The sequence below is a fragment of the Thermobia domestica genome, chromosome 1 (assembly GCF_964235325.1).
Source record: "Thermobia domestica chromosome 1, izTheDome1.hap1.1, whole genome shotgun sequence".
Taxonomy (NCBI): domain Eukaryota; kingdom Metazoa; phylum Arthropoda; class Insecta; order Zygentoma; family Lepismatidae; genus Thermobia; species Thermobia domestica.
In genome coordinates this window covers 188,990,077-189,062,165 of record NC_137454.1, presented here as the reverse complement: position 1 = coordinate 189,062,165, position 72,089 = coordinate 188,990,077, and the positions used below count along the sequence as shown (strand labels likewise).

The following is a 72,089-nucleotide window of genomic DNA, read 5'->3' as shown; positions in this document are numbered from 1 at the left end:
AAAGCTTTTTTTTTTTTTTTTTTTTTTTTTTTTAGTTTGAAAATCTTTTCCTGACGTAACCGGGGCCTAGGAGGCCCCGTATAACTTTAGTGAAATTCCTGTCAAATATTAGATCAAATTGTCACATAATTATATATTGAACACGTGACTATTGTAACTAGTCGGAACAATATGCGGCAACAGACATTGAATTTTGAGTGTTCTGCACTTAAAATATATACTGGGCCTGACAAGCCCCGGTTGCCCGTTTACGTTACAAAAATGTCCGGACCGGATTTGCTATTCTGCTGGGTCGGCTTAAACGCGTGACACGCAGTTTCGCTACTTGACAAACATATATACCGGTACATTCTAGACTAGTCTGAACAGTAAGTGACAATAGGCATTGATTTTGTGTATTCTGCACTTAAAATATATACTGGGCCTCACAGGCCCCGGTTGCCCGTTTACATTACAAAAATGTCTTGCCCGGATAAGGGTTAAAACACTTGTTAAAGCATATAAAAATATACTGTACTTACAAATCAGTTTAATACCTTTGTTTTATGGTTGTATTTGTAGTACCTTGTTAAAACGTTTGTCTTCAAACTGTCAAATATAAATCGCAGTAAATTGTGTAATTTGCTGTCACAAAAAAGTATCCTATTTTTCGATCGGTATAAGGAAGAGATACTACCGGTATACTATTTTTCGATCGGTATGGAAAAAAACAATATTTCTCCATACTATTTTACCATAAATTATTAATTGTCAATAAACTTTGTTACTTTTAAATGAATGGAGCGAGATGGTCATGATGTTTTAAAAGCTGGTCATTTGGGGGGGGCAAAAAACCATTTGGGGGGCCCGGCCCCGATGGGCCCCCCCTTGGCTACACCCCTGGTGGAGAGCAACAATACTTTGTCGCTTCTTTGGAGCAACCTACATGTTGTCAATGACATCCTACAACTTATACAGTATCCAAAAATATCTGGCCCATTGCTGTCCAGTGTCCATATCAGGAGAGCGTTAGCAACATGGCACTTAATTTCTCAACAGAACATCGTAATTTACCAGAGAAATTCGATCTCCATTTTACTTTTAATTTATAAAACCTCTAGCGGATAATTACATCGATTAACTCGCTTCTACGGCACAAATATTATATGCTCCCGGACAAATTCGAAGACTGCCACCCACATTCCTCCTTTCCCTGGACGATCGTCTCATTGCTATTCGTATAGTGCTATTTCTAGTGACGATTGGCATTTCTATTATCTCCATAAACGTGTACTCCAGAGCAATAACTAAAACATTCCTCTCTTTCAGTATGCTTTATCTATGGGTTCTACTTCCTGTCATCGTACCTCTACTTATCGCCATTATATGTTATTATTATTTTTTTTTTTTTTATCTATCTGTGTCTTAAACATCGGCGACAAACATTACTACCTAGATATGAACGCCTGACGGTATCAGCACCAATTAGAAAAGTCATATCTCACTACAATATAGTCACTACTACACAAACTATGGAACTACACAAATCTACTGACGCTCCAGTGTTCAGTAGTGACCTAGTATACAGGGTGTTTCAAAAGAACACCGACAACGTTTGGGAGGTGATTCCTGACACCAAGATAAGACAAAAAGTATAGACCAACCTGGGTGCACAAATGCTTCCTTTCGAAGTTATAGGCTGCCGAAAACATGAAAACATGAACTTTAGAGACCCATAACACCAATACTATGAGACCTACAGGAGTCGAGTCAAGACTTCACTTAGGAACTAATACGTACCCTATCTAAAAATACATGTTTCAGAATACTAAGGTACTCACGCAACAATTTTTGTAGGATGAGTTTGGCTACGGGCATATAATTTGAAGTACTCAACAACTACCTCTATAAAAATTGTTGCGGAAGTATCACAGGATTCTGAAACTGAAATATTTGGATAGGGCACATGCTAGTTCCTAAGTGAAGTCTTGACCCGACTGCGGTAGGTCCCATAGTTTTCGAGCTATTGATCTTTTAAGTTCATTTTTTTCATGTTTCCGGCAGCCTATAACTCCGAAAGAAGGCATTTGTGCATCTAGGTTGGTCTATACTTTTTGCCTTATCTTGGTGTCAGGAATCACCTCCCAAACGTTGTCGATGTTGTTTTGAAACACCCTGTATAATTATTAGATTCACCACAGCGAATGATCGTAACCTCAGTCTTGAGGGACATGGTGCAGATCTATTTGCTGATTTTGCCTTGAACAACTACGGCAAATTTCAGATGTGCTAATTATTATTACAAAGTCTCTAATACACCCTGTACTTCTTTTGTGTTTTTGTGAACCAATGCTTTTCTCTCGAGTGTCAGTGTTACAGTGATTATTCCTCACAGATTTCATCAAGCCATTTGTTAGTAAAAAAACTCTCGATTTTTTTACGCCATCCAGGCAGTGGCGTATACTGGTTCGATGGCTTGGGCTACCGCTATCCTTTATAACACATGTACATTAATAATAATAATAATAATATAAACAATTAGTTATTGCTTGGGGCCTAGTTACGCCTACGTCCTCCCTACTGGTCTAGTCGCTAGCGCGCGCGCCCTTGCTGCACTTGGTCCTGGATTGAATTCTCGGTGGGAGAGTGTTGAACACATTACGATGTATCAGATTCTACCTTACTCTCGGTCCATGTCTCATGTAGCCTCGGTTCTGCAAAGGGACATTTCTATCAAACAAACAAACAAGAATGACAATAATGCATAAAAATACGTAGTAATTTGCAAATAATAATGCTATAAATCAATCACTTACCTATTTACATTGCTGAATAACAAATACAATCAACAAAATATTTTAGACATGTTAGAGCTCTCACACATCCAATTAAACTTGTCATGCGAACATAATATAAAATGACGTGTGTACTCACGGTGTTCTTCTACATCCTTAGATAATTTTAAGTCAGGAGTTGATCTTGCCATTTTCACAATTTCTAGTTTTTCGTTGTCAGTAGAAACCCCTCCTGAAACTTGCTCTGCCATTCTTCCCCCACAATGTCATAACAGAAGTGAACAATTTATTAACTTGGTTTCAGTTTTTACACTTAACACTAGAATGCCCAACGGAACATTTTTGTTCCGCCATTATTTTCATTGCAGTCCTTATCTATTAATTACCACACGATTTTTATTACATTCTGTGACTTTTAATCTTTTGAAAAAAGGGTGCGATTGCGAGAAAATTACCTTCGTAGGAATTATAGATTTCTAGATATTACCACATACCCCTAGAATGCCCGCGGAACAATGTTGTTCCACCATGCTTAGGTATATGAGAGATACATTATTACGCACATTTTATTCCCCCTTTTCTTACACTGACGTTAATTATCCCTCTTCTGTTTGCATTCCTGTCCCTCCCCTCAATGCGTTCTTCACCCTCCCTCAACACCTATCCCTCGTTCACTTCCTCTCACCCGCCTACCCAGGAAAACAAAGGCTTCATATACTGTCTCAGATTTTGCACACTAAAGTCGCTGTGTAATTAGCTTCGTTTCACGTGCCATAGTTGTGCAGCTAGTTATGACTTCTATTTGACCAAGTCGATGGGAATGACGCGTTGATTTTTAGCACAAATAATTGAAGTTTACGGTACATTGGACGTGTCATTGTTGTGCAGTTAGTTTCAGTCGATTGTGGTCTGTAATTGACAACTTTTTTCGAAATTTGTGTTTGAAAATGTCACGAAAGAAAGGACTAAACACGGAAGAGATGCTTCAAGTGTTTCGTGAGCTATCGGAGAAAGATTCGGGAGGTTTGTCAGACAGCAGCCTCAGCGGTGACGAGGACGTCATTCCTGTGTCGTCAAGTGATAGCAGTTTATCTCATGAAACATGCAGTGACCACATCTCTTACTCCTGTTTCTCACAAAAACGGGCCTGTGATGTACAAGGTGAGTTTCACCAGACCAAAAAAGTAGCAAAAGTGAGTGACGGAAATTTTTCTGATGAGACACAAATTTCATATTCTGTGGCAGACGATGGTAGCGAATCCATGTCAGAAACTGTGGTTCCGGTTAAGTGTGTGTAATGCAAAAAAACAGTCCATTTTACAAATTGGTACGACAATTACTGCTCCAGATGGTACCCGTTGGGAGGTAGTACGTCCAGGTAATCCTGCAAGTTGTAGGATTGCGAAGCAAAATGTACTGAAAGAAAAACAAGGTCCGACATCACACGCGATACGCTGCATTGCTGAGGACTGTGTTGCCAGTTCTTGGCGCCTAATAATTGATGATCCTATGTTGAATAGAATACGGACATACACAGAAAAAGAAGCACGCAGACAAACTGGAGAGGAAAGTTGGTTGATGACACTGGATGAGTTAGAAGCATTTATTGCAATAATGTACGTTCGTGGTGCTACAGGAACAAAAGGTTACAGGGTACATTCCTTATGGTCCAGGAAATGGGGTGTACCCTTCTGCCAAAAAGGCGATGTCCAGAACAGGTTCTTGAATATTCTGAGATACTTACAATTCGACGACAAGTCTAGGAGACACACAAGATTGGAAACAGAGAAATTTTGTCATATTTCAGAAATATGGTATAAGGTCGTGGAGAATTCACAGATGTGCTAGTACCAGGGCAAGACATAACTGTGGATGAACTGTTGTTCCCGTCAAAAGCGCGATGTCCTTTCACGCACTAGGGCCTATATGCCGTCCAAACCCAATAAGTATGGGCAAAAGATTTGGGTAGCCGTGGACAATGATACAAAATATGTAATAAACGAATTCCCCTACCTGGGCAACGATGAGTTTCGTCCGGCAGGGGGAAAACTTTCAGAATATGTTGCGATGAAACTAGTTCAGCTCTTCTTGAAGAAAGGAAGACATGTCATGTGTGACAATTACTTTATTTCGGTAGCACTTGATAACAGACTACGTTCTGCTTCTACTAGTCTAGTAGAAACTATGAATCGTTCACGCAGGGAGATTCCAGTTTCTGTGAAAAAAATCAAAGGCTCCTTTACATTACACAGGTGTTGCAACATGGACAAACTACCCTCACGGTTTACCAGGCAAAAACGAACAAAAGTGTCATGATACTAAGCACAATGCATCCACAAGTGGAACTGCAAGCAGATGACAAGAAGAAACCTGAAACTGTTATATATTACAAGACAAAGAGTAGTGTAGATTCAGTTGACATGATGGCTCGCAAATATTCTGTGAAGCCTGCCAGCCGACGATAACCTGTACACACTTTTTGTAACTTACTGGACCTGGCAGCAGTTAATTCCTGGGTGTTGTTCAAGGTGGTCACCGGAAAGGTCATTGAACGTCGCAAATTTATTTTACAACTTGCAGAGGAACTGGCAGAAAGGTACGTGAGAGGAAGGAATAGAGAGGAGAGTCAGACACCGGGAACATCAACATTTTCCAACTACACGAAGGCGTTGTCAGGTACGCAAGAAGTGTAAAGTGGGTTGTGGACGATGATGCAATGTGTGTACGTCTTGCAACAAGGTTGTGTTCAAACAGTGTACTGCGAAAGAAATTTAAACATTTATATGTGTTGCACGTCATGCAAACTGATAATACTGTTTGCACCTTGAGGACGGTGGTGTAGCAATTCAAATGAACGCTTTCCACAAAACATTTTTTAAAATTCCTTTTAGGTTTTTTCGCATTTATTAGTTCAAAAAATATCATTCCTAGTAAACACTTTTTGTAATATGAGCAGAAAACAAATAAATGCGCTTGAGCATATAGTTCAGATGTAACGTAAAATTTTCATACGAAATAAAAGCACTTGAACTTAATTCCATATATTCTTCACTCTAGCCTGCTTCCCCCTCCCCCACTTCCCCTTCCTCGCAACAATGCTAGAATAATGTGATACGTCTCTGTTGAAATTTTTAGTGGATTAAGACATATACTATTAAGATTTTGAAAAATATATTTTATTTGCTACAGAATCGAAAAAAGTGGAACATTTTTGGGCCTATGTTTAGCAGAAGGGGTCCAGCTCTTTTCTCTAAGAAATGTTACAATTTTGGTAATTTCTGTTCACATTCGGTTAGTTTAGGGTAGGGTTCGTTAGTTTAAGTTATGTTAGGTTAGTTTAGGTTACGTTAGGTTAGTTTATGTTATATTAGTGTAGGTGTCCCCCATAATTTCCCAAAAAATGATAGAATTTCGCTTATTTCTACTAATATTACGTTAGTTTAGGTTAATTCAGGTTAACTTACGTTAGTTTATGTTAGGTTAGATTAGATTTGGTTACGTTATGTTCCGTCAAAGTACTTGCATCACTAATTTCTCTTGTAAATTTTGTTTTTTACGTGCTTCTGGACCCCTTGTACTAAACATACTCCCATTTTTGTTCCACTGGGCATTCTAGGAATGTAAGAAGTGCGGGCATTCTAGTGTTAAACAGAACCCTACTTCAAAACACAAAGTATCATACAAATTTAATCGCCTCCTCTGACGCTATTTTGCACCACTTTTTATTTATTTTACACAATGTTTGCTACACTTGAAAAAAAAATGATTTATTATTTTCAGATTTTGTTATTTGAAAATTACCTTCACTTTTCAACTTTCCATTCCTTCTGTAACCATTCTATTGCAAGAGAACAATAAAAACAGACACTTGGTTTCTTTAATTTATTTGTAAGTCTATCATTTTCCTACAAGAGATACCATAACTCGTACATCACTCACCGCCAGGACGTGATTAAAATTTATCACAAAAAATACAATCATGTTAAAAGAAACTGACTCGCTAAAAGTTTTATATTCAACTCTTCACACGAATTCATCAATCTAATTATATGATGTGTTCTAAAACTTTTTGTGCTATTTCTCTGCAGCATGTGGTCCCAATTTACCATCTGCTGGAGCGAATAAAAAGCAATCATCAAGTGGAACACAGTCGGTTAACCGAACTCTGAAGCTCCGAACATACAAAGCTGTGGTACACAGACAATTGCCGAGTCGAGCCTGTCCCTGGCCAAGCACGGCCAACAACAATACCGATCTATATTCCTTAGACGAAGGACTACTTGCCTCTCATACTTCGTTCAAATCTGGCCGTAGTTACCAAGAAATAAAGTACCATATACAAATCTAGCCGTTCCTGTCTCTGGCCACCACGGCCTCCAAATACTTTATAATGATCTTTAATTCCTTCAATTATGGGCTACTTGAACATCAAATTTCGTTCAGACCCAACCAGTAGTTACCAAGAAATAAAGTACCACACACACACACACACGCGCGCGCGCGCACACACACACACACACACAAGCATACACCTGGTGTGAAACTATAATCTTCCGCATGTTTACGCCGACTACTGCTGCTTAGCTTATATATACATGGAGGACTCAAAATTTCAGGTCCGGTCCCCATTTTTCTCTCGCACAGATCTAAGTTATGCAAATGCCTGTCGCCAAAGTAAAATGTTTGGTCGCCAATGCCGAAGTGGCGTCAAAACTTTCGCGCTATATATATGTATGTGTGAGCCCCCCTTTATGAGTTTCTGGCTCTCAGAGAATAAGGAGTCCAATTACCAAAATTGTGTGAAAAAGACATTTGTACAGTATGCTTCTTAAGTACATACATGGAAAAGTACATGGAAAGTTAGTAGAGTTAGTACTGGTTTTTACATTATAGGATTTATTTATATCAGGACCAGGCCCGTAGCCAGCCTCGAAATTTAGGGGGGGCTAAATGTAAATTAGGGTGGGCACACACACATACACACACACATATATATATATATATATATATATATATATATATATATATATATATATATATATATATATATATATATATATATATATATATATATAATGTCTGTCTCTGTGTGTGATGGTGAATAATTTCTTATGCTCTTAAAACTAAAACTACAGCGTGAAGGAATTACTATTAAAATTTTCTCCTATAGCGTTAGTACAATTGTACCTGAAAGCTAGAATACTGTGTGTTTCCTTTTTATTTATTTGTTATGGCAACAAAATATTTCTTCCGTTTTCTCATCTTTAAGGAAATAAAAAAAAATATTTAAAAACAATAGTTGGCCGAACGAACCAATCATTAAAATTTCCAAAGAATTAGTACACTTCTTCTTACGTTTTTAAATTTTTGATGGACTGAAAAAATATTTGTGAAACTCGAAAACATCTAGAGAGTAATGAGATTTAATACTATCTTCAAAGAGATTCTACAGAGAAAGGTCTCAAACTCTTAAATCAATATTTTGAAATACATGTGGCCTAAACAAATATATGCATATTGGAAAAATGAAATTAACATCTTACCTGTATTATTATTTACATGTCGTTAGACACGAAACTTTATATTTCTTCAAATATTACGCGCTTTATTTTACACTTGTACTTCTAAACATTTTTTGATCATTTTTTATAGTGATGTTCGAAAGAAATAATGATATGTTTATGGGTTTTTGCTATCTACAAATTTATAAATTTTATAAGATTAAGAAGTCTTGACTGGAAGACCAATCGGAAAACGACCATTAGGAAGACCTAGGCGCAGATGGGAGGACAATATTAAGATGGATCTCGCAGAGATTGGAATACAAAGTAGAAACTGGATGCAGTTAGCTAAGGATAGAAGTCAGTGGAGAGCTTTTGTGAACGCGGCATTGAACATCCGGGTTCCATAGGCCATAGAGTTAGTTAGTTAGTTAGTTAGTTATAAGATTAAGAAACACAAACACAACAAGCATATATATACTTCTTATGTTGGCACACTATAGTAGAAACAAGTTGAACATTTGAACAAACACTAACAACACAATGACAGTCTCCTTGTTTTGGATGCTACCAATCTTAGAACAATTGTGTCCAGATCGAGATTTCTGGTGATGTCATTGTTGTAACTCAACAAAACAAGATCGGCACGGTGCAGTTAATGTACAACTCCTTTTGAAAAAATCCCCTAACAAAGAAGGAATTCCTCTCACCTGAAGTAGTTCTATATAACGGTTGGCCGGCTTCAGGGCAGAAATTTAGTAAAGAAAATATTCAAATTTACAAACGTAGGTTTAATTTCTAATTGCTTTCTTTTTAGTAACTGAAAAAATACATTTTGCATAACAGCTGTGAGTTCCATTTTATCACAACACATTTCAATTTTCAGACGTCGCGGACCCCGTAGCCAGGTCACGCGGATCCCCGGGGTCCGCGGACTCCAGTTTAAAAACCACTGGTCTAGACTCTTTGGAACATATCAACAATCATTTAGGACTATTGCTACTAAAGTCATGTTTAAGTAAAAATGATCTGTTATGTTTTGGTACTCGAGCATTCAAATAAGAAATAACTCCAAAAACGTTCTCTGTTCTAGCGCAGTTACCTTCTTTCTCGAAACGAAATTGATAAGAGAAGTAACAATTCATTATTCTTTGTATAGTACAATTCATATCAAAGTATACATGAAATTCTTCTTTACATTGTACAAATAAGAATTCGAGATCAGTTGCTTTCGTAGGTACTAGAAAAGTTTAAGTTAAGAACTAATGATTTAAACAGCTATTTACTTATTCCTATTGAATATATCTCTTCTTCAAAATGAAACTACATTAACAAATTGTTACTTTTGTGGCCTACCCCGTAGCCTCATGGGTACAGCGCTCGCCTTTGGCGCGTCTGGTTTCGGGTTCAAACCGTACTGGGAGTCCTCGGATTCAAACCGATAGTGATTTGGATGTTACTTTAAGCTATAGATCCCGTGTCTACATAGCCTCCCTGCTGAAGAGGGACGCTAAACTCCCCAACGCGCCCTGTTTTAAGTCAAAGGTCAAATTTCAAATTTATAAAGCATTATACATATTATCATCTAATAAGGTTCAATTTTTAATTGAAAATTCTGTTTTTCCTATAAGTGCAACTACTACCTCCGTTTAGTCCGCTACATTTTTTGTTTACATACCAGAAGATTGCAAGGTATTCTTTTACAAAATAGTAACTTTGGATGATTAGGCTTACGTCTGATGATCTGCATGAACATTTGATTCTGGCATCAAAGATTGGCAACAATTATTAAATTATTTTAATAAAGTATCTAATAATTCATCGCCGAGAAAGATTAAGTGAATCGAACTTATTTTTAGTTTAAATATATATTAAAAGTATTACTTATCTATTCCAAGTTATTTAACAAATAGTCGAGTTGCTGCTACACTACAATTCTCATTCTTCAAGTCAGCTTCGGTGCATCTTCAGAAACCAGCATCGATCAACTTTCAATTACAACCATGTTCAACTCATAACACAACAGGAGTAAACACAATTCAGAAAAGGAAACTTTTCTTACTGCGTTATCACGTGACATAAAATGTAGTCAAAATCCCCCCCCCCTCTCTCCATGTCCAATATACTCAAAACAAACCCATACACCTGTATGATGATTAGAGCGAAGCAGTTGCGACCTCCTGTTGAGGGATACTGTCTTTTCAATCTCTCGCATATTGACCGAAAGCCAATGACTCACAGCAAAAGGATGTTTTCAGTTGCAAATTCCAAGAAGGACAGGAAGAAGTAAACTCTTCGTCCTCAGATTAAGGTAAAACTATGTTGTTTCTGAACACAAATGCATGTTTGCCGATAGAATAATCATAAATTATTTTTCTCCTGCAGCGAGGGTCGTTTGCACATGAAGCATTAAAAAAAAAAAAAAAAAAGTATCACGCTCAAAGAAATATTAGCAATTCAAAGAAGCTTAGCGCATAAATAGGCCAATACTTTAAATGAGGATAATAAAAGTAAATTTTAATTTAGCACTTTAAAGTACATTTGGAAATACATTTTCTTCCAACATTTCAGTCAGTGTTCAAATTAAAAATTCGAGCGAGAGGGGGATGCTTATGTATTTTTGCTGTAAATGTAGAAGGCGAAAATTTATCCCAGAAATGGATGTTATGTTACTTCTGTGATAGGAGCCGGACATACATTTTTACCGAAGGGGAATTTCCCCGGCATCCCCCGTTAATTCGAACTATGACTTTAGTTAGGGGGCTGCAAAAAATTTAGGGGGGGCTGAGCCCGCCCTAGCCCCCCCTTGACTACGGGCCTGATCAGGACATTAATATTTTATGTTTTGAAAGGAACTTAAAGATAAAATATGTTCAAAATGACCAAAAGTGCACTTCATTCCCTTGTGCATTCTTTCTTTGTCCCTGCCTTTCCCCCATGTTTATATGTGGTTGGCGTTCCCATCCTTAATACTTTTCCTCCATTTTCCTTTATCATTCTATTAATCTCCTCTATTATTCTATCCTCTATCTTCTACTATTCATCTCCACTCCATCATATTACCTTGCATATTATCATTTCATCTCATCGTAAGTCTTCCCTTTATCCGTAACCTCCAGCTTTCTAATTCTCTATGCCATATAATCATCATTTCTTCGTTCTGCATGTTCCAGTCTGCTCAGCCTCCATTCTTGAAACTTTTCGCCCATGTGTCCCACCCTAACAGTGCCTCCTATGAAATCGTTCCTTATTCTATACTTCCTCGTCACACCACATTTCTATCTTCTCCACCACTTCCATCTTTTCCTGGGCCCTTGTGATTGCCTAGGTTTCACTATTGTACGTAACTGCTAGTCTTATTGCCGTTTTATATATATAAATACGGCCTTTTAGCCTGCATCTTACTTTCTTATCACACATAACCCCGCTCATCCTTATCCAGTTTAGCCAGCGCCAAATATTGCATACAATAATTTGGACATATCGTACCGTAATTGTTATTCTCTTAGCTTGTAGTGATAAAAGATTTAATTTTACCGATGTAACTTTCCTCAAGTTACACCACTGCTTGTAGAAGTAATAGGAAAGATAACTTTCATATCAATGTAGCCAACATCTTTTATTCCATTATTTCTGTCGTTTTTTAAGTAAGGTACCATGAGTACAGGGGCGGACTGGCCCACCCTGCTACCCTGCAAATGCAGGGTGGGCCCCCAAAACAGGTGGGCCCCCTCCACCTATTTTAAAAAGATGTGCTCAATTAAACCTGCCAGCATCAAAAATATGGCAGGATAACTCCCGCAAACTTGTGTTTTGCATAAAAAAAGACGTAAAGTTAATCTTTCATGAACAGACCTTATTCTTCTTCACGTTTATCGACTTGAAAAGGTTCCGTCTATGAGACAATCAGGCCCTAAAACATTGCGGGGTTTGTGATACAGCAGCTGTTAAAAACGGGCACGTTAACTACTACTTTTTTAAATAAAAGAAACACAGTAGATTTCAAGCTGTTATTGGATTTGGATACCATTGCCTACTCCGGTCCTTTTACAAGCCGGCGAGTGGCGATGTTTTAAAGAAACAATAGTTTCGTAGATATTGTTATTGTGGAAAGTGGAGGTGGAGCCGGAACGCTTTTGAACTGCATTGTCCTCAGATTAAGCTTCGAAGAAAGAAATCGGATCAGGCTTCGTTTTTTTTTTTTTTTTTTTTTTTTTTTTTTGTAATTCGAAAAGAAATTAGTCGCCACTATCAACGATTGTTTTATACAAACCTCAAACAATTACTATAAAGTTGCTGCCCTCGGCTCGTGTTTTATTTGTATATTACATCGAAGAGCAAATCCGATAGCAGCAATTCAATTATTGTAACACCAGTTACGTGTCGTTTGTCGTGGAAGACAGATGTGGTTGTGTCAGTATGGATGGTAGGAGTGATTGTAAGATTACTGTAAAGAAAAAATATAAAAGTGGTGCTAAAAAGCGAGAACACAAAGAAAGATGTGTTTTACAAAAAGGTGCATCTGACCCAAAACAACGTAGGCTATTTGAATCTGTGAAGCCCCAAGAAACAAATGAGCGTGATGTGACTCATTCGAGTACTGCAGGACAGTTGCCAGGTATTTTTGTTTTTGTTTTTCTGTCTAAGGTGTTTATAAATTATAATGTATACACCACGTCTTTGGATGATTTCAGTCAATTGTAGCTTATCTTTTATGGCTATTTTTGCTTGAAATTACACAAATTTAACAGGCGAACACGAAATTAACTGAACTCTTTGCTGCCGCGTAGTGCTTTCAAACGGGTCAGATCAGGCTTTCATGGGTCAGGGATCGAGTCAAGCCTGCTTGAGACACGGGTCGTGTCAGGTCACCTACGCTAGGGTCAGAGCTGCTCTAGCCACGGGTCGGCTCGGTTCAACTTTCTTATGCGTCGTTTCGGCTAAATCCTTCTCGGGTCTTCTCGGGTCGAGTTGAAAGTCGACCCGACCCGACCCGACTCATGACCCGAATAGGTTTTTAGCCGAAACGACGCATAAGAAAGTTGACTCGAGCCGACCCGCGGCTAGAGCAGCCCTGACCCGACCTGAGACCCAAGGAGGTTCGACTCGAGCCCTGACCCGATGAATCCTGACCTGACCCGTTTGAGAGCACTAGCTGCCGGCACAGGGCTCAGTACGTGTTGGTGTAGCTTCTAAAAGTGCTGAACACTTATGCTGTCAGTCAAATCAGTGTGTATATCGTGTAAATGTTAACTTCCCTTTAGTTATTTAAAGTTAATTTAAAATAGAAGTGTAGTAGAATGTAAAAATTATTTGTGATGTGCAAAGTAGGTATTCATATGAAAAGAGAAGTTGGGGCCAGCCGAGGAATGGGCGGACTACACTAGACGATAGACGATATCTAATCTTTCTGCGACATGAAGATATTATATTATGACTTACTTCTGTCAAGGAAAATCTTGCGTTTCGAAATCTATCGCAAATTTACCTCCAATCACATTCTTTGTGTTGCATTGAGGCCACAAAGTTACAGCTTTTTCAAGTTTCCAACACTGACTCCATGTCTGTTGTCTCACCTGACACGCTTGGGGGGGGGGGAGTTGTCTGCTAAGAGCGGGGCGTACTTCCTCGAGATTATACAGCAATATTTAGACGAGTTTGTGTATGTGGGTTACAACATTTTCTTCTCGCCAAAAAGATTGCGGCACATTCGCGAGCAGACTCCCGACTGAAGTAAGTGGTATTTTTTACATATCAAGGGGAGGGTAGCCCCAGATCAGCTATGACAAAAAACGGATCTTCGTTAGGGTGGTTGCAGGTTTGGTTGCTTAAAAAAGTTTCAGATATTTTACATGAAAACGCAATAAAAATTGCCTCAAAATTAATTAACGTTTCCCAAATGTCTATATCTCCTCTCCTGCTTTAAAAAAAAAAAAAAAAAATCCATCCTCTCCTGATGGCATTTTCTGAAACACCAGTCTTTATTTTGGGATTTGCAGCAGACATGGGTAAAATCATGTCAAAATTAACTAGTTTATAATTTTTAAAAATCTGTTGTTCATTCTGTAATACATATGAAGAATGCCAAGTAATTTTTTTTTTTTTTTTTTACATTTTTATACAGTGGGCCCTCATTTCAGTTTAGCAGGGTGGTCCCTATGGTTGCCAGTCCGCCCCTGCATGAGTACTGAGGCTAATGCGAATATGAAGGTCATTCTTATGAATTAAATTTAAAAAATATACTTTTTTTCGGCAAAGAGCAAAATTCATTGGGAATTGTGTGCCATTTACGGACCGATAGCAATGAATACAGAGAAGTCAGGGAGTGAAAGGAAAACTTCTGAAAGGGCCTTCAAATGTTTATGATGATGAGCGTATCGGAAGACCTAGTGTTCAAACGGACGATCTGGTGGAACATGTTAACGAGAAAGTTCGATCTAGTCACTGGTTCACAATAACTAAACTCGTCAAAGAGTTTTCAGAACTATCTGAAAAAAAAAAAAAAAAAAAACATGCATTGGATGCATTACTGACAAACTGGGTTATGATAAACTATGTGCGAGGTGGATACCAAAGCTGCTTACAAACGTTCACAAAGAGAAAAGGATGACAGTTGGATATGATTTTTTTTTGGGGGGGGGGCGCCGGGGAGAGGATGGAGATGACTTCTTTCTCTCATAGTGACGGTATATCGTATGCCATGGAGAAGTCGATGTAATGGCGGCACTCTGGTTCTCCTAAAGCGAAGAAATGCAAACAAACACCATCAGTTTCACAAAATCATGAAAACCGTGTTTGCGACCAAAAGGGTGTGATTCTTGTGAAATTCTTGGGAACCAGGACGAACAATTAGAGCATATGTGTATTGCCAAACACTGAATAATCAGCGAAGTGTCATCGAAAATCTGTGAAATGCTACACTCTGGAATTCTTCTGATTTATGACAACACCCACACACACACAACTGCTCGTACTGTTGAGACAATTCAAATATTTCGATGGCACTGACTTTGTCCCTAGCAATTTCTTTTCTTCACCTGAAAAAAAAAGCTTGCATCGAAACGTTTCGGCGACAGTGAAGTGCTCTAGACATCAATTTTGGATTTGTTGCACCGTCAGACAGCAGACTTTTACACAGAGTGTATACGAAAGTTTGTATCATGCTACCAGAAGTGCATCATGCTGACTATCGAAAAATAGGCAAGGTATTTACTTTTATATCAATCACAATAATTTTTTCTTCTATCATTTCCTTATTTTTTCTAAAAATTACCCTTTTTTGACATGTGCCTCGTTGCCCCGTATTCGTTTAATTAACTGTCTCTCTCTCTCTCTCTCTCTCTCTCTCTCTTCTTTCCTCCCTTTCCAATCCAAATATAATCAAATAATACAACACTGGTAAACTCTCTAGTTTGCATCACAGATGTAATTTATTTCAAACTGCCTGTAACGAATCTACTTTGTAAAGTTGCATGGAAATGAGAAGTAAGGGATCGTATAATGTAAAATAGCATGAATTTCTAATGTTGCTAGTTAGTAACCCTTTTCATTATTTTATCGATTATTATTTATATTAACCATTCTACTTCTCAACCTAGTATATTATAATGGAGATTTCCATTATTTTATTTATTTATTTTAATTTTTAAAAAAACGCGCGGAAATTCCATGTGCTTCCAACACGACACGTTGGCTGTAAACTCACCTCAGAAGACAGGCACGAAGAAGACGTCATCAACCATCGTCAACGATCGGCAAGTGGCGTAAATCCAAGCAGTCAGCAACATTTATGGATAAAAGAAAACGAAATACAGTAGAAAGCATCAATTTCCACCGATTCATCAACTACCAATTCTTAAAGACACTTGGTCATTGAGAGCTCCATATCTCTCCTCTCTAAGACGACTGGTCATTGAGAGGCATCTATTCAACACGCCGTAAGAAGCATGGTCATCGGGCTCCTACTAATTCACCAGTAAATCATAAAGTTATTTTGAGGAACTTATATTCTATCTGTAATATTTATTACTGTTGTATACAAGAAAAAACTTATAATAAAAGGTGAAGGGAAAGTCTAAACTCCCGTGTACTATCTTTTAGCTCTACCCTAAAAGACAGAAATCTTGATATATATATATATATATATATATATATATATATATATACATATATATATATTTGTGTGTATGTGTGTGTGTGTGTAAAATATGAAAATGATCCCTTACAATTTCTGTGAAAATGACGTAAGTTGTGCCCAAGAGTCTATCGGAAACCTAAGGAGTTATGTAGATATAGAGCAAATACAAAAAGTTTTAATTTAATTTGAAAACAATTGTAAAACTGCACGTATGATAATTTGCTTTCTACCACCTACGTTAAAGCAAAGTCACTTACCGTAAAAAGTTTAATTATAGCACTCTAGACTGAATTTGATGAGTTGGATGGAGTACACTATATTCCTTTAATTTTATGGTTACGGAAACAGATTTAAATTTTGTTACTACATTAGTTATACAGTACCTCCTCACTGTATGCAATATAGATACTGTAAAGATGCTTAATCAAATTTGAGTTTAGTTGATTTTGAGTTTAACGTCTCTTTCAGCAGCAATCCTATACGAGACGGGACCTACTGATTAACGTGGAATCCGAACCACATGAGCTCCCGCTGGGAATCGAACGTGGGTCTACCATGCTAAAGGCGTGTACGCTAACCGCTTAGCTACGAAGGAGCTCTTTAATCAAATTTATTATGAGCGATTTGTTCACAAATTGACTGCAGTACCGCAGCTAATTTATATTGTCTTAAACTCCTATTTCATTAAATATAATTAAAATCATAAAAAAACACAATCCTACTAGTATATGTATAATATACATATCTTATCACATATATTATCAGTTTACACTATGCATAATGGGTACAGGACAAATACACTATTTCACTTTCACAACACGCACATATTTTAAGCTTGAAATAAATGTAAATTTTGTATCGTAACTCTCATGCAATAATCCTAATTCCCCGAATTAATGAAAAATAAATTTGTCCTTAAATATTTATTGCCAGATTTGAGATTCAAAAAAATGAAATGAAATCTTTGAGTTTTACATTCCAGAGATAGGCCATGCAAGCTAAAAGAGACGGTGATAATGAGAAGTAATGAAATAGTATAATGAAGCAAGTGTGTGGAAACGAGAAAATCCTAAGAAAACCCACGCTTATGGTGTTTGTCACAGCGCTCCACTACAGATTCGAAATAAATGAGATACATAATCAAATAATAACTAATAACGTATATTTGAAGTTGTCTTTGATCAAATTCCACATAGGTAACGTTCATTTACCTCTTCGCAAAATCCAAATTTATGTCCCATGTTTATGTTCTCTAGTTAGGCCAACGGAGATGGATGATTTCTTAAAGTTAATGAAGAAATTAAATTTTTATATTCTCATATTGGGAATCACAATGTCACACGTGCTTGTCATTATACCAGTAGGGAGGATTTTACCTCTTCGTCTTGCATTAAGTTCATTCACCTCCATTATGAGAGATTCTTAGTATAGAAAGGAACTCAATACACCTGCTTTAGTACTCTTCCTAGTTTCCTCATCTATTTAAGCTACAGAGCAACCGGTATTGCGATGAGTCAGTTTTCTAATATCCTTCTGCCTAGTTATATAGATATCTGTTACCTTAATTTCATATGAATATATAATTATGCAGTTTTGCACACTATATATGCTGAGCGAAGGCAGACGACGTCGACTGCAGGGAAACCTATTCTTTTCAAAAGTCTCATATGTTCAGGACGATTTGTTTTATTTTCCTTTAGAGCTACGCAAAAGTATTATGTCTGAGTATGTGGTGCTACTTTATCAGACGGTTCTATCAAATGTAACTCAATTAACACAGTAGTAACAAACTTTTACTGTCTTAAAACGTGTTCCTGAACAAGAATAAGTTCATTATGCACCCTGTATTTGTAACTAAGCTACAAGAGTGATACGTTCAATGTCAACGACACACGTACCGAGTCTATTTTTAAAATAATCCATTCTATTAGTTCTCAACGTAGCTAAAGGAAAAGTATATGAGTGATTGGGCTCCGTGGCTGAATGGATAAATTCATGGTTCGATAACTAAGAGGTTGTGGTTTGAAACCCGTCTCGGAAGCTGAAGATTTTCTAGAGTTTTAATTCCCCAGATCTTAAGATCATTCTCTCCCTTCTCAATCATCTGATGCTCTAAAAGGAGTTTTCCACCATAATTCGACAACTGCCTGATGTGATCTCGCAGTTCGATAACTTTCCTTCTTCTGTTTCACGAAATCATAAATTTCATCATAATATGGATGCTGTCCGATCACTTTTTTTTTATCCAATTCTAAACTTGCACATGTAAATCATCCCCTCAGTCTTCAAATTTGTAGCTCTCTCTCTCAATGTCGTCCACTATGAACGTACATGGCTTGGGATCAAACCTTCGACTCTTGAAACCAAATGTATGTGCTCTAGTAATGTGCTATCGTAACTCCATACGTTTATTATTAAAAGCACTGTTGTTTTAGATTTTGTTTGAGGGGAGGGGACATTTTCCACCGAAATAAGAGTTGCACTTTTTATATTAATGCTTTATTATGCATTTGACCAAACAATATGTGTTTATCGCACTCAAGGGAGGGGGAATTATATTCTCCTGTCCTGCCCAAACGACGCCCCTGGAATATTTGCTTGCACTTACTAGGAAACAACATGAAATTAATCATTGAATAACAATTATTTCTGTCAGTAACTTTTAGAGCTCTGCGCCCACATTATGACTTCGGAAAACACAAAACATACTTCCGTGATTGTAAAATTTCCATATATTTCACAGGGAGCATCCTCCTAGCTTGATGTGATATACAGTTTTGAAGAAAGGAAGGAATACAAATAAAGACGTTTATGAAGCTATGGGAACATTTTGTGACAATTTTTTATGCAGGCTCCGCAAAGGTATTTCAGAATAAACGAATGAAAGACGGTTTTAGAGCTATAAAGCTTGTAAACATGGTTCCTGTTTTTCCCGGCTGAACAGAAAGAGTAGGGGAAAGTGGGGGAATGCCACGCAATGAGGGAATGCCACGCACCCTATTTTCTCCGTTGTAATGCTTCGAAACTGATTCAGGTTAGTGCTGTTATCTAGTTTAGATTATGAAAGTCATATCGCATCAGCGAGGCGCCAGTTGCTGCTAGGTGTGGTTCATGGCATGGCGAAATGCTGTTTTGCTGTAATTTCTTCTAATTTATATCGTTCGCAGATTTCAAGGTATATATCGAAACACGTTGTTCATTTTTATATTGTGTATACAGTGTTTTAATGTAGTGTGTTAGTAGTAAGTTCATGATAAATCTATTTATATGAAACGACGTGCAATGGCAGAAGGTTTAATTTTTCTTTCGGCGTGGAATGGGGTAATAGCACGCATGTCATCCATTGTGGGTGGTATTGCCCCTTCACGAAGCAGTTATGCTGCGTTTCTTTTCCTTTCTTATGTTTATTGCAAATGCCATGACACTATATTAGGCAAACAGAGAAATACAAATGGACATCGAAACAGCTGCAAAACGCCATAGGAACAATAAATGGCATAAGAAAAGTTAAAGAAGTAGCAAAAGATTTTGGGGTACATGAGGCTACATTAAGAACAAAACTGTAAGCTAGAACTGTCTGTTCTAAGAAAATGAGAAGAAAAGCTGTATTCAGCTCTACGCGAAAGCGGAACTCGCTGGCCACACTTTACATTTAGCCAAGTTGTTTTACGGAATGTCTTCAATTGAACTACGCAGAGTAGCTTATAAATACGCAGAAGCTAATAATATCAAGCACAATTTTAATTTTAAAAAAATCGACTTGCTAGGAAGGATTGGTTTGAATTGTTTTTAAAGAAAATTTCCACGCTAAGTTTAAGGAAACCTGAAGCAATTAGTATTAGCAAGGTCGACGCATTCAATGAAAAAGAGGTGAAAAGGTACTTTAAGAACCTGGCAGAAGTAACCGAAAAATATTACCAGGGCGTTTTTGGATCCAAAGGGAGTGAAACAGCTCGGAGCATAATATCATGGGAAAAGGATAAAACCGTTACAAAGCTGCCAGGTCTTACATACCCCCTATGTTTATCTAACCAAGAAAAAGCATGTCACGTCAGCTGCAGAAAGAAGGACCTACTGGATCTATATATTCGTAGGTAGACAAATGAAAAATGTTTCTTCGAGTGGCTGCAACATTTTGCTCTTATTGCGAAACCAACAACAGATAATCCTTATTTTGGACGATCACACGAGCCATTAGAAATTTACAATTTTTGTAAGGAGAAAGAAATTGTTATGGTCACAATACCACCGCATACCTCACATAAACTTCAGCCGCTAGACCTCACCATTTTTGCTCCCCTTAAAACATATTTTAACCAAGAATGCACGCTGTTTGTGAGACACTACGTTGATGAAAAATGTCTCTATATGACTTAGCCGAGATCTTTAATAGAGCTTATCTGAAAGCAAAAAATATGGATAAAGCTGTTAATGATTACTGTATTATTATTATTATTATTATTATTATTATTATTATTATTATTATTATTATTATTATTATTATTATTATTATTATTATTATTTTAAAAAAGCGGGTATTTGTCCTTTGGAGCCGGACACTTTTAGAAAAGAAGATTTTGAAGCTGCTCAGCAATTCCAAGCCGTAGAACTTGAAGATGAAAGAGACTTCTGAATAAGTGAATTCGCAATTGCTTTCCGAGACTCAAACTATTATAGGCCTGCGCCAAAATGAACAACCACCATCGACGAAAATATCACTAAATCAAGAAGAACATCAACTACCCGGAACATCATCACAACAGTTACCATTGCTTTCCAACTGTCTTCTTTGCAAAATGAGGCTTTGAAAGTCTCACAGATTTCTCCTATCCCTAGGCCTGCCAAGGCAACTCCTCGTAATAACAAAAAAACATTCAGAAACAAACAAAAAACAAACTTCTACTTCAACCAAACGAATATTGAAAGATACTGAATTCAGAAAGAGCACTAGGCGAAGAAAACACTAAGAAATCAAAGTTGAGAAGAAAACTCGATGTTGTAGGAAAATGTGAAGACAACCTGAAGAAACAAATTAGAAGTAGGCCTAAACGTACAGGTCTGAATCATTCTGTATAAACCTGTTACTAATGTGTAAATGAATCGTACAGGTCTGTACAGTCAATAAAAAAAACTGAAGTTTTCGGAAAGTGATTCTGGCGCTTCATGTTAAGGAATTTGCGCTAGTAACTAATGCGTGCCAATACCCGATGAAATGCTTGGGATTACCCGATGTGGTGGGGAATACCACGCGTTTCCCTTTTTCCACAAAATTTACTTTTACAAAACCTATGAAAATCAAGGAGCACTACCAAAGACCGAATATAAAACTAGAATGATTAAGTTACAACATGCATTTTCTTCGTGTTAATTTGTTTGATTTGTAGTGAGATATTGGAAAATGTACCTTAAGTGCGTGGTATTCCCCCACTTTACCCTATATTACGTCACAAAGATTGCTTTAAACAAGGGGAGGAGGAGGAATTGCATTGAATACCAGGAGCATTTAGTCGATTGAGACATGTGTTTCTGAATGTATAGAATAGTGCCATAGTGTAAGTGTTTGTTAGTAATTGGACTTAAACTTTTTGTAACATTTTCTATACTGCGAACTGTACAATCGAAAATATTACAGTTCGTCTATTTTTATTTCACACACAATAAAGAATAATGTTGAAATAGAGAGGTCAGCTCCAAAGTTTAGTTCAATTTCTCCTAATACGGTAGGTAAAATCTTATCATTGTAGCAATGTTACAAAGTATTGTGTGATTTCATAAGCTATTCGATTTTCTTACAAATATTCAATTTATATTATGCAGAAAAACCGTACCCCAAAGAAAAATTGGAGGTTATACGTATTAAATAAAGACTTCAAAATAAGTTGATATGCAATTTTATTCTTAAAAGTCTCATGGGGAAGACTAATAAACCTCTCATTCCCTTCCATACAACCTCGGAAAGTCTAATGTTTTTGTTCCATTTGTTTATTTTTATTATAAGAAATTGAGACAAAAAAATGCAGATAACTGATTGAGACAATTCTTCTATTTTCAATTGCAAAAGTTTATTCTTTGATTCTGTTTAAAGTATCATATCAATTCACGGAAATTAGTCAACAACAGCTAACACTCCACGTTCAAATCTCGTTTTGAACAACGGGAGATCGCAATTCCTCCACTCTGCTGAATCCGCTTTCTCTTCTGTTCTATAAACAAAGAAGCCCATCAGGCTCGCAGCGATGTTGTAAACGTGATGTTATGTTGGAATGCAAGGGGGAAAGCAATCGGAGAGTACATTTAAAATTTAAAGAAAACTTCTTGTATCTGCAATGTTACAGAAAAGAAAAGAAAAGAAAGAAACCACACGATAAGACACTATTCTGAAATTATTAAAAATATTACGAAACAATGAAAAATGCACAATATTCGGTGGTTCACTTGCTCTTGTGAACTGTATAAGGCGACGCCGCTAGTGTCCAGTTCTTAGAAGTACATGCCAAAACATGCTGGGCTTTATGCAGAGTCATTCTGACGCATGATTAGTGCAATACTAAAGCGTTCGATTAACACAGGTTGCCGGCAATATTCAAACTTTTAGTATGACGCTAATCATATGTCAAAACGACTCTGCATAAGGCGGACTACTTTGTTTTTCGTTGTACAAGCTTTGCTTATACATTTGATTTAAAGTACTCCTGAACAAAACAATACATTTATTTTTAAAATTATTAAGATGGAACAGCTTCGCCAACTATCCACTTGGATTCATCATCAGATGATAATCTGATGAAGCCAAAGTTGGTAGTTGGTGAAACTGTTACACGCTAATAATTTTTAAAATAAACGTATTGTTTTGTTCAATAAGTAGTTTAAATCAAATCTATTTTGCTCATTTTCATACTGTAGTACTAAATATACTTATAATCAGTGGCGTATTTATGATTTTGTTTCGGGAGGGGTTTTGCTAAGTTTCAGGGGGGCTTTGCCTGGAAATGTGAAAATTCTGCAAGATATTTCATTTACTTTACTATACTAAGTAAGATTTCGGGGAGGGCTTAAGCCCGGAAGCCACCCCCCTACATACGCCACTGCTTATAATAAATAGTTTATTTACTGAAGGTAATAAAAGGATAGGTGCGTAAAAATGTTGTTACATACAATATATTATGTGCACTCGTGCATCATGGTGTCTGTGTATTCGCGACAGCATGTGCACGTGTGTTGATCCCTGAAATCAGTGCTTTGCTCCCCTTGGAAAGAATTCTATGGGCATCTCTGTACAGTCGGACTCAAAAAATTCATTTTTTTTAATACAGCGAATCCTTACTTAAAAAACGTTTCTGTGCTTCTTTTACCAAATCTACTTAAAACTCCAAACTTCTCTGACTAAACTATGTCATCAACTTCTGAAATTGGTTGTTTCTAGAGTAACGTTTTACATTCAGACACTAAATGCATTTCATTTAGCCTATATACTCTACAATTCTATCTAACTTTTTAAAAATAATTTTAGTGCTCTTCGGTCATTTCATTCGCAAGTAGAGTTAACCACAAGCCAGAGGTGTAGCCACAGGGGGGCCGATTGGGGCCTGCCCCCCACAAATGACCAGCTTTTAAAACATCATCGTAAGATTACCTCGTTTCAGTCATTAAAAAAACAAACAAAAACAAAGTTTACATATAATGAATAATTTACGGTCAAATAGTATGGAAAAATACTATTTTACCATACCGATCAAAAAATATGGTATCTCTTCCTTATGTCGATCGGAAAATAGTATGGAATACTTTTTTGTGACAGCAGATTACACAAGTTACTGCAATTTATATTTGATAGTTTGAAGACAAACGTTTTAACCTATAAATATAAGATGACGTTCTGTCGCCTTCTCACCCATCACCTTCGAACATCAATATGTCACTTAAGACGTACCTGGAAGATCAAAAATATTTCCCATCAGCATCGATGACCTTCTTCCAACGTTCTAGAAGGCCATGGATTCCATCGCGGTAGAGCTTGGTGGGCCGTGAAGCGAAGAAGGTATCAAGTGCATTTTGCACCTCTACGAGGGATTTCAAGCGCATTTTTCGTCCTCTAAGGTGATTGTCCAAGGAATGGAACATGTGATAACCGGACGGTGCAATGTCCGAGGAGTATAGCAGATGCAATAGTGTTTCCCATCCAAGGCGTAGAATGGTGTCCCGGGTCATTCTAGCCACGTGAGGCTTAGCGTTGTTCTGTAACAGGAGGACCTCTTTGCTATTCAGAAGTGCTGGCTCCAGAGTTTCGAATTTTTCATGCACACGGCTCAACTGCTGACAGCACACATGGCATTGATGCTTTGAGCAGCTGGTAACAGTTCACGATGCACGATACCGCAAGCAGTCCACCAAACACTCAGGAGGACCATCTTCTCGTGCAGTGCTGGTTTCGGCTGTTTTGGAAAATGTTTATGGGATGCTAATCAACGATGACAGCACCGTGGAACGTACAGGACCAACTTCTCATCACATTCAACACGCTGTCCAGAAATGGTTCCTTCCTCAGACGAAACAGCAAAGAAACAAAGGTGTCTGCTCGCGTTGCCTTCTCGCAGGAGTCAAATTATATCAGACCCATCGACCCAACTTGTAGTGCTTTCCAAATTGATGGAGATGCTGCCGAATGATTTCTCCACTCACACTAAATTGTCGTCCAAGTTCCTCACATGTCTGGCCACTGCACAGCTCAATTGCTGCCTGAGGATCTTCATTTTGGACATGTGTTGATCGTTCGGCATGTGATGCGTCTTCGAGTGTTTCGTCAGCGTCCTTAAACTTGTTAAACCACCGCTATACTTTCCGCCAAGTCACGACTCCTTCAACAAAATCCAGGCATATGTTCCGCCCCGTTGGAGCGGCATTTGGCGCCAGTTTTGTACTCGTACAGCATACATGCTCTTATGACGCTCTGTGGAGGTCCCAAGTTCACTCTGTCCTTACGCAAGTTCACTGTGTAACTGAACTGCCACAACCAAGGTACTATGTTGGATATACCAACTACAATAACTGACCTTCGCTTTATCTCCATTTGCATTCAACTTATGATGAGAGGGTCATTGCACAAAGACCTCCACAAAAAGCGACAAAACCTTCTTGGTTACCTTTATACTACCATAAAACAATGGTACTAAACTAATTAGTAAGTACATTATATTTTTATATGCTGTAACTAGTGTTTAAAAAATATTTTTTATCAGATGGAAAATTTGGTGAAAAACAACGTTTTTACTCAGTTTTTTAGTTAGGATTTCATTCGCTCTTTTCAATGCTACTTGGTGTAAAACAGGAAGTGAGATATACCTGTTAATAAAATAATTGTTTGTAGTCACGAATAATAAATACATATTTTTGTCAGGAAATCTTAAAGGGCGGTATTCAGAGAGAATTCGTTAATCGGAGGTTAGTCGCAGACTAGTTAGTGAGCATACTAACTCTTAACTAAGGAACGTGCACTTTTTGGTATTCATAGTCTACTTTGAGTACAACTAAAATGATGATTTGGATATGATTAACTTATAGAACCCCAATGCATCGGTGATTAAAATTAATGTGTCAACTACGGAAAAGTAGATGAGCGCATGTGTAGTCTGTAAAAATGAAAATACATGAATTACGATATACGAAATGTTGTGTCGCACGCTAAACCGTGGGTAAAAATTAGTCTCTGCTGTAGATTAATTAGTCACATGTGATTAACTTCGTCCAATTCTACGTCCTAATCAGAGTCTCTGAATACAATTTTGATAACCATTAGTTAGTCAACCTCATAGTATGGTGTTAATCAGACGTCAGAACGACTCTGCATAAGGCCCAAAGAAATTAAGTGCAATTTCAACGAAAATTAGTCTTATGTATAAAACTAACCAAGAAAGTTCTGTCGCTTTTTGTGGAGGTCTGTGTTCCATTTGACCTCCATTCTCCATTATCACCTTTTCCATTCTTTGGACAATCACCCTAGAGCAGTAATTCTCAAAGTAGGATCCGCGGACCCCTAGGACATAGCTAGGGGGTCCGCGGCGGCTAAAAATTGATATCTGTTGTAATAAAATGAAACTCACAGCTGTTACGCAAGCAGTATTTTTTCAGTTACTGAAAAGAAAGCAATTAGAAATTGTACCTACGTTTGTAAATTTAAATGTTTTCCTATTTTACTAAATTTCTGTCCTGCATTTGGTCAACCGTTGTATAGGACTACTTCAAGTGAGAGAAATTTCTTCGTTTTTAGAGCACTTTTTCAAAAACAGTGTACATTAACTGTACGACGCCTCGAAATTTGATGTATTTAATCTTCAAGTGTCGAAAAGCTTCCACCACTATCATCAATCTCAGATTGTTTGTTTACGAAAAAGAAGTAAATTTTAGTCATTCCTGTCCTTATAAACATCAAGCCGCCCCCCCCAATTCTGGGATTTCTAAAAATTACGATGGGAAACTCCTCCCAAACTATGTTCCTAGATATGCCACTGCGAATAACTCTTGACTCAAATTGGTTTGCGTGTGCTCTGTGAGTACAAAAAGTTGTCTAAAAGGGCATCGCAACATTTGATGTCTTTCCCTAACATTTATTTATGTGAGCAGACCTTTTCTGTTCTTAGTAGTATTAAAACCTTAAAGCTAAATCGCCTTAATGTGGAATCAGACCTAAGATTAATGGTGACAAAAATTATTCCAGATTTCAATGCAATTATAGAAAAACACAAAGATTTTCGTTCATCACATTAGTGACCCCACATTTGAGAATGTTGTTTATCAAGTAAATTTTCTTTTAAAAAACTGATTTTCAGTCTTAAAATTACGGTATTTTCAATTGAAATTTTGTTCACTAGGAAAGAGTTATGTATCTTTAAAATAAATTACTTATTGCATTATTTTTCTTGATCTTTTTCTTGACAGTGATAATTCTAATTAGTATATTTTTAATACCATATGAAATTTCAGATAACATTGCAAAGGGGTCCGCAGATCGCTTCCCAAATAAACAGGGGGTCCGCTGATCACTTCCAGAATGAACACGGTGTCCGCGTTATTGGAAAGTTTGAGAACCATTGTTAGAGGACGCCAGTTCAAATCCCTAGTAGAGGTGCAAAATGCACTTGATGTCTTCTTCGCTTCACGGCCCACCAAGTTCTACCGCGACTGAATCCATAGCCCCTCAGAACGTTGGCAAAAGGTTATCGATGCTGATGGGAACTATTTTTGACCTTCCAGGTACATCTTAGGTGACATGTCGATATTCGAAGGTGGTGGGTGAGAAAGCGATAGAACTTCCTTGATTAACTTTATAGATAAGTTCTGTGTACAAGGGCTTAAATTGAAAAAGTTATGCACAAAGGTATAATGTTTGGTCCGGAGCAGTAGTTCTTGGTTAAACATAATTTAAAAAACTACCTTGAATATAATTTATGGAGAAAAAGCATAAATAAATAAATAAATAAATAAATAAATAATAAGCTAAAAACAGCGTTTTTAGTTTTCCGGAAGGAAACCAAAATTTTCCGTTTTTTTTTTCAGGCTCAGAAACACTAGCTGCAACACTTTTTTTTTGTTTTGTACAGTGTATCTGGCCCCCTTCAAAACTGACGGGCCCGTCTTTCGTAAACCTGCTGGCTATGCCCCTGCCACAAGCACTTACAGGCGGTATATTCCCACTGACCTCATGTGTATTTATCACGTCACAAAATATTACTAAATACATTTTCACCTTTCCTCAAGTAAATATATAATATTGACTACTTTTGTATGTTACCTACTTCAGGATTTTTAAAATTAAACTTTCCCTTCTAAATTTTCCATACTTGTTGCACTTTTCTCATTTTTCCCTTTTTCCCCCATAAATGAAAAGTATCACTTATTTTCCCCTTTACTAGGGAATTTTACCAGAACCTGGCAACCCTGCTACGCTCTCTGTGAGATTAGTTATATACTTGGCAGCACGAGCACTACAATAATAACAAAAGAAGGTTGAAAGCGCAACAAACTAATCAGCTAAGAAGGAGAACGAAAAATCGAGAAAAATGGTAAGTCTTACGATTAGAATTAAAATCCAATAAGAAATAGTGCCATCAGCTTTAGTTTAATGAAGATAAGAGTTGATAATATTAATATGAGCATTAATGTGTAGCCTCGTAATGCGGAATACTTGTAATTATTATTAAAAAAATAAATTCAGAGTATTAAGAATATTACTAGAAACCGGAGAACATTCCCGGAACAGGTGGATTTTAATTAGTTCGTAATATTGATGTAACTCAATATATAGACCTGTTTCTGTGGCATAATATTGCAACTTAAAGTAAGTGTTGAGAGAAAGTGTGAAACGAGCATCTGGACCATCAAAACTGATTGAAATTTTACATTACTTGGCAAAGTGCAAAGTACAGTAAAATTTGCGTTGTGGACTAATCTTTATAGGTTGAAAAACACAGGTTAACTCTACAATACCCGGTCCAAGTGGTATACTTACTTAGAAACGAGCAGTAAGTTCCTCGAAACGGGTTGTTTCTAGAAATTGGTTGCAAGAGTGCTCCGATGAATCGAATCGTTCTTGAGAACTGATTCCTGAAGTGTTCCATTAACCAAGTCAGAACGAGTCAGTGGTCTGCACAAAGTAAACTCTTCCCATTATTATTAGTTTTATAAAAATGGATCAAAACTTCCCTAACCTTTAACTAACCCGTTCCTACCTCTACCCTACTATGCTATACCCTTTAAAAGCGGCTCTATTTATCGATGCGCAGCTGGAGCGTGCATTGTGAAGTTTACCCAAAAAGACATTAGCCTTTTGCCCTGAATTTATACGATATTATGTTAGCAGCGGCATTTAATCATCTGTACTATATGACGTTTTATGGAGATTCACGAAATCTTGTATAAAAACAAATAGAACAATTTTTTTGGTAAAGTAAAAATTCGTGTAGATTAAGAATGTGGGGGCCACTTGATGTACTTATACATCACTTTTCTATCCCATTATTGCTGTATCGCCGGACCACACGAAAATCGAGAAATAAATGTACAAGTATAATTATTTCGCTAATAGTTTCTCCCACAAGATACTAGGTTGTGACCCTGACTCACTTGGCAGTGATTATTGTTAGAAATACAGTGTGGACGCGTGGCACAAAAACTAGTGCATAAAATACTAACCGACTTGTGCTAGGTGGCCACTAAAACGCACGAATGTGCTAACCGAGTCAGGGCAGGAGCCCAGCAGGGCGCCCAAGCGGTTGCGAGGGGATGCGTCCGTAGGCGGCAGGCGCGTTAGCGGCGGTAGAGTAGACATAGAGGATAGTGGAAAAAGCACTACATGTCATAAAATGAATGGCTTATGTGTTGCACAGCTTTGGGGAAAATATTAAATGGCATCCAAAAAAAGTACGAAAATGTATTAAATTAGGTTCGCCTGTTTAATAGATCGCGCCCTTATCTCAGTTTCAACCCTAACATTCCTTACTTTTTTTTTTTTTTTTTTTTTTTTTTTTTTTTACAACTCGATAAAACTCAAATAAGATATGCGACACTCTTGTCATTTATGCACCATTTCAACGCTGCCTTTTCCATAAATCATAACAAGTGTACTTCTCCGCCAAATAGTCTCTTGAGCCTCCACAACATCAAAAACAACTAAACCAACAAATATTTTCTTAACTTCAAGAATTTCCCAAACCTGACTTTCACTCACTCTTTCTCACAAAACAAAATAAATTCACCAATTCACTGATAAATTTTCTGAAATTGGTCCGGCGATGCAGTAGTTAATCCCTTTTCTTTGTGTAAATGTCGTAGTTGACAGCATTTATTCCGTTTCAACATGAGAATAGACTTACGAATAGGTTAAGTTACAGGGTTGGCTGGTTTAAATCTTGCTGGTTTCTTTCTGGGGGGGAAGCACAACCCTCCTTGCATAAGTTAGTTTTTTTTTTTTTCGTAGTTTTTATGGTTTACGAAAATTTAAGCCCTCCTAAAGTGAATCTTCATCGAGGAATACAAATCTACACACAAAGAGTTATTTTATTTAAGGTACAGGTCTGCTTTCGACATTTCATTCAGTGAGTCGTTCTTAAGGGATTGATTTCTCGGAACAGTTCCGTGGCTGTTTCGAAGGACCAATTTCTTAGGAATCAGTTCTTTCAGTTAATGAAATGGGTTAGAAATCGTGGTGGTTTCTGTTGGAATTTTTTCTGTAATTATTTTTTAACATTCCTTATGTGAATACTTCGTACCACGCTAATTTGTCTTTTTAACATAGTTCAAAATTAATCAAAATTTCAAACATTCAATAAAGAAAATAATAACAGAAAATAACTTCAACACATACCCGACTCTTAAGAAGCGAAAGCGCTAATTACTAGACTAGCAGAGAAAGACACGAGCAGGACTGAATCTGAACTGGAACCACATATTAAATTATAAATTTATGGCGACAAGCCTTTCCCAACAATTACATCAAGTTAAAACAAAATGTCAGGGACAACGATGAATGTAAAGTATGAACAACCTGCGAAATTATAAACTTAGTGAGGAAAGAAAAAAATCCTTCTACTACTATATATCAAAATTTGAAAGGAGAAAATTAAATAAATACCTGAAATTTTAACTGGAAGAGTGTAATTCAGCAGCATGCTTCGTAAATATAAAATATATTAGCTTCGGGCAAAAGTCCCATTGTCGCAACACAGCATTTGCACCCGTTGGAAATTCCACAGGGAGGAGTGATAATTATTATATTAAAATGCTCATATATCCGAATTCCTAAAAGTTAGAGAGATGTCATTTAGTATATGGTCGTCTCACTTAAAATAATAAGACATATTTCAGCCTGTATGAATAAATATATATATATATATATATATAAGGGTTGGATAAAAAGTAATGGCAGCAAATTCGATATATAATATAATTCGTACTTGGCTTTATGCACAGAATACATGCGTGTGGGAAGCGTCGTACACTCAGCACGTCAGTCTTTGTTGTTCCGCAAGGATCGTCATTTGGTGCGGATAATGGCTTCTCTTATGTCGTAGTGTGTCCTTCATTTTGGCGAAAAGGCTATCGCGAATTCCTTGAGACCATTGTTATGCACTACAATCTGTGTCTCGTAGTTCAGCTTTCTGAAACTTGTTATTGCACTTAACATTTTCCTCCTCTACGATACTGCTGCTTTTGACTGAATGATACACAGTCATTACTACTCGGTACATCTTATCGTCTTACATTCCCTTATCACCTAAAGAAACCTATAATGCTGAGACACGGCACTCTGACCTGAGAACAGTATTGTCACTGCTTTTTATCCAACCTATGTATTTGATCTCGAAGGAAAAGTGAATGGGAAGGAAAGATGAGTGGGGATTAAAATTATTATGTAATCATGCCTATATCTCGTAGATCTCTTAGGTTAGAGGTATAATGTTTGGGCTTCACATTTAAAATAATAAGGCACGTATTTCAACGTTATTGGACCTAGAAGGGAAGAAAAGGAGGTAAGAGGGAAAAATGGAGGGATTAGAATTACTAGAAGAAAAATTCTTAACTCGGAATCTCTTGAGGTTCCAGACGTAAAATTGGGTGTTTCGGACTTGTATTCTAAAATAATTAAACAAATGTTTTAAAATGGATAGGGGGTGCTTTCTTAAGATACCCATTCGAGACATTCGAATTTTTTGCGAGACTTCGAGTTTAGGCGAATTCTTTGCGAAAAAACGTATTAAAGGAAGAACGCAAAAAAATAATTATCCGAAGTAACATGTGGGGTCATTTTCTAGTCTGTGTATATTATTCCAGCTTGTATATATATATCATATAAGTGTATTGGTATTATTCTACTTAAGTAAAAGCAATTCAAATATTCTACAAGCTCAAGTTGTAAATGGGTGTATTGTAGTAAATTCGATACATTTAGCGCAGAAAGTAGTAATATTTTATGGTCTCCAAACTAGTTACCTTCATTGTTAGAAGGTGGAAAAATTGACATTTTCATTTCGTCTATTTTTTTTTTTTAATAACATGAAACAATGCATACGACACTCTTAAAAATCTCTTGTGCCCACAAGTAGTGTTTAGTTGTTTGTTTTGATTGTATCACTTTCTCATTTAATTAATGCATTCATGCTATTTTTTTTGTAGCAACCTCAAATAATTCTCCTGAAAGAGGGAACAGAAAATTCTCAAGGAAAGCCGCAGTTGGTGTCAAACATCAATGCCTGCCAAGCGGTCGTTGAGGCAGTACGAACAACACTGGGTCCACGTGGAATGGACAAACTAATTGTAGACAGCAATGGGAAAGCTACTATCTCAAATGATGGAGCAACCATTATGAAAATATTAGATATTGTCCATCCGGCTGCGAAAACGCTTGTGGATATTGCAAAATCACAGGATGCTGAGGTAAATAAATTTCGTTATCATCCTATTTCTTGTCCTGTTCCATGTAAATGCGTTGTTTTTGTCAAACTATCTTCTAAATTATTATTTATTATTAGAGGAAAAAAGGGTTATGGAATAGCAATATATCTGCTCTACGTGTGTTGCATTCTTACGGTGATTGCCGGAACTATTTCGTATGAAGACATTACATGATATCATAGCGTAGAAATTTTCAGTTTCAGCTGGGAAAGTACTGTGGTGAGAAAAAATCACTGTAGTTATATATGGGCTAGGAACATTGACAGGTATAGTTTGTTTAATGAATATATTTTATATTAAGTATGCAACTTTAGTGTAATTTCCAGTTTTTGTGTTAAACTTTTTGGAATGGTAAGATTGTCATGTTGTTGAAACTTATCTGCATTAGATTTGAAAAAGATTGGTCCTGAGAAGGGTTTATCAATCATATCACGTAGCAAGTGCTCTATAACCCTTCGCCCTGGTTCTGTAGAACTCTTGAAGAATCATTGAGAAATATTCTTAATTATGTGATGAATTGAAAATAAGTTTTCTGAAGAAGTTCCTAAGTAAAATGTAGGTGCCACATGTGAAGCCATGGAGAGAGTTTTGGCTGTCATCTTCGTGATTTTTGTGAATAATTGTGATCTGATTTGGGGTGAAAACTTGTGTAGTGGAAATCAGAAGAAATGGGACACAGAGGAACTGGTAGTATAATGGTAGAGACTTTCTATCTTTAATTACACTTTTATTAATTATTTGTTCTGTAAGAATTAATAAAACCAGATATGTTTTAATGTATTAGAGACCATTAAAATTCCTCGTAGGACAGTACAAGAACTAATTACTGTTTTCATTATTCATTTAATGTAATTCCACACTGTACCCTGAATGGAGTAACTGGTTGAAGGAAGTCAATAATACTCGTAATCCATATAAAGTACGTTGTGTTTCGTGCCAGAACACATTTGAACTAAGTAACATAGATCAGCAAGTTGTGATAAGTCATTCAAAAAATGCTAAACATAGAAATATGATCGATAACAAAAGCAAACGAACAGTTATACTACAATTCATAGCAATGCTAAAATCTTCCCCTGCCAGTTTAAGAAGTGAATCCAGTGATTATGAGAGGAAGAAAATTTTACATGAAGTGTCAGGGTTATCAAAATGAAGCAGCATGTCTGACTTTGTTATCAAAGAGGACATAACAAGCGTTAAAATCATATGAGGAATGAAGGTAGTTACGAGACATCTTTCATTTAATAGAATAGTACACACACACTATATTCACTCTAGCACGAGAGTAATTATGCGTGTTGGTTATCCAGCAGGTACTATTCTGCAACTTTACTCAATATAGTACTTGATACCTATGTATCAATCTTTCTCTCCTTTGTACAGGAGTTAGTAGTTCGTTTGTTGGATAGGGTTCAGTGTCCTTTTCAGAACCGACGGTATTTTAGACGCGGACCTATATCTTAATGTGAGATCCGAACAAGATGAGCTTCCGCCGAAAATCGAATCCGGGTCTTCCGTGCCTTAGAATGTGCATATTTTCCTTTGGCTTCCTAGCTTTCTTGTGCGTAACGTATAGGTTCAGTTGATACTTATAATAGTTCAATTTTTGCAAATATTTACAAAATCAAACATAAAGTAAATCAGAACTTTTTTTTTCTTTCTTTCCACAGGTAGGAGATGGTACAACAAGTGTTGTGTTGTTAGCTGGTGAATTTCTGAAACAAGTGAAGCCTTTTGTTGAAGAAGGTGTTCATCCTCGAATCATCATAAAGGCATTTCGCAAAGCTACGGATCTCGCTATAGAGAACATAAATAATTTAGCCGTCAAGGTAAAGTAGCTGCATCATTTAAGATTTGTAATATAGAAATCGGTATATTTATTAGTATTAATTTAATTTTTATTATGAATTATGGTTCCATATCAAAGTAAAGTAGTTGCTGAGAAAAATTAGCTCAGTTGAATAATATTAAGTGGTGCCCTAAGCGACCTCAAGTGTTGAATGCATTTATAGTATACAGTATGAGGCGAAGGTACTTTGTAAGTTTGGAAATACAATTGAATAAGTAGTTTGGCAGTAACGAACGAACTTTACAAAACAAGGTTGTTGATGGTAAATTCTGTGCATAGTTTTCGAGGAATTTGAGAAAAACTAATTTTTATGGCGCTATAAAACATGTAGTTCATCCCAATTCATAGTTTTTAATTTTTGAAACAGATTCTTTCCTTCTTTATTTACTACATACTGTTCAGTAGCAGATTTCTTATACTCTTGTAATTACAGTTTGTAATTGAATGTTAGTCCAATTAATAGGTAATATTGCTTAGTTACTTAGTTATTAAATATTACATCACAAGATAGAGTTTCAATATCAGGCATATCAACTCAATTCCCAAGTCTTAAAAGTAAAACTTTTGATTGTATTTTAACAAGAACTTCCCTTTGGTTAATGAAAACATCATCTTAAATCTTTTATTGGTTCATCTTTAAGTAAAAATTCCCTTTTGATTTTTATCATTTTTTTCTCTTTATCTGTAGATATTTTTAATAACGTGATCGACACGTAGAGACTTTTTCTTAGGCTTTTCCTACGTCTTCACCGTTAGTATACGATGCTTGCTACTTGTACTTTGACAACATTGTTCGTTGGGGTGTTAAAATGTGAGAGAAGAAATATTTTAGATATATAGGTACAACTAATAATAATCATCATCATTATTTAAAACGTCATGTTACGAAGTTGACTGAAGCTGTGAGCCTTTATACCTCAAAAATCCAACGAAGATACGACAGCTGCCAGTTGTTTCTTGATAGAGGTTTAAATATTATGATGTAACTCTTTGTTTTCCTGGATGGCCAAAGACGACAGAAATCTTACGATCAAGAAAAAATTAACATTAACTACTTCTTACCTTGGCATATGAACTTAGGAAGAAGCAAATAGCAAAGCAAAGCGTGTAAGTACAGGAGGTGAAAGAAAAAACTTATCAGGCTCATTGTGTTCCGGGATTGTTCCTGTGTACGCAAACTAAAGTTGTTACTTTTGATAGCAACCAGAAAAGCTAAGCTATGAAGTTCATCATAGTTCTGGGCTTCAACTCTTAGCACATAAAGGCCTTTTTCCATGTACAGCGACAGAAGAATGACATCTTCGTTACAAGTTTTTCGACACATTTCTTATACACCTATAATAGTGCCGAAAAATGGCAGTATTAGTTCGCTTTGCGGAAAAAAGTTTCGAGAGGGTATGACTCTTCAACAATTTATCCATTCTGTTATTCGGTGTACTCAGTTACCTATCTTAAAAGTTTCTTCAATATGTATGGTTTCAATAAGAAATCATTTCATTTCACGTTGTAAATTATTCATGTACCTTCGGAAAATTCATGATTGCTAATAAAACTTTCACCTGTATACAGGGTTGGCTGGTTTAAACCAAGGTGGTTTAAACCAAGGTTTAAACCAGCTGGTTTTTTCAAAAAAACCAACTGGTTTAAACCAAAAAACAGAAAATGTTCGTAAAAGTGTAAGTGTTTGTAAAATCTTGATGAACACACATTTGTGGGTTATCACGTTTCACTCCCGTATATTATTCGTATTATATTCAGACCTAAATTCTCCATTCATTACTCAAAAAGATTATACTACAAAAGCAACTTTTTTTTTTATAAGTTTATAAATGTTTATTTTGTGATTTTTTGTAGTTATTATTGTTATGTAATTGCAATCGAAGAAAAATTCTAAATATTGTTTCGTTTCAATGTTTACTATTGATAAAATACATCGAAAATGCCGTACTTTTTGTGTGTGTGTGTGGGGGGGGAGGGTCATACAGACCTCACGAGAGGCCTTTAGTGAAATAAGTATTTTTGGTATCTATTTATGTATAAATGAGTCTGAGCCAAAGTGGACTCAAATAATTCGTATCTTTATTCACTTTTCTTATTGATATGCAGATTAAGTCGGTGTATTTCTTTAATTTGGACCAACAAAAGTCGTTGTTAACTAACTTGAACTAAATTAGTTCTTCTGTACTCCGTAGTACTTTGAAATTGTTCATATGTAATTCTGTGTAATGGTTTCACTTGTGCAACTGTTTTTGTCCTTCTGAAATGACTCTTGACAGTTATATTAAGAAGCATGTAAAGATCAGTACAACGATTTTTATCAGGATTCCTTCGTGAGTGAGTCGGCAGACGAATCGCATTTGTGGCCAATTAGTCCTGGTTCCGAGTTCAAATGGAGGACAATTTCTCTCGGATGTAACTCGAGAAGCGGTTTTTATTCCGCTTTAAGCTTATGTGACCACTTCCAGCATAACTCGGTTGTCGCATAAAAACATCAAGGCGAAACAAACTTATTTCTGTCCATATATGATATGAATATATAGAGCAAATTATTTAAACCATAAAAACTTGGTTTAAACCAAAAAAACCTGGTTTAAACCAAAAAAAACCGGTTTATTTGGTTTTTTTAATAAAAACCATGGTTTTTGCCAACCCTGCCTGTATACCCGACCGAAGAAAGTACAAGTATGAAGGTGAGGAGCATTCAAAAAATGATGAGGCAACAGTAATCACAAAGTTAATTATTCTAAGATCCTTCAGATTACTTATTCTTGTACCTGAATGCACTAATTGTGCTGAATATTTGTTGCCTACAGAGCAGTTACTTTCGCAATGAAATAAGTGTTGCGTAGATGCCACTTCAAGAAGCAGGTAAAATTACATATTGCTAGAACAGTGAATATACGTAATGTGAGAGCCATAATCTCAACCCCCCCTTCCCCCTTTCGTGGATAGCAGATTTGAGTTAGCAGTGTTTCGCTTTCCACTGCTCATTTTGTTGCTTGCATTCTGGATCAAAAGGAACACTGTTCACATTCTAGGCGGCATTTCCACTGCCGATGTATCTTGAACCAATTGCATTTATTGTCACCGAGTGCACGCATTATCCACTTTTTCTGCTGCGACTTTTTGTACTCCGATCAATTTTTTAAAATGCTATTACCCAGTGATAGTATTAAGTTTGTAGTTTTCTGAATAGTAATTCTTCGGTATTTCATTACTTTGGTGTCAATGGTATTACCATTAACCTCTATTGAGACCATGGATAGGCATCCAATTCGTAGCGCATCCTCCACGAAATTTCGTGGGCTTGTCGGAGACTCATGTACAGGAAAAAACTTTTTCCCGATAAGTTTCTCTTGTCATTTCGTGTGTTTCCGTAACGATCATCTGCAGTCTGAAGTAAAGCTTAATGCCTGCCGTTTGCTTTTGCTTTATATCAGGGTGGATTGATTTAAATCAGTCTGATTTAAATCACGATATAAATCAAGATTTAAATCACTTGATTTTTTAAATAAAAATCGTTGATTTAAATCGAATTCCGAAATAAATTAATTTAAAGTGAAAATAAGTAAAATCCCGTTTATGTTCTGTTATTTCGATTATGGAAGTTAATAATCATAATACAATAAGACAAATGTACAGTATAGTATGAAAACAAGTGTCATGCAGAGGATGATTAGGGAAAATCCCGTTTTGAACAAGTAACGGAGCAATCCTACTTTCTTCTTTTCGTAACATTGGGTTTGGGTTTTAAAATCGTTAACTATTCCAACGCGGAAATCACCATCGACATTAAAGAGAAAAATTCCTTTTTGTGCGAGTCTATTTGTTCCCAGATAGTAGGGCGTATTTTTAGAGGGGTCCTATCCCCTCCATTTTTTGTTAATTTTATAGCTTTAGGCGAAATTTGTGTATTTCATAAGGCAAGCTAGCTCTGATATTTTAAAAATAGGCCCTTGCCAAATATCAGTAACTTTTGTGATAAAAGGTGTCATTTTGATAAACGTTGTTGTACTTTTTCCTTAATGCTTAACTTTTTAAATTATATCACCTATTTTTAGGTGATAGGGTAGAATCTTCATTATTCGATTAAAAAAGTACCAATAAGGCTTTTTGCTTCGTTTTCTTTAAGACTGGAGGCATTTTAGAACACGTTACAAATGTTTTCACGCCTTTCTGCGTTGAGGCATAGTATGTGATGACGTCATAAATTTAAAAAGATATTTTTTGTTATGCGTATTATTGTTTTTTGGCGGCTTACATTTTGCATTCAGAAGACTGAAATTTTGCACACGCGTTCAGCGCACGCCTTAATAATTTTCAGATGTTTTCATATCTCTGTGTGGAAACAGCGGGTTTCAGAGGGGCAAAAATGTTTTTTTTTTTTTTTTTTAAAGAAAAAAAAGCTAACAAGTTAACAAAAAGTTAAAGTTAACAGTTAAAAAGCTAACAAAATATAGCTTTTTTTCGTGATTTTCCCGTCTCAGATGGAGACATATGAATGGTACCGTTTGAAAGGCTGTTCTATTCTGAAGAAAATGATATACGTACTATGCTCCTAGGATAAATAGGGATGTCTCAGGAAACTGTTACCTGAGATTCTGTTTTATACGGGAATCTGGGGTATTTGGGGAATACTATTTTTCGCGGGCTTACTTTTGCACCTACAAGATTGAAATTTTGCACATTTACTCAGTGCACACCTCAGTATTTATCAGATTTGTTTCAGATCTCTGCCTTAAAACAGGGGGAGGGGTCCACAGAGGTAAGAATTTAAAAAAAATATATATTTTTAACAGAAAATTCCTTTTTTTCGTGATTTACCCGCCCCAGATACACGATGGAGACATTTGAAGGATACCGTTTGAAAATTTGTTTTATTCTGAAGAGAATAATATACAAATCATGATCCTAGGATAAATAGGGATGTCTGAGGAAATTTTTATATTACATCCGGGTCATCTGGCGCATTGTGGGGATGTTCTTAGCTCATTGTTAAATAGTTTCCTTACCCTTACTACTCAAGATAGAAGCTTGAAATTTTGTACACACATTTAGTACACCCCTTAGTATTTCCCAGTTGATTTTGAGATCTGTGCGTTAACACAGGGAAATCCAGAGGGTATCAAAAAATTTTTAAAAAAAGTTTTAAAAAATCCCGATTACTCTCAAAATTTTCCGCTTCAGGGACATGATAGGAAAATGTGAATGTTACCGTTTCAAAAGCTGTTCTATTCTAAGGAGAGTGATGTAAGTACCATGATCCTAGGATGAATAGGGATGATGCTGTAGCTGCTTGACTGAAAGTCTATAATTTACCTTTGAAAAGAGCTATAATTTAAAAGGGTTAAGAAACATTCTTTGGGATTGATATAGGTTAACGATTGGGGATAATTCAAAATTCAACCCCAATACTTTCACTTAAATGGCATAATTAGCATTTAATACTAACTCCTAATGCTTTTTCGTCAGTTCGCGACTTGTATTATACAAGAAGAAAGATTTGATTTAAATCAAAAAAATCGATTTAAATCAAAAGAATCAACGAAAATGATTTTTTTTTAAAAAATCATGATTTTATTCCACCCTGCTTTATATCCATGTTGACTACCATTTACATTTGTTTAGGTAACACCTTGTTTCGCTGAATTAGTGGATTACTTTATAAACACGTAAACAATTAAAAGACATGTTGCAATACTACTACGTAAATCCTCATTGTGTAGTCTTCCCGCTGTCTAGTAATAGCTTTTTATGCATAGAGTTCCGGGTTCGGTTCCCGGTGGGAGAACATTGAAATTTGAATGCGCACGGTAGTTCGGATTTCACCTGTAAATTGTAGGCCCATGAATCATTCCCTTCTACTTCCCATAAGAAAACGGTTTCGTTATTTATTATTGCTCTTGACATATATACAAGTAAGGAAAACAAAATTCATGATCATTAAACAATTACGACATGTGATAAATTATATTTTTTATGTATGCATATTGTTGACTGTTTTAAATTGTTCTTGTCTATTGTAGATAAAACAAGAAGATCCGGAAGAACATCGAAAGTTGTTGGAGAAATGCGCTGCTACGGCTCTTAGTTCGAAGCTGATTCACCAGCAGAAGGGCTTTTTTTCTAAGATGGTTGTAGACGCAGTACTGTTACTAGATGATCTTCTTCCACTAAATATGATAGGTATTAAGAAGGTTACAGGTGGTGCTTTGGAGGTGAGTATCGTACCGTGTTTCATAAATATAATTTTCCTCAAGAATGAAAGAAAGAAAGAAAAAAAAGTTTCATAGACGGTGATCAACATGTAGAATAAAAAAGCATCATTTATAGTTCATTTGCTAAACAACAATTAATGATCAAGGAGACCTGTTCGTTTTAAACTTATTTATTGTAACATTTATTGGTTAGGTTTTGTCAACTGTTTTCATTTGTTGTACTACTTTTCACAACAGATTTTATCGGTTATTATTTCTTCAATAAGTTTAAACTTGAATCAAAATAAAAGTGTGTCAAAATCGTGTGCCTTCAAAATGAATGAGAGATAGAGCAACACGATATTTCAAAGGGACTAGCAAGGACACGGTTTTCGCATATCTGGAAAATCAGAGCATGTCAAGGAATTTGATTTTTGTTAGGGAAAATCAGGGAAATTATTGAAAAGTTCTTTAATGTCAGGGAAACCACGTAGTCGCTCTCGGTAGTGAAGGAAACGGTCAAGTGATGAGGTTATTTGGGATTTAGAGACCATGGAATATAACAATACAGATACATTAAGTTATAAGCTGTGTTGTGCCATGATTTTTGGTTATGTTCTTAACTCGGAAGTCACGTGAGCTACATCATCTTGAACCTCTTAATCTAGACAGTGTGTAGCGTATGTGGCCTTTTGAACTGAGATACATACGATGTTTTAATAGATTTCAGAAGACGACTAGGTTCTTAATTCAGTCCTCTTATATGTATGTGTATTGTGTGTATGTTCAAGCATATGTCTTCCACACAAGTGCACGGATTTTAATATTTCTTTTTTTGTTGTTTGAAAGACCACGTAAATTTCATGAGGATTTGACCATAGTCTTCCTAGCTAGACCCTAAAGCTAATAGCTAACAGCGTTCACATCACAATTGGATGTTCACGCATAATTTCGATTCGGGTGCACTAATTTTGATTTACTTTTTGTTTGAAAAAGTACTGGTATGTTCTCGCAGTGGTTTCATATAAATTTAATTAGATTCTGATGATAATTATCGGAAATAGAAAGTGAAACTTCTCAACGGTTGATAGTGTTAATATCATAATTAACCGACTTCATTGTATGCATGTTCATTCATAACTTCAACATAGATGTACTGATTTTGATTTTCCTTGATTAGTTTCAACGAGTTCAATTTTTCTCGAAGGTTACATGTGAATTTTATCAGGATTGCACTTCTTGGAGTTGGACTGCGAAACTCCTTAACAACTGATAATACCGTATATATGATCACGTATAGTTCGGTATCGCGTAGACCGATTAAATATATATAGGCAGTAATAAAATAACTGCACCACTGAAGAAATTTAGAGAAACATTGAAATATGTTTTAACATCAAAATAATTATGTAACCCACTCTGTCGAGTCGAGTCTCAAATATTGTTGTTTGGTGCTTCTTGATGGTGTTTTGTCCTGTTTTCCCCGCTGTCTTAAATTGTTTTCCCTCAACAGGTGGCTCTGATATCTTTATGGAAATGGCTGATGCCTATTAATTAGACATAGTCTGTTTACAAGTGAAAATTGTGTGGAAGATCGTTGTTCTAAACTTATAAATCGTGTTATTAAATAGTGTTCCAAGAGTTTTCCGAGTTATGCTGTCCATTATTGCAGCGCACTCTTTCAGTAACCCTGACCAGCATACGTCATGCGTAAAATAATAAGCGATATGTCACCACACAAATAATTGATGGTGCTTGTTCTGAAATCATTGGGCTTTTCGCAGCGGCAGATAACTGCAAAAGTTCGTGTGCATCACACCACGGTAGGAAGAGTTCTTAGGAAGTAATCATGCCACGTCACCCTTGAAAAGTAACTGCGGGAGAAAACCAAGAATAAATCTACGTGTTTTCCGGAAAATAAAGGCAGTAGCATTAAGCGATTGATCTTCTACCGAAAGAAATATTGTTCGAACTGTTGCTGATGTTGGTGTCACTGTGACCTACATGACCATTGCCAGGGGGCTGAAAAAGAAGTTATTTTCAAGAAGAGGTCTGGGAAGAAATCTTGTCTTACGGAGAAACACATCAAAGAGAAGAAACAGTTTTGTGACATGTACTTTATCTGCGGTGTTGACCAATGGAAACATGTAGTATTTTCTGACGAAAAGAAACGTATGCTGGCGGTGTCAGGCTCTGGATAAGAAAGGGTGAGAAACTGAAGAGCGATTGCGTTTTAGCAACACAAAAGTTGATTGGAATTGTTATGGTGTGGAGTTGCTTCACCTCGAGAGGTGTGCGCAGACTGAAAATTTGTACCGGAAACGTTTCTGCCGAACAATGCATCACAATACTATCAAAAAGGTTATTTGCCAGCTGCTAGATATTACTTTCCGTGTGAAAATTTAAATTACTTAATCTTCCAAGACGATAACACTGCTTGTCACAGAGCACGAATAGTTAATACGTAGTGTTCTAAGATGATTATTAACAGGTTGTGATGGCCACAGAACTCCCTTGATATGAAGCCTATTGCGAATTTATAGCACCTCATGTCCCGACGGCTTCAGGTAAAAACCTTTAAGACCAGGATAGAGCTCATCAAAGCTATTCTTGCCGTACGGTACCACGAAATAGAGGTTGATGTGTGCCAAGCACTGGTCTACAGCTTGCCATAGAAGTTGGTACCACTGAAGGTGGCTAAGGGATAGCATACGAAATTCTGAGAAAGATTTGTAGAAAAATGAACTTGTTTGTTCATTTTAATATTCATTAGGTCTTTCATTCATTTGTACAGATACATCAAATTTTGCTTATCATTATTGTAATGTTATATTTTGCGATATTGTGTTACTTTATTAAAAAGCAACATATCGAGATTATTTGTATCATATAGACATAAATTATGGCATTATATGAACAATTAGTTTGAAAGTTATTAACATACGTACCATTCATAAGAACTTGGATACATGTAATGTTTAATTTGAACAGGATTATTTGCTGTGAATCGTCGAAAACACAATATTCCTTGCGTTGGGTTAGGTGGTACAGTTATTTTGTTACAGACTATATATATGATAAGTAGATAGGTATATATGTAATAGGTAGGTAGATATTATGTTTGATCTTCCATGTTCTCTAGGCCGACTCATTTTATAGGAAGTTAGTATCTTTAGTTTAGATATCTAAAAATGAAATGAAATTTTTGAGTTTAACGTCCCACAATTATACCCTTAGGATAAGGGAGACGAATGATTAAGGCAAGAAAATGATTATGGAAATTTTGATGGAATGAGAATGTGGGAGAAAACTAAAGTACCCGTGAAATCCATGCATATAATGTTGTTCACCACAAACTTACTTGTCGATGATTGAACCAGAGACCCTGTGCACAAGAGGTAAGCGTTCTATCACTGAGCCACCGTACCACTAGTGTAGGTATCTAACTAAAGAATTGGAGTTACGAAAAAATGGAAAAATTAAACTTTTGCCATTGAAAATAATTTACAAAAATCTATGGGAACCGTGAAGGATTATTAAAGGTGATACTGAATGTCAGTCGTTGCATCTAATTGATTTTTTGTAATATTTCAAGCAAAATATATCTACACTTACAGAAATTAACAGGTGTCGACAGGTATCAAGAAACGAATTTTTGGAATCTATTCAACGTCCCAAGAAGTTCCATCTTATCCATTAACCCTCTATTCAAACCGGCAATAATATTAATAATTTCCAGTTCCGGCGTTGATTACCATAAATAAAAATGGTAACAGATAACGTAAAGCTTTTTTAAAAATATATTTAGCGTCTGAAGAAAAGATGGACAGTGGAAGGAAACGGGAGAACACAGAGAAAACCGACGCACATATTTGTCCATCACATAGCGCAAGCTGGGATCAAAAGCTTGATTTAGTTGTTTGGGGCCGTAGTGGTTCAGTGGTAGAGCGTTCACCTCTGGTGCATGAGGTCCTTGGTTCGATCCCAGCTCGCACCAAGTGAACTTTGTGGTGAACAAACACTGTGCGTGGGTTTTCTCGGGTTCTCCCGTTTCCTCCCACTTTCTTCATTCCACCATTCCGTTCATTTCTCATAATCACAGTCTCCTTTAGCCTAGGCGGCATAATCGTGGGACGTAACACTTAAAGATTTCATTTTATTTTAATCTAGTTATTGTACATAAAATTCAGTTTTCCTTTTCCTAATTGCTTTTTCGTCGTTTCGGTTCTTGTTTATATTCTACATTCAGTTCCCTTGTACCGAATTCCATCCACTCGTTTTACATTTTCACCTCTAACTTCTATACATGACTAACTTCTCTAGATCTTTTAGTTCCAATCGCTATTTCGCGTCTGCTGCGATCAGTCCTTGTTCAATCTCAGGCCATGTGAGTTTGTGGTGGGCAACATCGCCCTCCCACATTATCATTCCACCAGTTCTTTCACGAAAAGTAAGATACTTGAGGAACATCCCTTCAAGCTATACTTCCATTTGCCAGATCATCATCTAACTTATTACAATATTCTTTCATATATGTTTTATATATTACCTTATTATCGTTGACAGAAAAACTAGGTTCGTTATTTAAAAACGTCAACATACGAGGGCGGTTTGATAAGTATCTTGGTTCGCATACTAAAAGATGACTCTAGCGAACATAATAAAAAAACTATATTTTTAAAAAAAAAAAAAAAAAGATTATGGTAGAAGAAGAAATTTATTGTGATATACAAGTACCGACATAGTCACCATGAACTTCCGACATTTCTGGTAGCATGGCACAAGCTTCCGTATGTCCTCTGTGTAAAATTCTGCTGTCTGAGAGTGCAGTCAGTCCAGAACTCATGTCTAGAGCACTTTACTGTGCTTGAGACGCTTCGATGCAAGCCAGTTTTCAGGTGGAGAAAAGGAAATAATCGCTGGATGCAGCAATATCGGGACTGTAAAGGAGACGATTGAGTAGTTTCCATCGAAATCATTGAAATGTCTCAACAGTACAAATCACATCGGGGTATTGATTATGTTATGGTGTTTGGAGTATTTATTATTGAATTCCAGATACATTTTCTTTACTTGATAACGCTTTTTATATACTGCTAGAAATAAGTAGAAATCACAATTTAGTAGATGTTTGAGAAAAGTATCTAGATCTAAGTTATTATTTCTTTTTCCTAGGATTCACTTTTAGTGTCAGGAGTAGCTTTCAAGAAAACCTTTTCCTACGCTGGATTTGAAATGCAACCGAAGAAGTATAACAATCCAAAGATAGCTCTTCTAAACATTGAATTGGAGCTGAAAGCTGAGCGTGACAACGCAGAAATCAGAGTAGAAAGTGTTGAGGTAATTTCCTTTGATTAGTAGTTTAATGTCACTAATCTCTTGTACACGTGAAATGTATTGAGGGGAATTATAACAAATATAAGATAGTGTAATTTGAAGATCAGACTAAGAAATTTAAAGAAAGAAATCCAGAAGAAGGAAAGTTCCAACTGAAGTTCGTGAACTTTTGCTTCTGCGGTTTGATTCAAAACTCCTTTTCCTGTGTGGGGGATAATAAACGAGAAAAACACGATCTATCTTGTTTTGCGGACTGGTGTTGCATTGAAGTTGATTGTCGTGCGAAGAAACATATACTTTTCTTTGAATTTGTCGTATCCTGTTTGGTTATTATTGAAATATTTTCATTATTATGTTGTAGTACTGTTGTAATTGTATTTAAATGGTTTTCAAAATATCACATTATGCCGAAATTGCAGTATTGCACCCCAGATTGTTAACAATTGTTCCCATTTTCCAAAATAATGGACAATTTCTATTGGATGATCCAGATGTGGGTGTACCTCTAATTGGTGCTTTCTGACGGTTTTAGGTTTTACCCACATTTGTTTGGTAACATTGCTTGACATTGTCTGGCAACATCGCTATCCATATTCATTTGTTTTTTGCTGAAAAATTTATAATATATTAATAAAACATCTGCGAGAACTTGGTGCAGAATTCAGCTGTGTTACGACATGGATGGTGATCATACCGATGTTGACTCTTAAGACTTAAGGTAATTGTGTACAGACATTCATAACTATACTGTTAAAACTAAACGGAAGGGGGGGGGGGGGGTACGCCACTTCCGGACCACTTTGTACAGGTGTAGTATTTGGTTTCTTGTTACGCTACAGGTGCTGTAATAAAAAGGAGTCCTTTTTAAATATAATTTTATTTCAGGATCGAGTTTAATTGGCGAATATCGTAAAAGTCTAATAGTAATATAATACATAAATATATAAGTAAAATTAAAGCATTTCTTGTGTGAAAAACTTTTTTAAAAAAAGCCTTAATTCACGTTAATTCGAGCATAGTAGGTGTACATTTTTAGGCATTTATTATCGTCGATTCGACGTAGGTTTCAAAAGTGGCCCCGCGTAGCGTAGTCGCTAACGGTGTCGCCTTCGGTGCGAGCGGTCCCGGGTTCGATTCTCGATGGGGGCACTCGGTCATAAAAGTGTAAAAAAAAAAACACACACAAAAAAACGCTTTTTCAGGCCAGCCACCCTGAATGAGGTTTTCCTGGGTGTTCCTCGTTCATACCAGGCAAATGCCGGAGTGGTACCTAACTTACAGGTCCCCGGCCGCTTCCTTTCTTCCCCGATCATTTCTTCCTTCTCTTTTCCCGGATAATGTGCTCGTCGAGGGACGTCATCCCTCAAACGTGACGGACTAAATGGCCTTAGATGCTGAAAGCCCAGACATCTAAATCCTAAATCCTGGATTTCAAAACTTGTAGTCACCTACAAATGCAATAAGTATAACGGTTACATTATTCGTATGTTCTTACATAAACAAATATCTATCGTTCCATGGTAGAAACATACTTAAAATATAATTTGTTCCAGCTGAACATACAATTAAAAGTCGGCTTTGCACATTTATACGATATTCAGAAATAAGAACATCCCAAAAGTAGAATCTGAGTTTTTCTTTTCTTTAATATAAAAAAAGAGGAAATAAAAATTGTTCTTTGTGTCTCATATTGAGATTTATTTTTCGCATGCTTAATTAATAAAACGTGATGAGAACATACAGTTCTTAATGTAAAAGTCCATAGCATTGGTCAGCGTCTCCTTTTGATTCCCTACTGTACAGTTCCTTGCTATTGTGCCATTAATTACAACAAAGCACTATGTTATGAAAGACTCAAACATTCTCAAGTTGAATCAGATATGTTTCCATTCTGTTTTCTTTTTAATACTATATAATGTATTTATGATTTTGGATAATAATTTCAATTAGCAGTTATATATTTCGCCAATTCTATATTGTATAATAGAAAACAAGTCAATTTTAGTAGCTCATAAATTGCTATTTCAAACCAGATACAGCACATGTTCAACTGGATGATGTGATTAACAATTAAAATTCCATCATCTTTCTGGCTTTCATGATCGACAGGCCGATACTCCTTAATTTAACTAACTTCCCAGTTGTCTCACACGTTGGGTAGCACCAAAAATTGTGTATGCTTACACTGGAATTAACTCAGAATTAGGCATCCGGCTAATTCCAAGTATATATTTTGCAAACAACAGTATACACATAGCTATTACAAATAATATAAACTAGCAAAGTTTCAGTATGAATTCTTCTCCCATGTGACGTCATTGTAGCTTTTGCGTGAAAGTAAGCTTCAAATCCGGGGGAAAATGTTGCTGGTACCAAATTGTTAGAAGACAAGTGGGGAGGTGCATTGACGGACCTTGATTCAAACATTTTTTCCTAACAAATTTAAAATTGTATTAACTTTATAAATAACATTCCATATCGAGTAAGTTCCGTGTATTAGTGTATATATAGTGTACATGTTCCATTTAACATCCTTTTAGGAATACCAGAAGGTGGTAGATGCAGAATGGAACATTTTGTACGAAAAATTGGAAAAAATTCACAAGAGCGGAGCTCAGGTAGTCTTGTCCAAGCTACCGATTGGTGATGTAGCTACACAGTATTTCGCTGACAGGTATGTATTTTTAAATAAGGAAATTGACAAAGGTAAAAATGAAAAGAAAAAAATTCTAAATAGGTCTAAATTTTGAAGTCGCAGTGGATAAATTGCATAGCACTTGCATCTGGGGAGCAAATTCGTGGAATCGAAGTCATCATCGATCCATTGGTGCATGTCTGCAAAGAATCCTCATCTAATATCTTAAGAAAATACTCCTAAACACCATTTGCTAAAGAGAAGGTGTAATCTTCCTTTTTATTTTTTAATGAACTCTAACAATGGCAGCCTGAATATTTAAAAGTGAAGTTTTGGTAAATTTCATTTGAGTTTCGTCCTTAGATTATATTGGCCTTTGACTTTGATAATAAGATGTGCACTTTGACCTATCTGATATGAAAATCAGGAAGATCAAGAGACTTCAGCCACATGTAAAATTACTCTAGGAAAAGCTTCCGTAGATCTTTTTTGTTGCATAAATTTTCTGTTGAACTTAATTTTGTGACATCATTAAGCACATGTAATAATCATAAATTCTGAAATCAAGAGATTTAATGGTGGTTCATTTCAGTCTCCTTATAGAACAAATATAAGGTGACACAGATGATATCTACCAACTTAACAATGACATTAGTAAGAATGTGAGTGCTTGTGACAAATTTATGTAGTGAAATAAAAATATACACATAAGCACTTATAAAACTCAGGTATCAGTGCATTTTAGATAAAACATTTTCTTAAATGTTCTTCTTCTACCTAAATGCACTGTTTGAGACAACACGGGAAGCTAAGATTATGTTACGTTAATCAATTCAACACATGAAGCTAAGTTTATGTTACGTTAATCAATTCAGAGATATTTAAGTTTCATATACTAAATCCAAACACATGTATCACAATTACTTGTTCATATAAGACATTTTATGTGGTATATCGTAGGGATATGTTCTGCGCTGGTCGTGTTCCTGAGGAAGATCTGAAGCGGACCATGAAAGCTTGTGGAGGAGCTGTAATGTCCACAGCGCATGATCTTACGGATGAAGTATTAGGCAAATGTGCCTATTTTGAAGAGCGGCAAATAGGCAATGAAAGGTAAGTAGATCGCATTATCAGATTTTGTACTCCATTTTGATTGATCTCAAATAGTTTCAATAGTTAATATTGGCAGACTCCACTAGCTTGAGTTGTTGCGCTTGTATATGAAGTTATCCAAGTTTTTTTTCTTCTTCTTCTTCTTTCAAAAATGGAAATGAAACTATTATAATCAGTGGTTTTATTTTAATTTAATATGCTTTGAATGTAATTTCTAATTTCAGCAGAAGATGAAAATTTGTGAAAGTTTCAATCGTTACTGAGTGAAAAAAGGTTTAGTGGTTTCTGAGTGAAGTAATGTAAAATATGGTAGAAAACGTACGTAAAATTAGCACATGAATTCTTCGTAGCGAATAGATTCTCTCAACACCTGTGCGAAATTTCATATGTTGTCAGTCTGTTTTTTCTGAACACTCAGATTTAGGAAAGTTCGGCAAGAAAGAAAGAAAAAAGTCTTGTAGCATACATATGTCACACGCGAACGAATTTCCAACATTAATTGGAGAGTGTAGAGAGAAAACAAGAAGTGTCACAAATTTCACAATGTTTTGATAATTATACAATCTAATTCTTGTACTTGTTACTTTAGATACTTATAGTAATTTGGATGATCACTTGACATATCTGGAAATTTTGAATTTTTTTAAATTAGCATAATAGAAGTAAACAATAGAAATGGCTATGTAAGAATTTAAATTTTCCTCAAAACAGCGTCTTGGTCACCCCTTATTCCTCGATTCTCTTCATCCCGAAACATACTGCCCTTTTCCTCAAGAACAAAAAGTAAGCGACGTGTATGTGTTTCGCCCGCAAACCATACTCCTTGATTATAAAATCTATAAACTTGTTTTTAGCACATTGCTTAAAGAACGGAAGGAACACTTTTAGTATTTATAACCAGTGTTCGAAGTGGAAAAAAAAAAAAAAGCAAAGGTGGTATGTTTTATTATAATTTTTGACTCGACACACCGGCTATCTAAATGTTCAAATACAGTGAGGGCATGTTGTTTGAAAGATTTCATTTCTATCTACATAATGACAAAACCATGGGAAAGTTTCTCTGTAGTAACGAGGGGGAACATGGAGAGACTTTGATCCCCCGCCAACAACTTTCTGAAAAAATAAAAATAAAAAAATGTTCCCTTATGTTGTATTAGAGACAATTAATAATGGAAATGCTCAAAAAGTTTTTTCTTAACAGTTGCGTACGGGAAAACTCCCGGACCTCCCACTAGACTGAGGAATATTCCGAATCCCATGAAAATCCGCCCCTCTAGAGCAAACAACTCTTAAATCCGCCCATTTCAAAACGACATTTATATGCATTAAGGCAAGAAGACACATACATACATAAGAAAGAAACAATTCAATGTGGGGCATCAAAATATAAACTAGGTGAACTTCTTTGAAGACACTTTATTTTAAAAAACAAAAGGTAGGAAAAAGATAACAAAAATGTCGGTGTTGTCAACTAAGAAATTATTGCTACATAAGAAATAAAAATTCTATTCTTCAATTATTGTGTATAAGAATAGATTTATTAAACGTATTTAGCATATACAGACTCTCCAGTGACGATATGTCTTGATCACTGAAAAAACAGAGGCGGTATGGCATACCACCGCATACCGTCTCACTTCGACCACTGTTTATAACACTTTCAAGTTCCCTGAAGACGGATGTGAATAATAATATGCAATATTTCTAAGCCTAGTTGAACTTCCTCTTTAGGTAACAAATGATTACGATTTCTACATATTTTAATTTTTATTTATTTGTACATCTATCAAATTTGAAAAAAAAAAAAAAAAAAAACTATGAACTTGAGGAAATCAACGTAAAGAAATCTATAGAGTAGACATAGAGGTTTCATGTTCAGCTAGCTAGGTTATAAATACAAATTACTATTTTTAGGTGCGACTAATTAAATAATCACTTTCCACACAGGACAAACATCTGTTTATGTCCAAAGCCGTTGATTAAATTATTTGTAGTTTCGTTGATGTATATGTCCACATGATTAAAATTACAAATAACGAAGTTATACAGTAAACATATGCAGATTTTTATTCAGTTCCTTAAAATTGAATTTCCTTATTTACTTCATATTTGTTTACAATAATACTGAATTTGTAACGGATTTTTAGTAATTCTAGATTTTCTCTTTCTTTTTCCTAGGTACAATATATTTCAAGGTTGTCCGAACGCAAAAACTTGCACTATCATTCTCCGTGGTGGAGCAGAACAATTTTTGGAAGAAACCGAGAGATCTTTGCATGATGCTATCATGATAGTGCGCCGAACAATAAAAAATGATGCTATTGTAGCTGGTAAGAGTTAAAAGTGATAACATAAATACCTAACATTAGAAAAATACACTATAATAAACACTTTTGCTAAATAATTCTTCAGATTGGGAGAGAAAGAAGAAATAATAAAAAATTAAAGAATAGAAAATTATTTGTGAAGTGTTCAGGTGGGCACAATGCATTCCAAAATAGCTTAAAAGCTCATTAACCAACTTAAAAAAGGTGGTGATTCTTAATTCGACATAGATACACTGATTTTTTAAAACTTTCCCATTGGTCTCATAAATTTAATCAGGAGATGGTCATAGTCTTCGGAGCTGGATCGTGAAACAGTTCAGCGTGTGCAGTGAGTGAAGTCGGTTAATATTTTATTGAAAAAGTTCTTATAGTATTTTTCTCATAACATCAAGTTAAGCATGCTTCCTCGTGACCATATAGTTAGCGTATGCGCCTTTGGCACGGGAGATTCGGGCGGGAGATTATGTAGTTTGGATCCCACATTAAATTTTAGGTTCATGTCTCCTATAGCCTCACTTACTGAAAAGGGACGCTAAACTCAAATTCAACCAACCAATATTGAGTTGACTGCCATAAGAGGTAATGCTGACACTGAGTTGTCCAAGCACAACAGGAGTTGTGGTACGGTTCATGTCAGAAAATAAGAGCATCAACATCAGGAGTGAAAGTTGTAGAGCTGTTGAGAGTGTTGATTGGATAGCATAGTAATTAGCGCACCGGCAAGGTAGTTGTACATCCAGGTTCAGTTCCAGAATTAATACTGCACTTTTTCACTCTAAATTTTCATTGAATTCACATCCATATGGAATGTGGTATAAGAATAACCAGTTGATTTTTTTTTTTTTTCATTTTTTCTACGATATTGACTTAGATTAAAATTTCAGGAGAAAGTTCATATCCAATTTTGTTAGTTTCAAGTGTGTATCACCCTCTTATTGTTATTTTCGAGATGAGCAGGCTCATTTTTGTTAAAGAGAAAAGGAGTCTAGTAGTTCGGAAATAAAACAGAAGACATACTTCTCAAGACATACTTCTCGTAGCCGTACAGCATTCCTGGTCTCCTCCACCGGCGTAAAAACTTTTGGAATTTGCGTAGTCATCTACACATGGACTGACCTATGTGGCAGTGAATGTATTGAAATACAAAACTTTAGGCATTCAGATTTACTACTCGATTGAGACATTCTTTTATTTAAGGCGAAGCAGGCGATTTCTTTATATTGTAATTATTATATGTGAGTAGTAAATATATGAAGCTTGTTTAAGGGAGATAAATTTCATAACGTTTTAGAGTAAGTTGAAGATAATACGGAAATACAAGAGAAAGTGCTATTTCAAATGAAGCATGAACAAAGAACAGCAAATATATTAGCTTTAGATATAATTTTAAATTCACCTCTAATTGGCTCCAAAATACAACGCTTTCGTTTATCTTTTCACGTAACAACGAAACAAAAAGTGATAGTTTGTATAATATGAATGCAATTTTCTCCTGTGTGACGATTTTTACAGTGCGTTAGAGAATATTAAGTAGGAATTTGTTATAAATGAAGAAAAAGTATGATTGCAAATCTGAAAATACATTAAAATATTTACGTACATATGAGCAATAAAATTAAGTTCCTGTATAGATTATTTCAAGTGGCGAGTGTAAGCAAACTTACAATTAGCAAGCATGCGTGAAACAATGAGTCAGTAGTGTTGCAGGAATATGTCATGGGTCATTGACGTGGAAATTTCGCTGGATATTTTAATTGTGATAAATTCTTTTCTAAAAAGAAACAAATTCAGCATCGACTTTAGTAACCGCATTGGAATGTTAACTCGTGCCTAATATCAGGTAGTTTAAATAGTATTGAGCCTTTTGCGCACGATATGACGTTAGTGTCCCAAACCTCAGTCGCCACAGGTTTAGCTTGACGTTTGAAACTAATTGGTGTGCAAAAGTGGTGGAATTCTTATAAGCAGACGTAAGGTAGTGGACCGTGAAGATGAGTGATTTTTTCTCAAAACTGCCATACATTTTACAAATTTTATTTCGAAAAGGTGCAAATGCTGCGCAGGACCGTGAAGAAATTTTTGTTGTTTATGGATAACTTATAAAAAGCAACAGCCAAAGGATGGTTCAGTCACTGGTTCTGGAAATTTCGATGACCTAGATGGTCCTCGCAGTGGACGATCAATTACAGCAAAAATGGATGATGTTCTTGCAAAAGTCGAGCAAGATCAGCATGCAAGCAGTCATGACATCACCAATGACCTAAACACCCATCACCAAAGTTAATTGGAGAAAGCTGGCTACAAAAAGCTACATAATGTTTGAGTGCCACATGATCTGACTCAAAAACATAGATCAAATTTCGAACTGTGAATCTCGGCTAAAACGTAACCAACTCGAGTTATTTCTGACAGTTGATCAGGAGTGATGAAAAGTGGATAACCAAAGACAACAGTGTGCGTAAAAGATTTTGGTTGACGCAAGAAGAAGCATTACAGTCTGTAGTAAAGCTCACGCTGACGCCAGGGAAATTATGCTGAGTTTGGTGGCATTGGAAGGACATCGTGCTTCGAGCTTCTGCCGCTGGCTCAAACTATAGACTCGAACATGTATTGTCGAAAATTAGCGTGAATGCACCTTGCAATTCAAACTAAGCTGCGGAACTAATCAACAGAAATGATGTATACCACGCTGACAACGTCATACTGCATATATCTTCGATGCTTCGTCAGAAATTAATAGAACTTCTTTGGGAGTTTTTAATGCATGCACTATGTGGCTTGGACCTAGCACAGCGAGACTATGACTTGTTTCGGTCTCTGGAGAACTCTTTGAATGGTCTTAGGTTAGTTTCAAAAGAATCCATGTTTCACAATTTTTTGACAAGAAACCTCAAAAGTTCTAATAGCGAGGGTGATCCCTAAAAAAGGCAGATGATTATCGAACAAGGTAGTGCAATATGTGGTCTTAAAATGTTATTTTCAAATCACAATAAATATTCTCAATTTCGACCTCCAAAGGGTCATGAGTTTTCAGACAGCTTCGATTGTAATGAAGGTATTTCAAATAATATATCATTAATGCATTGGCTCATACACAATATTTTTTTTTTTATTTATTTATTTACGAATGTTTCAGAGATTTTAGTTCATTTTGGACTGAAACAATACAACATAAAATATATAGAAAGCAGCAAAAGGAAAGGAAATTTATATATAAAGTATGTATCATGTTTACAGACAAAGTTTCTTCTGGAATGTTCGCGTTTGGTGCGAGCGGCCCCGGGTTTAATTCCCGGTGGGAACACTCGGTCGAAAAAGTGTAACAGCTTTTCCAGGCCAGCCATTTTAAGTAAGGTTTTTCGTGGGTTTTCCTCATTCATACCAGGTAAATGCCGGAATGATACCTAACATAATGGTCCCAGGCCGCTTTCTTCCTTCCCTTTCATTGGATAGTGTGCTCGCCGAGGGACGTCATCCCACATACACGTAACGGGCTAAATGGCTATTGATGTCGACATCCCAGAAATCTAATTCTTAATTCTTAACTCTTCTGGAATGTTTCTCTGTCAAGAAAATAAAAATCAAAGATACGACGACATATATGACTATTAATTGTACATGTAGAATTAGTAGTTTCGTAGCTGGATAAATTTTGATGAAATGCTTGTTTTAAAATTTGAATCTCGTAGTTTATTGTAGAATCTGTAAGGTAAGAATTTAATCTTTCATTGTGCAAGTAATCGTACCAAGCTTAGAATGTCGTATACTGTGTATTGATTAGCTATGTCTATATTTTGCAGGTGGTGGAGCCATTGAAATGGAACTGAGTCGCTCACTGAGAGATTACTCAAGAACGATTGCTGGAAAAGAACAGCTTCTTATTGGTGCAATTGCTAAGGCCTTGGAAATAATACCTCGACAGTTGTGTGATAATGCTGGTTTTGATGCGACCAATATCTTGAACAAATTACGGCAGAAGCATGCACAAGGTAAGCTGTTATTTCTTCCTTCCAGTTGGTAGCGCCAAACTTAATATTGTTGACCATCCTTATTTTTCCTTTCACATCAAAATGACTTACAATTAAAGTGAAATGAAATGCTTGCTAAAACGTAATGTTGATGTTTCTGTTTCAAAGCGTAGCATACGAGTCTCGGAAGGAGAGATGCTCGAGGTTCGATTCCAAGTATTTGCCGTTCTGCTGTAAGTGAAGTAATAGTCTTTTAACTACTTTACAAAACTTGCATCGAATAAACTAATAATGCGTAGAAATGAGACTGCTTCAAAATGTTGAAATCAACTGCCTACAAAACGAAATGTTAGGATTCGAGTCACCGTCAATCCAGTGTCCATATTTTTTATATTATTCCAGCAATTTTTTGTGTACACTGATAATCAAGTGCATAATAATAATAATTTAAATTCTGTTTTCTTTTTACATAATAACGTGGAAAAGAGTTGAAATAATAAATAATGATAATCTAAGTCATAGAGCAACCACCATCAGATCGAAAACTATTCAGCATGCTGCTAGTTCAATAACGATACTTTATCCTACACAACCACCTTCTAACGATTATTGAAGATTACTGTGAATCGCATTTGTAGACACAATTGATTATTGAAATCAGTCTCATTGCTTCATTATCTCACATTTTTGTAATTCTTTGTGCTTAAACAAGAACAAGTTAGTAAATAAGCTCTTTAACACCGTTCTAAATTTATACTCTAATATGAAGTTTAAATTTCATCTTATTACCAAAAGGTTTTCTTTTGCCTAACTCCTGAAAATACATAATATTCGCTGTTACATGAAGGTGAAGAGTGATATTAGTTATGTTGACTTGCTAACAACGAAACGAAGTTACCTGTAAATGATACCTAGTAAAAAAAAAAATGTGATTTATTCATAATTAGTATTTAAACGTGTCCCATCTATTACTTCCTTTATAAAATTCATTTCGTTGGCACCACAGGACTGAAATATTGACATATATAAATACAGCACATACTATTTCCTAAGTAGTTCGTTAAATCAATCGCGGTGATCGACAGTTTTCAAGCTATATTGCTTAAAATTATAGATTCCATCTTCAGTAGCCTATAGCTTTTAAAGGACTATTTTCCGTGCAATGTTTATTACTTTTTTTCTTCCAAGTCCTCTAGAAGATTTGTGCATTTTTTTCCTTCCAAGTCTTGTATAAGATTGCTATCTCCGTGAACAGAGTATGGAAATTAACTTAAGCGAGTTTCACACTTTCCATTATCGTATTTTCAACAGAACACATTTTTAATGCAGTATGGATATAATAATAAGTATAAGGTAATCAAAAAAAATCTTGTTGTTTTTGACATCTTATTTGATGAAGTACTCACAGAAAGAAAACGAAATGATTTACACTTCGAAAAAGCAATGGCAGTTAGTGTGTGTATCGGCCTGCACCAATACAGGCAATTTCCACACAAACACAGCAATCACAGCTCGTTCGCAGGTATTTTGCTGTGTGACTTTAAGGTGAGTCTGTCAGGAGCCGTATCAAGTCATTGTATACTCAGACATAGGGGAGATGCCATCGACGAACACACTGCCTGGCATTCGTTCCAGAAGTTCATGTATATATATATATATATATATATATATATATATATATATATATATATATATATATATATATATATATATATATATATATATATAGATAGATAGATAGATAGATAGATAGATAGATAGATAGATATAGATATAGATATATATACAGACGGTGATCAGAAAAATGGAAACACCTGAACGAAATTGCAACTTACCAGATTAATATGGTGTCGGGCCACCTTTCGCCTTCAGAACAGCCTTAATGCGACGTGGGATGGAGGCATAGAGGTCGTGAATGGCACCAAGTGGAATTTTACACCATTCCTCGTGCAGGGCATCGGCCAGTTCTGTGAGAGAGGATGGAGGTGGAAATCGTCGCCGGAGTCTTGTTTCCAAGACGGACCACAGATGTTCAATTATGTTGAGATCTGGGGATTGGGCGGGCCAGGGGAGGTGTTGAACTTCATCCCAATGTTCCTCAAACCACGCTGCAACAACGCCAGCTGTGTGAATGGGTGCATTATCATCCTGGAAGATGGCGTCATTGTCCGGGAACAACATCCGGACCATAGGATGCAGGTGTTCTCTTAAAATTGCGACATAATCGTTGACAGTGATTCGTCCGCTAAGTGTGACCACAGGACCCAATGAAAACCATGATATGGCGGCCCACAGCATCACCGAGCCGCCGCCATGTTTCACAGCCAACACTGGAGATCATAAGCTTCTTTGGGCGTTCTCCACACATAAACACGGCCCGTGGTTGGGAATAGGGTGAAGGATGACTCATCCGACCATATCACACGTTTCCAGTCCTCAGCGGTCCAAGTTGCATGGTCGCGGCACCATTTGCGGCGTGCGAAAGCGTTATGGTCCCTGATGAGCGGTTTGGTCCGTGCAACACGACCCCGTAATGTCATGTAATTCGCGGCAGACTGTGATCGTCGAAACAGGGTGGGAGAGGTGCTGATTGAGTTCCTCCGTCACTTGCTCCGCAGTGGCACGACGGTTCTGCGTGACAATGCGCTTTAATACCCGGCGTGACCTGTCACTCATGATTTTCTTCCTCCCACTGTTCCGCTTCCCCGATGTGGTCTTCCCGTGTGTTGTGTAGGCCGTCATCACCTTCGACACTGTCCCACGCGACACACCTAACACAGTAGCCACTGCCGTCACACTCACTCCACATAACCGCGCACCAACAATTTGCCCTCTTTGAAAATCTGAGAGGTCTCCCATTTTACACTACCTCCGTTTGCTGCAGCCACTGGACACTGCTGTTCCACTGCGCCTGACGTAGTATGGAGACCGACCTAACACACCACCACCAGCGGTCCGGCGCTGTGGGCGCCACGACACCACTGCCAACACATACATCTGACGTGTTGCCAACTACAGGTGTTTCCATTTTTCTGATCACCATCTGTATAGAAGCCCTGAAGGCAATCATAAAGAACAATAGCAGTCAAATGTGTGGTGAACTTGCCGAGCGGTTCCAAGTTTCCGAGGAAATAAACTTCATGCTCTTTGCATAGGGAAGATTTACAAATTGAGCAGGTTGGTACCCCACACATTGCTGGCAGCCAATAAGGAACGTTCACCACAACACACCCTTGTTTAACCCTTTCCAGCCCGAATTTTTTTGTGTTGGAAAAACATATGATCACAGTATTTTCTGTTGCAATGATGCCACGTCCTAGATCCTCTGTTTTGCTTCACCGCGGGTAAGTAGAGGTACCAACTTATGAGATTGACCCGAAAGAAGAGTGTAATGATTACATGGGGGAAACTGCATGAATTAATATTAGATTTATATGAGATTGACCCGAAAGAAGAGTGTAATGATTACATGGGGGAAACTGCATGAATTAATATTAGATTTATAATTATAAAATTTAGTGATTCCAAATGTTATCAACGGGCTGGAAAGGGTCAATTGCTTACGAGTGACAAAAAGTGGATACGCCAACACTGGTTGCTTCTGTGCCTCACGCCTCATAACCACCTTTATATCCACGCAAGATCAAGCTCTGTGTCCTGTTGACAAGTTACCAAGTGATGCATTACGAGCTTCTAGCACCAGGCTACACCACCTCTGCGGACCTGTAGCGCAGCAGTTGCAGTTGGTGCTTGCATTGAAGCAGGAGCAGCCAGCGTTCGTTAACACATGTTGCGAGGATGATCAGGGATCCATTGGCTGGGATGCCGCCATGCCGCCGATCTAGCGCCATCAGATTATCACTGGTTCCATTCCTGCACAACCACATCTGTGGGAAATCTTCGAAATGAGACGAACTTGCAGCATGCACTCACGAACTACTCTGCGTACAAGACTCGAATATTATCACTAGGGCATTGCTCAACTGCAGGAACATTGGCAAATGGTGCTGATTGAAATTACTGTGAAACCTAACGCTAAAGTACCATATGTTCTGTACTGTTTCTGATCATCACGAACGACAAGTTTTTTTTTCTTTCTTTCTACGTTGTACTCCCATGCGCAAAAAAAAATTGCGCGTATACTGTAACTCACGATTTTTCTCAATTATTTCATTTCCCTTATGTTTATGGGTAAAATTCAGTTATTAGTATGTGGAGATAATAGAAAGCAATCCATCTAAAGAGATATTTCCAAAAAATATAATAAAATAATAAAAATATAAGCAAAAAACAAAATTATGTTCGGTTTTGTGTATACTGGCAATAATGTTTTCGAGGGAATTTTTGGAGTAGCACAGCACGATTGTAGAGGGAATTACAGAATTGGTAACAGAACAGGGGGACAGTTGAATCAAGGAACAGGAAATTGGAGTAAAATATTGCATTTATTGGCTTAAATCTAGGCTGTAAATTGTCTGCCAAATATAAATTAGCTTCTGTAACCAAGATGTTGTACGGAAATATATAAACAAAGAGAAAAACTGTTGTCTTAAGTTTGGAAGTGACATGCTCTATAGCCATGAGCATTTATTTCTTAAGAAAAAGCTAGGCAACAAAAGAAAGTCTGTGTGGTCAAGTGGGTAGAGTGACGAACTAGTAATTCTTATACTGTTTTGACCCCAGATCGAATCTCATCCGATCCTGTTCAAGTTTTTTTTTACGAAACATTATAGAAGTGTATAATTTGTATGTTAATAAAAACTGAAACAATACAATAAAGAAATAACTTTTTGTTTCCTCTGATGACGTATTTATTTAGAATTAGTGTACTATTAGTAATAGCCATTGGTTTCAGTTTATGCTGTTATATAGCTTCTTTTATCATTCTCTTTTCTTGAAAAAAAAAAAAAAAAAAAAAAAAAAACCAAATTTGTCTCCAATAAAGTATGAAAAATATATATAGACAGAAACAGACATCTTAGTATCAAACGTGATTTATCGTGATGAAATAAACAAGTTTCCCGTTATTAAAAAAGAAAACTATAGAAAATCATTGAATTTGGTCTTTAGGTTTTTAGCATGCTATATATATTCTTTATAAGACTATACTTTATAAGGCAAGATGTGCGATCATACCCACAAATTTAGCTAGTGGGTGAAAGATGTTTTCGGCACAAATATTTTACAGGTCTAGGTGCATGAAACACCAATACGCCATGGTCTTGACCTTCGTTTATTTCACATTATTATCCGACATATCATAGCAGGTAAAAAGCAGCATCAATCGGCAAGAAAAACTGCAAATTGTGGTCTTAGTCTGTTTTTGATGCTCCGGACTCGATCGCCTAGCACGCCCGTCTATACCTTGACTCATACGTCTATCATTCAGTGCAGGCACATATCCAGCTTTACTTTTCGGAGGGGGCCCGACACGAAAGCTCGTAAGCACGTAATTCTAATGTTTCAAAAATATCAATAATAATAATAATAATAATAATAATGCAACAGTTCTGTATTTCTCTTAAACATTTCTTACTTTTCATTTATGAACCGGTCAAACTGCATTCTAACACAAACGAAATCAAAAAAATATTTTCTAGAGACATGTAAGGAAAACTGTCTGCTACGTATATCACATAACAAAAATAGCAAATGGCAATGAGTGTATCGTTCTAATACAGTAATGCTATAAACAGAACGGAAACGAAATTGTAATCCCATTTAAAAGTGTTCTTTAATTCCACCTGGTATCAATGGCATTACGGTATATTCTTACAAGTAACACTCCGATTTTGATAAAATTTGACAGGCAGATACTACACATAAAATAAACGAATACATGTTTTTTTTATTTTCTGCGGAAAAACGGTTTTAGGGGGCAAAAGCCCTCACCCAAAATTTTGAAAGTTAACGCCCGAAAGACAAAAAAAGTGGACCAAAGTGAACGAAATTGTGCACAGATATGGCAGACGTAAAATGAAGGAATACGTGTTTTGTATTTTCCTGGAGAAACGGTTAGGTGGGGCACAGACCCCTTCAAACCTTTGATCATGAAATATCAAAAGTGCTAGTAAAAATATGTCTGATGTGTTTAAAGGACGAAGAATTCCAACGACACTTTGTGTATGGACAATACGCAAAAACTAAACGAATACCTGTTTTTTTATTTTCTGCGGAAAAATGGTTTTAGGGGACAAAAGCCCCCATCCAAAATTTTGGAAGTTGACGCCCGAAAGGCAAGAAGTGAACCGAAATGAATGAAATTGTGCAAAGATATTGCAGGCGAAAAATGAGGGAATACGGGTTCCGTATTTTCCTGAAAAAAAAAAGAAAAACGTTTGGGTGGGACACAGACCCCTCCAAAACTTTGATCGTGAAATATCAAAAGTGCTAATAATAGTATGTCAGAAGTGCTTAAAGGACATGAAGAATTTGAACGACACATTGTGTAGGGACAATACGCAAAAAACAAACGAATACGGGTTTATTTTCTGCGAAAAAATGGTTTTAGGGGGCAGAATTTCCCACTCAAAATTTTGAAATCGTGCATAGATATTCTAGACGTAAATTGAGGTAATTGTGTTTCGTATTTTCCTGGGAAAAAAGCGGTTGAGTGGGGAACGAACCTTCTAAGCTGTTGATTACGAAATATTAAAAGTGCAAATAAGTATACGTCAGAAGTTCCTAAAGAGTATGGAGAATTGCAACGAAACTTCGTATAGGGACAATTTGCAAAACAATAAATGAAGTGCGTTTTAATTTGTACGACAAAACAGTGTTGGGCCCCTCAAAAAAAAAAAAAAAAAAAAAAGTAAATTTACCGTAAAAGTGCAGGAAGGAATGGACCGAAGCAAATGAAATTTTATGTAGATATTGTATAGACTGTATGTAAAATAAGGACTTTCGTGTTTTTAAGATATCCCTATCAATTTTGGCACATCAACAACAAACAGGAAATTAATCGGCACGTGTTTTTGTTTATGCGGAAAAACATTATAAGGGTTAAAGTTGCCTTGTGATATACTACAAAATACGCTAACTGTTTGTGCTTGTTGTTGATCTGCCAAATTTGAAGAAATCTGATGGAGACGCTTGTGAAACACGAGAGGCTTTATTTTTCATATCCAATATCTAAAGACAATTTCATTCGCTTCGGTCCTCTCCTTCCGACACTCAACGCCTCGGTCCATTCAACAGTTTTTTTTTTTTCTTTTCAGGAAAATACGAAGCACGTATTCCCTCATCTTACCTCTACAACATTTGTGAACAATTTCATCCCCATCTGTGCCCCACCTAACCGTTTTTTCCAGGAAAATACAAAACACGTATTTCCTAATTTTATGTCCGCAATATCTGTTCACAATTTCGTTCACTTTGGTCCACTTGTTTTTGCCTTTCGGGCGTCAACTTTCAAAATTTTGGGTGAGGGCTTTTGCCCCCTAAAACCGTTTTTCAGCAAAAATAAAGAAGCACTTATTTGTTTATTTTATGTGTAGTATCTACCTGCCAAATTTTATCAAAATCGGAATGTTACACTTGGGAAGTGTTACTTGTTAGAATTATAACAACAACGCATTGTCAACAGTTTGGACACTGACTCAAAGTAAGCTGACATAAAAGAACCTCAAAAGGAAAAACGTAGGTTTATTAGAAAGTGCTTGAGGTTTGGTAAGGGACAGCTTCCAGGACCTCACGGTGGATACGTCACTGAGTCAATGCATTGTATTTGTTTCTTGCAAAAACATGATAATTAGATGCGTAATATGTAAAATTATATCATAGTTTGACTTTTAATAGGTCTTTCCTTAATACATATTATCCGGCGTTCTGCCTGCCTGTTTCATGTCGGATAAACGAAACTCTACTGTATTTTCAAAGATAGCATATACACAGGGGTTAGAGGTCTGCACGGGCCGGAATTTTTAGAACGGACCCGGCCCGTCCCCTTTAATTTATAATCTATAGGCATTAGCGGATTAAGGGCGGAGCCAATGGAGCCCAGGCTTCGGGGCCCCAAGCTCAGGGGGCCCTTTAAAATCCCTCTGTTTAATACTAAAATATAGTAATCAACTTATTATATTATAGGCTTCCGACCGATGCTATTTTTTTCCCCGCTCGTTACGCTCGCGGTATCGCTAGATTTAAATCTTTCTATCAGCAGCATTTACCTGTTAATAATGAATACAATTATTTAATTGTTAATAATGAATTTAACTAAACTAATTATTCTAAACTTGGAGCACATTCAAATATTACAGCATAGTTCTCGGTAGTTCCATATGGCTATGAGGCTGTGGAAGGCAGAAAAGAAAATTTATGCACTGGAACTATTCTTAACATAGGGCCCCCTTAAAACAGTCGGTTCTAGATCCCCAAAAGCCTTAATCCGCCCCTGTCTATAAGCAATATTTCACGAAAAGCTGGCATTTTTTTTAACAAATGTGTTCATCATCAAGTTTTCATATAGTAGTCCCTTTCTCCTTTAAGTAATTTCAGAGCCCACGGTGTTTCAGTGGTAGAGCGTTAACCTCTGGTGCATGGAGTCCTTGGTTTGATCTATGCTCGCGCCAAGTGAACCTTGTGCTGGACAAACACTGTGCGTGGGTTTTCTCGAGGTTCTCCCGTTTTATCCCACTTTCTTCACTCGATCATTTCATTCATTTCTTATCACTGTCTCCTTTAGCCTATCCGGCATAATCGTGGGACGTAAAACTTAAAGATTTCATTTCAAATCATTTCAATCAAAAAACAGTTGTAGGAAGTACCGGTATGTAATTTCGAATAAAACAAACTACTATATACAATTCTGAGTATATTATTCTTTTATGAAATTCTCGCGAACCTTATTTCTAAATCGAAGGGTAAGAAGACTAAATTCACTCTCTTATTATTATAGATCCATTTCAATTGAAGCAGTTGCAATAGTTGAAAAAAAAAAAAAAACATACCCTATATTCCAGTGTGCCACAATCGGTATAACGCGGCACACTGGTGTGTCCAGCAAAGTGAACTGTGTGACGCAAACTTTTTCCTATTATTTGCAAGAATATTTGTCGAGCTTCTGTTATTTATTATTATTATTATTATTATTATTATCATCAACGATTCTTCCATGGATCAGCTGTCTGTATACGGTTAAGCAGCCACAAGTATCACATTGAGGGAATGAGTATAATTATTTACTTTAATAGTAATACAAAATCTATTTGCTTGTATATTCTACCGGGAATAACTGCATCCGTCTAGAAAGCTAGGACTAACAACAAAGGGATCCGAAGTTGTGACCACACACCGCCCCAAATCGTGAGTGCCACAAGTTCCCTTCTACGCCTTAGCACAATAAGGGCTGTTGCGTTCAGGGAGAGAGAGAAACAACTTAATTCCATTGCAGTTATATGCTTATTAAATGTTAACTTATATTTATAAATTATGTAAGTGATCGTTTTCTGTTTATTATTATTATTATTATTAATTCTTATTATTATACATTTCTTATTACGTTGATTGCCATGTGTATGGAATTCCATACACACGGCTCTCCTGTGCAGTACAGCGTGATTATTTTCCATACGCAAACAATGTAGATATTCCAAGTTTGTTGTGTTCGTTCTATAGCTGTGTATGTAATTAGATACATATGGCGTAGAAATCAATATTTAATGTCCATGCCACGTATATGCAAAACCATACACAAAGACATTTATGAACAAAGACATTGAGTTTGAGTTTAACGTCTCGCTCAGCAACGAAGCTATATGAGACGTCGGCCTACTGATTAACGTGGACTCCGAAGCACGTGAGCTCTCGCCGGGAATCGAAGCCGGGTCTTCCACGCCAAAGGCGCGTACGCTAACCGCTTAGCCACTAAGGAGCTCATGAACAGAGACATTTAAAACAAAGGCGAAAACAAAGATGTGTGATGTGATTTTGAGTTTAACGTCCCTTTCAGCAGCGAGGCTATATGAGACGTGGATCTACTGATTAACGTAGAATCCGAACCACATGAGCTCCCGCCGGACGAAAACAAAGGCCTTTGGAATTGACAATAATCGTTTGGACATTTCAGTCGCACCTACCTAATATTAACAACATTTCTACGATAATTTCGTAACATTGTATTATTTCTTTTGTTGATTAGCTTGGTTAGGCTTATTTAAAAACTTTTTCTTTGCACCGACGTGTCACATCTCTTGGATGAAAATACACTAGCTCTCACTGGAAATCAAATCCAGAACCAATGCACTTGAACCATTAGACCACAACAAGGCACATTTAAAAAGAAGTTTCGATTTTGTTCGGAAAATTGTGATTAGGTGTAACATTAAAAAATAAATTTAAGAAAGGATACGGAGCAAACGCACTGTACTTTCTCGCTCGATTTTTTTGCACTGACTTATGTTAGGCTGTAACTATTATTGAAACATTTATTTGGGAAATTGCGAATAAAATAATGTTTTGGAAAACTTTGCTAGAAGAAACTTCAGGCCCAAAAGTAAAGTACCCATTGGTCATATTTTCGTTAGAAATAACTTGATCCATATATTAGAATTATTAAGGATATAATTGTATGTGAACTATAAGCAAAAGCGTCTGAGTAATTTCTGAGAAAATCATGAAAAAAGTCACCCCCAAGAATAAATTATACCTTGTGGATCTTTTCAGGACAAACGAGCTATGCTATATTGTTAGTGATTTCGTAAAACATTTATTTATGAAATACGAACACAATCGCCTGAGTCGTTCTTGAGAAAATCGCAGGGTAAAACTTACTGTCGAAAGTAATATACCATTTCTAGTTTTTCCGGATGAGGGAATTATACCATATAGCTAGGTTATTTATGTCACATGTATTTATAAAATATGAACAACAAACATCTCCTGAGTGTTTTTTAGGAAGGCCATCGGGAAAAGCTTATCCCCAAAGGTAAACTCTTCTATCTGTAATTTTGACAGTATATCGAGTAATTTTTAAGCAAATCGTCGGGAAAAAATTCGCTGTCAAAGTATCTCTTTTGGATTTTTCTTTTCGGAACAAGCGAGTTATACCATATTGTAAGATTATTACAGAAAATATTTTACTGAAATTAGAACGAATTTGTCTCAGTTATTACTGAGAAAATTGTCCAAAAAAAATCAACCCTTGAGAAAACCACTTCTTCTGTATGTTATCGGAATAAACGATTTATGCTGTATGTTTGTTTATTAATGAAATATTTCTTTACGAAATATGAACAAAATTGCCTGAGGCGTTAATGGGAAAACTATCGGGGTAAAGCTCACCCTAAGATTAAGCTATTACTTCGAACGAGTTGTTTGTTAGGTTATTAATGATACGTTTATTTATGAAATGTGGTTGAGAAAATTCTGCAAAAAGAACGCATACCATACAGTAAATTACACCATATATATTTTTTTCAGAAAAATTATTCATATGCGGTGGAGATTCGTTAATAAAATATATATTTATAAAAAGTAAATAAAATCGTCACAGCTTTTTTTACTTGGGAAAATTGAATTGTTTTAAATTTTAATCCTTCAGTAAATTACCCTTACTTTTAGATGTCGAAGGACATAAAATTCGAAAGATAGTATGTTATTAAAACGTTATGTCTAGAATTCGGTGCAGATACGTTGAACAGTATGGCATCTATTTGAGTGCGTGTAAAAGCGTGACGAACCGAAATACGAATAGATGGACAGACATCGAAAAATCATTTTTTTGATATGTAGGAGCCATGTAACTTGAATTCATTGAAATCTGGTATTCGGTTTTTATAACTATAACCACACTTTCTTCTTTCGTCGCTCGAATGTGAAAACGAATAGGCCTACACCGACACGTAATGTGATAATTTGTAATCCCAAAAATTTAATTTGTTGTGTTTAATGTGTTGTCACGCTAGAAAAAGAAGCTTATGCATGTTAGATCATTTTATTATCAGTTTTTCACGCTACTGTATAATTCGTCGGAAGCATTCGTGTTATTCACAAAGAGAGCTGTAAAATTTAGTTTTGTTTAAAGAAAGCATTCTTGATTTTTTTCCCCACAGACTTGCATTTGTTGAACTTGTTGATATGAAAGGAGAGAGAGAGAGAGAGAGTCAATACTCTAAAAAGGAACACACACACACAGAAACACTAGAACAGACAACGAGCTATGGCTGTGATTGTGTTCGTCACGCTGTGTGTAAAGCTGCAGGTCGCGCTTGTTTTGTTTTTTACAGACACACTCGCAGTGAGATGAAGTTTGAAGTTACTTCTGCTGTTTAAAAAAAACGGAGAGGGAATGATTAAGCATACCATACCATAAACTAAAAACAATCGCTATTAGTAATAAATAGTAAGCTAATTCTGAATGAATACGTCATCAGAGGAAACAAAAAGTTATTTCATTATTATATTGTTTTTGTTCTTATTAACATAAAAGTTATACACTTTCTACAATGTTTTGTAAAGAAAAAAAATTGAACAGGATCGGATGGGATTCGATCTGGGGTCAAAACAGTATAAGAATTACTAATCCGTCACTCTAACCACTTGACCACACAGACTTTCTTTTGTTGCCTAGCTTTTTCTTAAGAAATAAATGCTCATGGCTATAGAGCATGTCACTTCCAAACTTAAGACAACAGTTTTTCTCTTTGTTTATATATTTCCGTACAACATCTTGGTTACAGAAGCTAATTTATATTTGGCAGACAATTTACAGCCTAGATTTAAGCCAATAAATGCAATATTTTACTCAAATTTCCTGTTCCTTGATTCAACTGTCCCCCTGTTCTGTTACCAATTCTGTAATTCCCTCTACAATCGTGCTGTGCTAGTCCAAAAATTCCCTCGAAAACATTATTGCCAGTATACACAAAACCGAACATAATTTTGTGTTTTGCTTATATTTTTATTATTTTATTACTAGCAGCGTTCACCCCGCTTCGCTGCGGTCACCCCGGAACGCAATAAACTTTGTTACTTAGATAATTTTTACTTTTTCGCTTTCAAGTGATATGATAAAAACCATAGAAGATTGCAGTAAATGTTAACATTATATCGCCTGTCATTTATGTTAACCCGCCCCGCTTCGCTGCGGTCACCCCCGAACGCAATAAACTTTGTTACTTAGATAATTTTTACTTTTTCGCTTTCAAGTGATATGATAAAAACCATTATAACGCCTGTCATTTATGTTAACCCGCCGAGTGACACGGTCATGCGGGTTGCATATAAATACGTTTATTTTTATACCTATGATGAACTAACAAAGGATTTGTACGTAATGGACACCTGAATGGTCAATTATCTCAAGACACTGGTAATTGAAAATTAAAGTGATATGATAAAAACCATCTAGGGTCCAAATCCTAATAACCCCCCAAAAATGAAAGAAATCGGTTCAGCCGTATTAGCGTGATGAGCGGACAAAGGATTTTGTGCGTTCTCTTTTATATATATAGATATTTTTTGGAAATATCTCCTTAGATGGATTGCTTTCTATTATCTCCACATACTAATAACTGAATTTTACCCATAAACATAAGGGAAATGAAATAATTGAGAAAAATCGTGAGTTACAGTATACGCGCAATTTTTTTTTGCGCATGGGAGTACATGTAACATTAAACTAGCAGTTGGTTCACAAAGGGATATATATATTGATTGTTACCATTACTAAGCATTCTGTATTGTACTTTGTAATGGTAGACTTTCATCTTACAGCATTCGAAGTGGATCGATTCAGAAGTAAAACGCGGGTATTGTATCAAGTGAGATGGATGAGACAGAAATAAATAAAATAAAATAAACTTTGAAAAATTAATTTGGGCACTTCAGCGAAAGTCTCACTTGGTAATTTTATTCTCTCAGCGTCTTTCCATGCATTAAGGCAAAATTAAAACACACTGAATTTTCAATGAGCTATTGATTAAACACGAGAATGTAGTAATGTGTTTCTGAGTGGCTATATAGTTAGCTTACGCGACTTCAGCGCGGGAAACGGGTTCGATTCCCGATGTGAGCTTATGTGGTTCGGATCCCACGTTTAGCTGTAGGTCCATGTCTTCTATAGCCTCACTGCTGAACGAGATGCTAAACCCTAATTCACACACACACACGGAAATGTTGTCACCCAAATTGAATTCTATCAAGTTGAGTGAACGAGCGGTGGACCTTAGAATAGAAAAGGAAAGGGAATTTGTATCATCAATCCGTCTAATTCAGATGCACCTATATATAATGCTGCATCATAAATGTCACTCACTCCCGATACATAAACCAATTTGAAACATACTAGAGAAAGATTAATTTTCGTTTCTTTCTTTGAGAAAGAGGATTTCAGAAGGTGTCCAGTTAGAGAGGGCGTGCTTTTACTAGGGTATTGTTGTACAGTGATAAGTATACGTGTATATATATATATATATATATATATATATATATATATATATATATATATATATATATATATATATATATATATATATATATATATATAATATTACGATAGCATTTCTTGTGTATTCTTTTCATTGGCTAGAAATGAACTAACCCACATTAACCACTTACCTTTATTTATTATTATTATTATTATTATATTTATTATTATTATTATTATTATTATTATTAATAATAATAATAATAATAATTTAATATATGGACCAAGAACCGTTTCATCCTTGAAAGTAGTTTAAGATTTTCTCATTGTGCCAACTTGATGTTAAATCATAGTTTCTAATTCTTTGTAGGAAATTGTTGGTATGGTGTCGATGTAAGTAAGGAAGATATATCTGACAACTTTGAAGCATGTGTGTGGGAACCTGCCGTTGTGAAGATTAATGCGTTAACTGCAGCCAGTGAAGCAGCTTGCCTTATACTTTCTGTAGATGAAACAATAAAGAATCCAAAATCTGGTGGTGGTGATGCCGGAAGGCCAGGAATGGGTCGAGGTCGTGGAAGGCCAATGTAGTACTAGGGAATGAACACAGTTCACATTCCAACGTTGAATAATTGAAAATTGTGTTGCTTTCAAGAAAAATGTGTTGGCTGGCCTTAACATACTTTTTTTTTTTTTTTAATGCATTGTTCTTCTTTTCTTCTAAAATGAAATATATTACTATTATAAATTTCAAATTTCACCAGTAATGAACATAATTAATAGAAACTAGTCACTCAAGAAGCATTGCTTTTTTTGTATGTTTCGTCTGTTTTTATTTATTAATAGTAAGAAAAAAGGAATGTCTTTTCTGGTAGACTAAACTTGAATACATTTGTAATAAAAACTACTATACTATACATTTGTTTGTATTGAAGTCCTGATATATGCTACTGAAAATATCTTCGACCCATCACCTATACTGATAGCTTAGCGCTATCCTCTATGGATGCCTCTCACATATACTAAATGCGGTTGCATACTGATCGTATTCCTATATTGATTTCATTCCTAAAACCTTTCAGTTTCTCTAAATCACCAATGACCCCCTTACCTTTGATGTTCTTTTTGACCAACTTTTTGAGGCTTTAGGGCCAAAATAACAGTACCTCTAGATAGGGCTGGACGAGTACTTCCTGCTACACCTAGTGGTTAATCTACTTTCTGGGACCCTTGGCAATGGAACTGTAAATAAACCCCTTTATAATTGACACCAAAAGTTATGTAGCTATTGAGACTAGTCGAAAATATTATTGAAAACTTACGCTATGAATAATGTTGACCATCATGTTTCTGAGTGGAGTTGAAATGTTTAACAAGACAAAATACATGTTCGCTTCGGAGACAGTGAAAATCAAAAAATATTGACAACAGTTATTTCCAGCA

General features: G+C 36.2%; 1 protein-coding gene across 1 annotated transcript; it reads left to right on the top strand.

Moving 5' to 3' along the window:
• Positions 1-28,328: 28,328 nt before the first annotated feature.
• Positions 28,329-71,561, top strand: CCT7 (chaperonin containing TCP1 subunit 7). Its single transcript, XM_081767443.1, has 10 exons — positions 28,329-28,468; positions 32,577-32,837; positions 34,526-34,684; positions 40,731-40,922; positions 46,077-46,241; positions 48,779-48,912; positions 49,834-49,986; positions 52,165-52,316; positions 56,114-56,302; positions 71,017-71,561. Exons 1-10 carry the CDS (start codon positions 28,466-28,468, stop codon positions 71,235-71,237), a joined length of 1,629 nt encoding a protein of 542 aa, XP_081623569.1. The 5' UTR covers positions 28,329-28,465; the 3' UTR covers positions 71,238-71,561.
• Positions 71,562-72,089: the final 528 nt, after the last annotated feature.

What these genes read in the sequence shown, in the direction of transcription:
- CCT7 (XM_081767443.1), top strand. An exon ending in TAAATAATTTAGCCGTCAAG is followed by an intron (nt 34,685 to 40,730) that starts GTAAAGTAGCTG and finishes TGTCTATTGTAG; the next exon opens with ATAAAACAAGAAGATCCGGA. An exon ending in ACACAGTATTTCGCTGACAG is followed by an intron (nt 48,913 to 49,833) that starts GTATGTATTTTT and finishes GGTATATCGTAG; the next exon opens with GGATATGTTCTGCGCTGGTC.